The 60,948-nt window shown below is 36.3% G+C and overlaps 1 protein-coding gene across 2 annotated transcripts; it reads right to left on the reverse strand.

Annotated features, from left to right (window-relative positions):
• Nucleotides 1-3,103: 3,103 nt before the first annotated feature.
• On the reverse strand, nucleotides 3,104-60,607 carry LOC129268960 (tuberin-like). 2 transcript variants are annotated; one of them, XM_064105134.1, is made up of 37 exons: nucleotides 60,475-60,607; nucleotides 57,055-57,209; nucleotides 55,611-55,697; nucleotides 54,044-54,154; nucleotides 52,619-52,698; nucleotides 52,123-52,233; nucleotides 50,762-50,848; nucleotides 49,787-49,961; nucleotides 48,866-48,939; nucleotides 48,253-48,382; nucleotides 47,023-47,166; nucleotides 45,842-45,985; nucleotides 45,262-45,447; nucleotides 42,762-42,917; nucleotides 42,120-42,272; nucleotides 38,889-39,011; nucleotides 34,482-34,588; nucleotides 33,386-33,518; nucleotides 31,411-31,533; nucleotides 30,978-31,109; nucleotides 29,409-29,598; nucleotides 28,751-28,844; nucleotides 27,687-27,789; nucleotides 27,049-27,158; nucleotides 26,356-26,511; nucleotides 25,329-25,686; nucleotides 23,723-24,650; nucleotides 21,469-21,531; nucleotides 18,240-18,361; nucleotides 14,960-15,717; nucleotides 14,279-14,357; nucleotides 13,533-13,619; nucleotides 11,373-11,559; nucleotides 9,711-9,850; nucleotides 8,801-8,879; nucleotides 7,164-7,255; nucleotides 3,105-5,488 (listed from the first exon to the last, which is right to left on the reverse strand). In XM_064105134.1, exons 2-37 carry the CDS (start codon nucleotides 57,187-57,189, stop codon nucleotides 5,264-5,266), a joined length of 6,162 nt encoding a protein of 2,053 aa, XP_063961204.1. In that variant the 5' UTR covers nucleotides 57,190-57,209; nucleotides 60,475-60,607; the 3' UTR covers nucleotides 3,105-5,263. The 2 variants fall into 2 exon arrangements, with proteins under 2 accessions (XP_063961205.1, XP_063961204.1); XM_064105135.1 differs by lacking the exon at nucleotides 21,469-21,531 and having other exon boundaries at nucleotides 3,104-5,488.
• Between the last annotated feature and the right edge of the window lie 341 nt (nucleotides 60,608-60,948).

Raw genomic sequence — 60,948 nt, forward strand, 5'->3', positions numbered from 1 at the left:
TTGGAAGTCATTATTTCCAGTTACCCAACTGGTTCCAGTTAGGATTTCCAGTTGCCCAACTGGTTTCAATTGGTTTCAACTGGAAATTGTTATATTCCATTTAAAACCAATTGAAACCAGTTGAAACCAATTGGAAATCCAACTGGTTTCAATTGGATTGTGGTCCTGGGTATACAATGTTTTTGATGGTTTCTTGTCAATTCGAGGGTGCTGATTCCGAATCTGAATGATGCCACTCTTGTGTATCCTTGAGCATTTTCCGCAAATTGGCAAAATCCAATATGGCCGCCAAAATATGCAAATTACCCATGAAAATCATAAAATTGCCATTACATTAGCTATAAAATGCATGTAGTTGTTGTGCAGAAGTGAAATACCAATTGGAAAAGCGATATTTGACAAAATATTTATTTTATTGATATTCAAAACGGCCGCAATAACCCCTGTATACTTTATTATGTAGAATATGAATGAAGAAACTAATTTTCACAAGAGTAAAAACAATAAAATGAATGTAATTGTAATCTATACGAGTGAAATACTGTCTAAACACATGATTTCTGGCGAAACATATCATTTCATTTTTCATGCATGAGATAAATGCTGTATTGTAAAATTCAAAATGGCTGTCATAGACCCCCTTATACTGTGTACAATATATAAAAGGGGACAAATAATTTTCACAACCTTTGAATTTGTTTGACTTTAAAATGCCAATAACTGCGAAATATTGGTGTAACACTGTCTGACAACAAGGATTTCTAACGAAACATATCAAATTTCCCTTGCAATTTCGGTAATTATGCTGCATGTCGACATTCAAAATGGCTGCCATAGGCCCTATCTGTATTATGAACAAAGCAAATGAAGAAACTAATTTTCACAAGAGTAAAAACAATAAAATGAATGTAATTGTAATCTATACGAGTGAAATATTGTCTAAACACATGATTTCTGGCGAAACATATCATTTCATTTTTCATGCATGAGATAAATGCTGTATTGTAAAATTCAAAATGGCCCCTATGGGCCCTTACAGTATTATCTACAATGTAAATGGGGACAAATACTTTTGAAAGAATTAGGATTTGCCCGACTATGAAATCCATATATTGTTTGAAAACGTGATTTTTTAATGAAATATAACATTTCCTCTCCCATAGGTGATAAATACTGTATTTTAACATTTCCTCTCCCATAGGTGATAAATACTGTATTTTGACTTTCAAAACGGCCACACAAGCCCCTACAAATTCTGTAACATGTGTATAGGGAAACTAATCATCACCAGAATGAGAACCAAAAACGCACGTAACTATGTGATGTATAGGTAAAATTTGGTCTTGAACATGATTTCTGACTAAATACATCACATAATGGTTGAGAAGGTAATAAAGGCCTTACTTTGAAATTCAAAATTGCTGCCATAGCCCAAAGTAGTATGTACATTGTAACTGGGGACAGATAATTTTGACAAATTTTTACTAAGAAAATGGCTTAATTTTGATGTAAGTGTTAAGTATTGTCTAAACCCAATGATTTCTAACGAAATATATCATAGCTTGTTCATGTGTCATAAAGGTGATGAATGCAGCCTTTTAAAAATGAAAAATGGCCGCCATAGTCCCTTATCTTAATATGTAAAATTTGAATGGGGAAAGATAATTTCCAAAAAGAAACATATTGCAGCCATTTTTAAATTTAAATATAGCATTTATCACCTAAATAACATAAGAAATGATCTATTTGGTTACAAAATCATATTTTCAGACGATATTTCACTCATACATGCAACACCATTTAGTCAAGCAAAGCCAAATTCTGTTAAAATTATATGTTCCCATTCACAAAGTACATAATAGGCCTACCGTTAGGGCCTGTAGCGGCCATTTTGACTTTCAAAATACATTATTTATCACCTACCTGGCAGAATGAATGATACATCTTGTTAGGAATTATGTTTTCAGACAATATTTTACTCTTAAATCACAATTATATGCATGTTATGGTGCTGACTCATGTGAAAATTGGTTTCCCAGATCGATTGTACATAATACAGTCAATGTCTTTTGGCGGCCATTTTGAAAGTCAAATACATTATTTAACACAAATATGAAACCCGAATAATATATTTCGTTGCAAATTATATTTGAAGACAGTATTCCACTAATTTACCACAAAAAAATACGTTTTAGTTCACCTTGTGATTGTTTTTGTCCTCTCTCACATCGTAGATCATAATTTTAGGGCCTTTGGTGGTCATTAAATATCAAAATACAGGGTTTATCACATACATGGCATGTTAAATAATAAATTTCGTTAACAATAATGTTTTTAGTCAGTATTCCACTCGTTTATCTCAACAAAATGCATTTAAGTGCTCACTCTTGTGATTTTTTTGTGTCACCATTCACATTGTACATAATAGTGTTAGGGCTTTTGAAGGCCATTTTGAATATAAAAATACAGGATTTATCACATAACTGACATAACAAATGATATATATCGTTAGCAATCATGTTTACAGACATTGCTTCACTCATAGATCATAATTACTTGCATTTCAGTGCTCAATTTTGTAAAAAATTAATTTTCCCCATTCATATTGTACAGGGGTCTATCATGGCGGCCATTTTGATATCAAGAAAAAAAATATTTTGACAAAAATCATTTTTTCAGATATTATTTCACTCCGGCAGCACAATTGCATGTACTTTAAAGCCAATGTGTGGACAATTTTATGATTTTCATGGGTAATTTGAATATTTTGGCGGCCATATTGGATTTTGCCAATTTGCAGAAAATGCTCAAGGTTACACGAGTGGCATCATTCGGATTCGGAATCAGCACCCTCGAATTGACAAGAAACCATAAAAAACATTGTATATATAAAAAAACAAGGTTCGACCCCTTCTATCCTGGACTATAACCGTTTCACCTTTTAAGTATTGTGATGTGCAGTTGAGTATACACATAAAGGAATTGCACAATATAAATGTACAATTATCTTCATTATTATTTTATGGAATTGATACGTCAATTGAATGTGGGGGGGGGGTTAAAATACACACACACACAACAAAATACTAAAATGGAATTTTCTTCATGTTTAACATGTTTAATCTTACATCAGACTGTCACAACAGTTTAGTCTTGGAATCTAGATGAAAAGCAACCAAATCCCCAAAGATGATTCAAAATATAATTATTCAAAATTTATAATATTGCACAATAACAAAGGTTAACAAAAGTAACAATAAACATTTGGTTTGCTCCAGAACCTATGCACAGTTCATTCAAAAAGAAAATTTTGAAAAAAATAAAACAATTCTTACAAAATTGAGATTTTGTGTCTCTTTTTCATTCTCACATTGAACACAAAATATATCATTTAATGCCTTTGTTTAATAAAACAATACAAAAATAGACAAAAAGGAGTATTAAACAAAAAAAAAAATTTTTGGAAGCAATCTTCACTTGCTTAAAAACAAATAAAGAATATCTCATTCTCCCTCAACAAACGCTATCACACAAAATATTGATATGATATCCACCTATTACATGAATGATTTTACACACAGAGTGTACTTATTAATGAAATAGACATCTGTCCAAAGTCATGTAAACAAACACATGTAAGTGCTATTTTTATAAATTGGTTGGTCAGATTTTCAAAAAGTACATTCTGTATTTCAATAGAGTCAGTAGGGGTAGATCCTAGATTTGCACATAAATTGAGATGAAAATGAAAACCAAACAACTCCCAATTGTAGAAATGTTATAGTACTGTATTCCACACTCAACTGCCAGAGACTCAAATATGAAAGAATGTACAAATTACACTAAGCTATGGAATTTTGTGGATATCTACGGCCGGTTACCCTCATACTATGTGACACATTTTTCTATTATCTTTTTTTTCGTAATATCAAAATCCCCATTTCTATCAGTTTCCTTGTAATAATCATCATTATTAATAACATTATAATGATCATCAATATCATCACTATTGTTGTATTTAGCAGGAAAACATACAATACTAGCAAATTAAGAGATGAAAACTATCAAGTATTGCAATTTATGAACAAAATACTTAGAAACTAGATTCCCTGGGCTGTGTTGCAAGGCATTTTCTGAAAAGTTAAACTTTTTTTCCTTATCATTGTAAAAGTTATTTTTTGTAAAGAATATTTTCTGAAAACAAGTACACCCAGTGTCTACATGTTTGTGTATTTAATGTAGAATATTGTAACTGTACCAATTCGTAATATATGGAGCTATCAGTCCAACATTAAGTCACACATTATATTATTTTCATTAAAATAAATTATGTTCTCTTTTCTGAAGACCCAATATATTTCTCTCACATTATCTCGAATTGAACTGGATGGTGGCAGCCTCATTATGGGGGATTTCCCTGTAATTTAAGACAGGGCAAGCACTTAAATTGATATCATTATGTCCATAACAATGAACAGGATGTGTGGAGAATGAAGGTTTCTATCTGGAGTTATCAACTTCCTTTTGTCACCCACAATAGTGGGAGAGTCAAGCTGCTTTAAATAAATTTGATCTCTCATTCGTCAAAAGCAATCTTCTGTGGTAGGCAATAGTCTTAGCTTTGTAAAGTGTGTTATGAACACCCAATGGTTGAAATGATACATCATTATAGAGCTGAAAATGTTAACTTTATAGAGTCACATACAGGGGGCACCCAACTTTGACTCAAGTCACATTTCATTCACAAAACACACAGAGTATATTGTCTATTGTACTTACACACCTGAATGTGAGTTTTCAGCATTGTGATGTACAAGATTGTCAAAATTGAATGTTCAACAGACTAAAGAAATCTCTGAAGCACATAAAGATGACATTCGGATGTATCAGGACGCTATATAAATGCGGAATATTGTCATTATAATAGTTTAACACCTAAACTGTATGTTTATGATATATTTTGGTGTATGTTATTGTCATAAATGATTTTACTGTCTTTTGGTACATTCATATTTTGTTTATTCATAATTGTAAACTGCAAAAAGAACTTGGTGTATGTTATTGTCATAAATGATTTTACTGTCTTTTGGTATATTCATATTTTGTTTATTCATAATTGTAAACTGCAAAAAGAACTTGGTGTATGTTATTGTCATAAATGATTTTACTGTCTTTTGGTATATTCATATTTTGTTTATTCATAATTGTAAACTGCAAAAAGAACTATGCCTCAATTATCATTATCATTATTATTATCTCTGCACTATGCATAGTCTGTGAAGTCACTGATTTTAGCTGTTTTGGTCTGCCCGTTTGACTTCTTCTCCGGTGTCTGAAGATAGCGGGACGACATGACGTTCATCATGGGGTTAGAGGGCGCCCCCATGTGGCTGACTTTGTCCTGAATGCGTATGATGTGCCGCAGTCTCTCAAGCCAGTTGGAGCAGTAGGCTTCGGCTGGACGGCTACGGTGGATCTGAGAGGCCAACTACAAGATTGAGAAGAACGTAAAAATATAGATTGTGTTGGGCAGTTCATATCACTACATTCAATTCAATTCAATTTCAGTTCAATTTATTTCACGTTTGCATAAAAAGACAATACATACATTTACAGTGATGAAATAGGCATATTACACACAGGATCACACAAAATACAAATGTCTGGAATTTAACAAAGGCTTACAGCCTATCAAAGGCAAATCCCAAACGGTTGTAACAGACAAAAAGTGTTTAAAACAGATAACCTAGGTAAAAAAAAGCAAACAACAAAACGACTTAAGAAACAATTCATGAGTTTGTAAGAAATTTTTATATTTTTGTTTAAAGGAGTTGAGTGAAGGGCAAGATTTGAGACATTTAAGCAGAATATTTCATAAAGATACATCATGGGCCTGTAACATAACATGTAGTGATTGATCGTATAGTTGAACGCAATGATCAATTCTCGCTACCCCAAATAGCGATTTCGCCGAGATCCGGGAAAAATCCCTGTAACGTGCATTGCATTATGGGATAGCTTTTTCGGTATTACAACTTCCTGTTCGGAAGTCCAATGCACTGTTTTGCCATTCAGATCAACAGTGCCGTCATGCACAACAACACAACGTCGCTTTCGCTCGGAAAGTTCGTGATCACAACCCTCTCTTTCACGATACAGTTTAACAGTTTTACAGCCTTTTCTGCTAAAGTCACTAATTCTGCCCGACGCTTTCCATTGCGCGGTATTCATCTGTCAGTTAAGATTTTTTTAAGTTCCGAAACTGATTTTTATCCATTTTGTGGTCGACAAAAAATTGAACGAAATGAATGCTGTATATATTTAGCGTCTAGTTGAATACGATCGTGATGTCAGGCCGGTCGCTAAATGCAAAATTTTAAGATATTCATTATTTGTTTGATTTTTTTATAACCAAATAAAAACATGAATAAAAATTATTTTCACGTGAAATATATTTTTTATTTTTATTTATAATTCAAATGGAATAAAAACTGACCAAATGTAATAAAAAGTATTATACTCTGTACATATTATTACGCTGATTGGCATCGATTTCTGCGTGGTGGAAAACTCAGTATCGCGAACCTAGCACGAGCATGACTCTAAACCGGAAGTGGTGATGACGACCCGACGGAGTGAAAATTATCTCGTCTCGCGCATTATGAGATTTTTGTTTCTATTTGGGGTAGCGAGAATTGCAATCAAGCATAAAACTGATAGACAAAACCCATAACACTTTATTTTTGCTAGATGATAAATATCATGTAGCAGCATTTAATGAAATGATATTTTTCACCGTTCTGATTTTTTGTACTGGTATTCAAGCCTCTCCTCTTCAAGAGAATGCTCTCTGTGGTGTACCTAACTGGTTTTCAACTGTTACCACAAAGGGATTGGGTGCTAATGGGAATAAACAGGGGGGGGGGGTGAGGGCTGCAATTCAATTACTCATATGTTAGGGCATTGCCTACACTATCAAAAAAGACCTAAAATTAGTATTTTGATGGGGGGGGGGGGGGTCGTTTTTCCTCCCCCATTTAAATCCATTAAAAATCCTGCCCCTTTGTGGTACCAGACCATGAGTGCATAAGTAAAGTAAATGCATCCAAGCCATTTCGAAAACTAAAAACAATGGTATCAAACTTGAATTGATTGAAGCTTACATTGGCATGAAGAGCCATCTGTCTGATAAGGAGAGCCGCTCGTTGATCAGACACCATCCAGGGGCCTCGTCTACCTAACATATGCTCCAACTCTGTTGAAGTGACAGATAAATCACATCCGTAACAAACAAAACACATTTCCCCCTTCCACAGGGTTCTTTATTTTGAAAAGAGATTGCAAGACAATTATACAATATAATATAAAGTTGCGGAAAAAGTTAGTGATTCCCACCACAAATTGCAGTCCTTCATGTGCAGTGTTGAATGTAGACAACACTCCAATGTTCGGTGAGCCCAGAGAAACAAACTTCATTGAATGTGATATTCTTATCACCTGACTACACATTCATATATCTAAAACATGACAGAACTTGAACGTTTTATTTTATACTAAAAAGGTTCATTATTGCGGAATGAAATAATCGCTAGAGGGTACTCATTTGTCTCGCAATCTATGGTCAACAAGGAAATTCGTGATCACCCCCCACCCACGGGAAACTAGCGAGCCTGCCAATTTTGTCTTATTTGCATATTGCCGACTCGCGGCGTATTTGCATATACCTCCGGCTTATTTGCATATACCTCCGGCTTATTTGCATATACGCCCGACCAATCACATAACGGATCAGTGCCCACCTATTGTTCCCGCGTTCGTGCGTACGGTCCTGGGGATTGGTATAAATTGACTACCGTATCAGATAATTTTCGTCACTTGATAAAGAGTTGCAGCGGCACTCGAAAGCTCGTGAACTTGTAAGCTAGTGAACACTTTTTGCGAGAGTGATCACGAATTTCCTAGAAAGCTAGTGAACACTTTTTGCGAGAGTGATCACAAATTTCCTTGTTGACCATAGTAGATTGCGAGACAAATGAATACCCTCTAGTGATTATTTTATTTTATGTTCATTTTCTGGAGGGGTTCACTTACTTTTGAGCACCACTGTATAACTGCATACACATATTGTAGATCAACAATATGACAAATATACTTTTAAAAATCATAATGGTCTAAAAAAGCACCAATACATAACTTGAGACAAAATTTTGTGACAAAAGTTTGTACACATAACACGAAATGAATAATCGAGCATATACATCTGTATAGAATTCAATTACTCATATATGTGTTAGGGCATTGCATACACTATCAAAAAAGACCTGAAATGAGACCACTTCTTTATCATTTTATTTTCCGTAAGATTAGGAATGTATGGTTTCCAAATTTCTGCAACCCCCCCAAAAAAGGAAATCATGATGGCAAAAAAGAATTTCAAATAAAATAAGAGGAACTTGTCAACACAAAACTTAACACCTGACCTGCCAACTGCAGGGAATGAGAAACTGTATTCAGTTGCATATCCCCCAAACTTTAGTTTGAAATATTCACCGCCCCATCCCTGACCTCGGTTATTGGTCTAGTTACCTGTAATTAAATTCATCTAATCATCTATACCTGTGTAAGTCTTACAAAATAAGGACATGTAGAGACAAGTTTCCTCAATGAAATGCAAGGTTTTTTTAAAAAGAAAATCATATATTTTATGAAAAACAAAATCCATGATTTGGTTGCAAAAACAGAATAATTATGCAAAAATGAAATGGTTGGCAGCTCTGGGTTTTTTGTTCGTAATCCTCACCTGGTTTAGCTTGTATGGAGACTAGATTGCTATCATTGTCTAAAGGCTCTACAACAATCTCAGCAAAGTTGAACTGACCCTGTACAAAAAAGAAAGAGAAAGATCTCTATTTTTATTGGTTTTAATCTTCCATGCATAACCAATCCACTTAGGGTTCCACTCATTCTATGAGTTCTAAATTTGACTGAAGACTTGTAACTCGAAAAGGAAAGTTTAGACAAGATCTGACCTGGGGTCCGTTGCAGAAAGAGTTGCGTTTATAAAACGCAAGTCAAAAAATCAATCGCAAGTCCCAAATGCGCGCTGTTGATTGGTTGAAAATCAAGTTGTGCATGATTTTCAGAGTTGTGATTGATTGCAACTCTTTCTGCAACAGTCCCCTTCACTGGCTACCCATTCAATACAGGATAAAATATAAATTTCTTGTAAGAACATTCAAATGTATACACGGTATTGCCTTGAAGAACTTGTCTCAATTTATACACCCAAGCGTGATCTCTGATCTGGTTCAAGAAATCCTCTTTCTGAAATTGCTGTCAAGAACAAATCATACAGGGATCAGGCTTTCTAGAAATACTTCACTAGCACAATGGAATTCTCTCCCACCAATGCAAATAAATATAATCCAACTTGACTGATTCAAAGCAGAAGTAAACACACAGCTATCAAGTTCAATCTATATTTAACATTCCATGATGTTTATAATTATCTACTGTTTGATTTTCAATCATGATTTTTTTACCATATTTCCAGCTTTTCCTCATGCATGCAGACCCTTGGGTGTTATGCGTTTATTAAAACTACAGAATTATCGTATTATTATCATTTAACTGTTGATGTTTATACCGGAAATCGGGGTTTCCTAGAAGAATACACTGCATACAACATTATAAAATTGAAAATTTCGTACCTTGATGGTCCCCAGTTTATAAGGCTGTCCACTCTCATTGTAGACGATGGATACAAAGTCATTGCCAATGTGAAGCTTCTTCCCGTTACACATGGGATCAGATTCCTTGTTAGGCATCAGAGTGGCAATGTGGAATATAACTGCATAAAAAAGGATAGCACCATAACATTATTTTTGTGTACATAGACTAAAAGGAGTGCAACATTTTTGTGGCACTGCAACCCACATGATTTTGAAGCATGTATGTAATGGTTGTCATTAGAGTCAGCACTACAGTGGGATGCATTGAAGATGTACTTTGTACAGGAAACTGGCGCCCTATCTGAAATAGGGAAGCAAGATGATGCTAGAGCCTCCAGCCATTCAAAGGTACTGAAATCGGATACTACATGTACTTCTTCAGACTCGGGCAGAAAGTCAATTCCTCCAAACCAATGGGGAATCCAGAGCAAAGAGTGAAAAAAAAACAACATCATCTTCAGAGAGAAAGACAAGTTCAAGTACCATGAGAAAAAGGAGTCGGGATGATGCTCAATCCTCCAATCTGTCAAGAAACTGAAAGCTGGTACTACAGACCTGCCAACCAGTACGTTTTAGCCATATTTAGTACGTTTTTGCAACCAAAATACGGCAGTACGTTTTTTCTTTAAAAAATTCGTTTTTTGTATTAAAAAAAAAAATTTAAAAAAAAATCGTAATTTATTGAGAAAAATCATCTCTATATGTCTCTATTTCATAAAACGTACAGAAATATGGTTATTAGATCAATGTAATTTCAGGTAACTTGTTTTTTTTTTCAATCATTTTGTAAAAACCAGGGTGAGATATACACAAGTTTCAATGGTGTTTTTTTTCATCTGCAAGAGCAGTGCGCATTTTAGCTTGCATGCAGCTTGAGCGCCGTGATGGGCCAAGCATTTTATTATGAAATACACTTTTTTGGGGGAAAATACAGTTTTTTGTATCACAGAATACAGTTTTTCATTCCCAGAGGTTGGCAGGTCTGGTACTACTTCATCGGGCTCTATGGGAATGTCAAATCCTGCACAACAGACAGTGTCTTCAGAGAGAATGGCCAAGTTCAAGTGACAGAAGTTCAAAGATTATTGCTTTGGTTTAAAAAAAATCAAATCATTGGTCACTAGTCAATTACATCAGGGTGGTGTAACATAAAAAGATGGTTTAATAATATTGACATTTAGTGTTTCATAATACATACTCGCAACTTGGGAGATCAACACCGTGCATTGATTAACATGTATTTATTTCAAAGTGAATAAAAACCTCATTCAACACTGCAATTTTCATATGACCACACTTGTACACCATTGTTAACCATTAAATAGTAAAAATTTATGGAATTTGCATATGACATTCCAAATTCATATCTTTCGATATTCACAACTCTCTAATTCATTGACATATATATTTTTTAAAACCTCACAAATATTTTTTGGTGCTTTTATTAAACACCTAGCATTTGTACATCTTAATAAGTTGATAGGGCCATTGTACTTTATGTTGAAATGTTGAAATTTACATCGATCAGCATTATTAACAAGACATAAGATACAAAAAATTATATTTTGTACATATTTGTGACATTAAAATTTTCATCCACTTAGTAGAAATGTGAACCAAAAGAAGTGAATCGATTAATACCTTGCATGATGTCATCCTGCCACCAGTAGGTAAAGTTGCCATCAGAACCGGTTCTATCCAGGCCTCCGGTGTACACCTCATCAGGGTCAATGTCCTTGAGTGACACCAGTTGACCCAGCCCTCGTAGGAAGTTCATGTAGCGTGCTGATCCATACACGTTAGACAGGATAGCTGTCTCGTCGTTGGCCTGAGAGAAACAGGTTTAAATGGCATCGAGAAATTCTTTTTAAAAATAACTGAAATACACAAAAATAAAACAGGTTTACTTTTGTGACATTAACACTTTAATATTACCAGCAAATATGGTGAAGGCAACAAAAACATACCATAGTTAAAGGGAAATGAAACCTTGGAACAAGTTGGCTTGTGTCGAAACAGACAAATCAAAGAATAAGAACAAAGAAAGTTTGAGAAAAATCAGACAAATAATGAGAAAGTTATGAGCATTTGAATATTGCAATCACTAATGCTATGGAGATCCTCCAATTGGCAATGCAACAAGGATGTGTGATGTCACATGTGAACAACTTTCCCTTTGATGGACTATAAAATACCCCCCAAATGTCTCTTTTTGCTTTTTCTTATGGTGATACAAACTCTTTATCCATGATGTATTCTTTGAATATCTGTATTATATGCCCTCCTATAGAAAGAAGACATGATCTACTGATAGATGTGATAAAAGAGGCAGTTTAAGGACGTTCCACAGTTAAAGAGAAATCCATGTCATTTTCACCAAACTTTGCACATAGATACTTTAGAACCTTAATATTCGAAATATGCAAAAATTAACATAGGTCCATGTGCTTGATTTTTTGCTATAGAGCTTCAAAGTTCACCCAAATTGATGTTCTTAAGAATTGCGCATTCAAACGAATTTGGCATTTTTAGACCTCGCAAGATTACTACAATGAATTTAAACCTCTATTACTCAGTCAAAATACATGAAAAAGTCATCAAATTTCGCAAAAGAGTTAATTGTACTGTTAGAATGGAGAATCTATTCATAGTGCTACATTGTATTTGTTTGCAATTTTAAGTCTAACAGCACTGTCAGTTCTTAAAAATGGCGTAAAAGATAACAAAACCCAATCTCAAAAATGTGAAATATCAATAACAAACTACAAAAGTACAATAAATGCTGCACTTTATTCAAAATCCATGTCATTTTCACCAAAATTTGCAAAGTTGTAGAGGAAGGTATACCTAAGAGGTACAAACATTAAAAAATAGGGGTTCATGTGCTTGTTTTCAAACTATCAGCATTTTTATTAGAGCAAATGTGCTTTTTAAAACACCAAAAATGCGCCGAATGCTTTGTATCTATGTGAAGAAAAAATCAAAACCACTCTACCATTTATTCAAACTCGGGGACATATTCGTGATTCTTGGCAGCACTGCAGAGTAAAGTATTTTGAAATTGTAGAGATATTTAAAAAATGGTCCATGGAATAATTCTATTTTCTTAGCTTCATAAAATAACGCATCGGATCTGCAGTTAGAGTGCAGATGATGAGAAAATTCAGCTCATACTCACAGCTAATTAATCACTTGTTCATCCATTGTGACGTCAGCGCGCAGAGTTTAAAATATGCGCAGATCATAATGCGCACAAACATAACTGTGGAACGTCCTTAAGTGAATATATACTAAAGTAATGGGGAGAGTTGTTCACAAGTGACATCACACATATTTGTCGCATTGCCAATGTGAGGATCTCCATAGCATTAGTGATCGCAATATTCAAATGCTCATAACTTTCTCATTATTTGTCCGATTTTTCTCAAACTTTTGTTGATCTGTTTCTTTGATTTTTCTTTTTTCACACAAGCTATCTTGTTCCAAAGGTTTCATTCTCCTTTAAAGATAATGAATCGGAAGAAGTTGATAAACAAATGTAGCTTTTTTTCTAGACAAAAATAAAATGATGCCTTTTGTACTGCACGCAACTGGGATTTTAAGTGCAAATCTAAGTCACACTTAAATGCCAACGTGTACATGATATGCAACGCGCATATTTGATAAATACTCTGCAGTGCGCGTCCTCGTGGCATGATCTGACCAATGCAGTCATGTCTTTTATACCGTGTGCAACTAGGCATTTAAGTGCGACTCTAAGTCATACTTAAATCTTTGTGAAACACCCCCAGGACTACTAACCTGTGATTCTCCTACGTAGACCACACCTATTTTATGAGTGTCATAAGGTGGTATCCTGTCCAGTACCTTGACAGCTCTCTGACCAACCTGACATCAGAAAAAAAGAAATATATAGTTTACGGAATGTGAATGACTCCCTTCACTAAAAGATGTGTATCTTATCTTTCCTAACAGTATTAGTTATTGGCACTCTGACACTCATCAAAACTCTCTCATTCTTTCTTTTCTTGTGCGCCTCGGAAGAGAATATTTCTAAATTGATGGCGCTATTTAAATGCCTATTATTATTAATATTATTATTATTATTATTATCTGTATACATAGCAGAATGGTAATCTAATTTGCCAAACCTGATCAGAGTGAATTACAAAATGTACAGAATTCTCCATACATTTTTTATACAGATATTTCCCTTTAAATCATCAGGAGATCACAAAACTTCGTGTCATGATTTTTACGAATTTTTTACTCATATATGATAATAGTATAAATGAAGCCAGCTGAGGACTTAATATGCATAATTACATGATGATAAAACCAGATATTTAAAGCCCCTCCTGCTTCAAAACCCCATCCCAGTTAATTACACATGTACACACACAAAATATGATCCAATGTAACTGCTGAATAATAAGTGCTTATATAAATGCCTATTATTATTATTAAGTGCTTCAAAAAACTAGGAGGGTTAGTTTAACTTTTTTGTCTGAATTTAGGTCATTGTGCATTCAGCTGAAGAGCCTTACCTGTGAGAGGGGTATAGCAATGGGTCTCTCAGCACCCTCGGTAAACAATGGAGAGAAATATACCTGAAGGAATACAAAGCTGAAAGAAATATATACACATAATTATAACTCAGGAGGCAGATTATCAAGCATTTAGGTAAACTTACGTTGCAAATCAAGCTGTGTGTGAATGTGTGCTTGGATTTTATCACAGTTCAGTTCAATAAAAATCATTTCTTTCCACTTTCAAAACAATTTACAAACATATATCATACATGTACAGTGATGGGGCCATATAAAGCACAAAATAAAAGTTTACTCAAAATGACCCTTGACATGAAATTACAAGAAGAAAATTCAATCAGATTTGATTATTCAGATACATGTAACTTGCATCTGGAAATGACCTTAGATGTCTTTCAAGCACCATTTACACCATTAACAATCTTTAAATATGTGAAAGTGTAATGTATATTAAATGCCTTGCTCAGGGGCATACATGTACATGTAAGTGCCTTAGTCAGGATTCTAAACCCCTCACTTTCAGGTGTAATTGGCTTAGACCACTCGGCCACGGCACCTGCACGCTACAAAACATATTAATCATCTTTTCACGCGATTTTCAGACAGGTAATGCAAAATATGATATTTCTTTGAATGTAGTCACTAATAACTATAATATGAATCAGTCAAACAACCTACCTTGGATTTATACCAGAGCGGAAGGTGTCGCGTTGGGTAAACGATCCCCTATGCTTAGTGTCTGAGGTCCTACGACTCCTGCTATCACCTTGCTGTCCTTTATGCCTATCCCGACGAACCATAATAGACACCGTGTGACCTCTGGGACGTGAGGAATGTTGATTGTACTCCAAGTTTTTCCTAGACAGCTGCCTGCTCTCTTCTTTCACTGAATGAGGAACAACGGGCAAGGTTTGTGGCTTCTCTACTTTAGATTCCTGTTCACCACCTGCAGTAGTCTTTGAGACAGTACTGTCACGAGCATCTGGAACAGTTGTGGCAGGGTTTTCCGGAGCAGTTGATGATGCTGACGTTGGTGCGGCCTTTGTAGACGTCTCTTCAACCTCAATGTCCTTATAGCTGATGTCCACAAACTCTGATGACCCACTCGTCTGCAGGAGTCCATCCACCTGGTCCCCGCCTTGGTCAGTCTTCTCTTCTCCGGCGGATGGCCAGAGGTCTGGTGGCACTTCCTGAGAGTAGCGCTTGGAGAGGAACGAAGGGTCTTTGTAGGACCCTGGCTTCTGGGCTGTATCTTCCAGGAAGGATCGTGCCACTGAGCGAGGGGAGAGGGTTGGTAGGTTGGCGGGCTCCCCCATCTTGATCAGGGCAGGTGAAGAGTTGGATCTCATCAACCTAAGCTTGGGCGAGGTACCCACATTTTCAAGGTCGTCTGGCTTTTCATCAAACTCCTTTAGCAATTCCCTGTACGAAGAATCCTGAAAGTATACAAAGAGGATAAGTAGAATTTTAGCCACATGTGCAGCTTAATTTTTATTCCTTGTGAAATTGTGGAGAAAGACACAACCAACAATCCAAGCTGATGCATTGGCTGATCAAGGCAGGGGTTTAAGAGTTACGCACCCCCTCTAAATTTTGAGCATTTGTCCATTGAACATGTATAAATGTAGATAAATCTAATAAAATTGTCACCTGCACATCCTCTATTTTCAAATTCACTGAACCCGCTCTATTTCTAGATCTGCTTTGGTATCCTCCGCATCAGAATGATGCAGCCCCCTGTTGGATCCCATATGATTTAAGGACGTTCCACAGTTAAAATGAAATCCATGTCATTTTCACCAAACTTTGCACATAGATACTTTAGAACCTGAATATTCGAAATATGCAAAAATTGACATAGGTCCATGTGCTTGATTTTTTGCTATGGAGCTTCAAAGTTCACCCGAATGAATGTTCTTACGGATTGCGCATTTAAAAGAATTTGGCATTTTTAGACCTCGCAAGATCACTACAATGAGTTTAAACCTCTGTTACTCAGTCAAAATACATGAAAAAGGTCATCAAATTTCGCAAGAGAGTTAATAAGTGTATCGTTAGAATGGAGAATCTATTTATAGTGCTATTTGTTTGCAATTTTAAGTCTAACAGCACTGTCAGTTCTTAACAAGTGGAATGCCTCTGGCCGTCTCACCTGCATCACGCGATTCAATATAGCAGCAGTGCTGATTTTGAAAACTACTATAACTCGCACAAGATGTTCAGTGATACTTGGTTACTCTTATTTCCACGTTTTATGAACTAGACCAATACACTTATAGAGATATGATGGCAATTCAACAAATACCCCCAACGTGGCCAAAGTTCTTTGACCTTACATGACCTTTGACCTTGATCATGTGACCTGAAACTCGCACAGGATGTTCAGTGATACTGAACTAGACCAACACACTTTCAAATTTATGGCTGTAATTCAACAAATACCCCAATTTGGCCAAAGTTCATTGACCCTAAATGACCTTTGACCTTGATCATGTGACCTGAAACTTGCACAGGATGTTCAGTAATACTTGATTACTATTATGTCCAAGTTTCATGAATCAGATCCATAAACTTTCAAAGTTATGATGGTAATTCAACAGATACCCCCAATTCGGCCAAAGTTCATTGACCCTAAATGACCTTTGACCTTGGTCATGTGATGTGAAACTCATGCAGGATGTTCAGTGATACTTGATTAACCTTATGTATAAGTTTCATGAACTAGGTCCATATATTTTCTAAGTTATGATGACATTTCAAAAACTTAACCTTAGGTTAAGATTTTGATGTTGATTCCCCCAACATGGTCTAAGTTCATTGACCCTAAATGACCTTTGACCTTGGTCATGTGACATGAAACTCAGGCAGGATGTTCAGTAATACTTGATTAACCTTATGGCCAAGTTTCATGAACTAGGTCCATATACTTTCTAAGTTATGCTGTCATTTCAAAAACTTAACCTCAGGTTAAGATTTGGTGTTGACGCCGCCGCCGCCGCCGCCGTCGCCGTCGCCGCCGCCGTCGCCGCCGCCGTCGCCGTCGGAAAAGCGGCGCCTATAGTCTCACTCTGCTATGCAGGTGAGACAAAAATGGCGTAAAACATAAAAAAAACCCAATCTCAAAAAAGTGAAATTTCAATAACAAACTACAAAAGTACAATAAATGCTGCACTTTATTCAAAATCCATGTCATTTTCACCAAAATTTGCAAAGTTGTAGAGGAAGGTATACCTAAGAGGTGCAAACATTAAAAAATAGGGCTTCATGTGCTTGTTTTCAAACTATCAGCATTTTCATTAGAGCAAATGTGCTTTTTAAAACACCAAAAATGCGCCAAATGCTTTGTATCTATGAGAAGAAAAAATCAAAACCACTCTACCATTTATTCAAACTCGGGGTCATATTCGTGATTTTTTGCAGCACTGCAGAGTAAAGTATTTTAAAATTGTAGAGATGTATTTTTAAATGGTCCATGGAATAATTAAAGTTTTTTAGCTTCATAAATTAACGCATCGGATCTGCAGTTAGAGTGCAGATGATGAGAAAAATCAGTTCATACCCACAGCTAATTAATCACATGTTCATCCATTGTGACGTCAGCGCGCAGAGTGTAAAATATGCGCAGATCATAATGCGCACAAACATAACTGTGGAACGTCCTTAAAGTCAAAAGCTTGGTTTTTACTTGCACTCAGCATAGCATGTTTTACTGCACATATAAATTGCTATGTCTATCCATCACCATTTCTGCACTTCATGACACTCCTTCCAGTGGCTCACTTTATTCATCATCCCAGTATAGCTTCTGTATGAGCTGCCAAAGAGGTTACTACATCAAGTATCAAGTATTAGTCCTTGAAAATGGCTGCATGATTATGGGAATTTAAGTGTGATTTTTAGTCGCACTTAAAGCTTTGTGAAAGACTGCCCCCCCACAGGAAAAGACAGGTCTCCGTACCCTTTTCTCCCCCAGTTCTCTCTTCCTCATGGCACTGTAATCCTGGAGGAAACTTGGGGTCATGGGAGACAGCCCCATCTCGGTTCTAGGAAAGCTCAACGAATCCATGTCAGATTGCAGACCTTGACAAAAGAAAGAGGGAAGAAATCAAAATGATATAATGTAAATCTTTTTAAAGATAAGATCTCTGGCAGTAGAAGAAAGTAAGAGGCATTCAGTCAACATGATAAATGTTGATTCTCTTTAAGACTTACAAAATAAGTATAGGAGTGTACTCAGTGACTGTATATGTTACATGTATTTTATATAGCCTACCAAAATGTACTAAATTCTGAATAAGGATAACAAAATATTTAACATTTATCAATGAGATAAAGAGATAAACATTTTTCTTCAATATTGTTCTTTTACTATATACCGGTATATACAGTGCTTAGAAGCATTTGCATGAAGCCCTATATTAGTTCTACATCCTGATTCTCTCATAATTGATAAAAACCATGGCCCTTATTCTGAAGTCAGGTTTAACTTAGACTCCGGTCTAACTCTGTGCTAAAATTATGGGGAGCCAAAAACTCAAAAAGTGTGGTTATATTGTATATTTCTTATGATTACAATTTTGTTTCCATATGCGTGCATAATGAAGAAAAATACTTCTCAGTTATCATTCCCAGCAGTTATGATTTGAGTGTCATGTGAGTTAATAACTTGAAATTGTACTAATAGAGATTTGTACAACAATTGGCTATCCATACTTAAACCACAACTATAAATCAGGGTTTGATTTAAACCTGAGTTCAGAATACGGGCCCATGGATTTTCTTTAAAAAAAAAGCAAACAAAAGAAAAATATTACTGATGCAATCATTCTAAATATTCCCAAATGAGGCAATGTACACAACAAGATGTAGCAAATCACAGAAAATCATATCATGACTGAACAAATGATGACAGTGATCGAAATGAAACATTACAACTTGATGATGTAGATAGAAATTATGTAGACTATCTATGGACATGTGTATTGATATGTCATGAATACATTCATATCAAAACAAATAAAATATATGGCAAAACTGAATAACTCATGGCACTTGGCTCAACGGATTCATGAAAACTGTCATGAAAGAAAAAAAACTTAATAGCATGTAAATTAACAGATCTATAAAAGTTACAATGCAACTCTCCAATATGATCCTTGCACAATATGTTGCTGTAGATTCACAAAGATAGAGTGCATTCTTCTCACAGGTTATATATAATTGTTTAACACACATGTATCAGAAGTGCACAACAACAACATCAACAACAACAACAACAACAATGACAACAGCAACAACAACAACAATGACAACAACAAAAAAACAACAACAATAACTAATTGCAATGTTTTATCCTAACCTTCTGAATTACTGGACTCTGGGTACCATTTTATAATGAATTGTTATCATAACAAATGCACAATTTATTGGCAAATCATATCAAATGATTTCAGTAGCTTCAATTAAACTGTTAAATTTGTGAAATTGTTATTATAACAAGTTTTATAAAACAGGCATAATATCTATATGCATGGTAGTTATAATACATTAAATGTGACACAAAAACAAGGCACAGGCAATGACAAGACACATATGATCAAAACAAGTCAGCTTGATAGAATATGCCATATAAGTACAGACATAGATTTTGGATTACAATGCAAAAATTATCAATTTATTATGAAGCATAATTTCAGACCAATTGATCATGTTAGTTGTGGAAATTCACTCAAGACAATATTATTAACTAAACTTCATTATTTAAGTTTCTACTTTAACTAATATGTGAATTATACTTGAGTATACAGTGTAATAAAGCCTTTCAATCTTACAAAATTAATGCGGCAATTAAAACGTTAATGAATGGTTGAATATTCGTGAAAATGTAAAATTGGAATTCATTACAAATCCAGCACCCTTTCTCAGCAATATCTTAAAAAAAATAAAACTTAATATTTGAGTTATTGGATATCAGAAATCTACAGACAGGGATGGTATCTGAAATTCTCAGCTCATTCATGATTGTATAGATGTTTAATAAAAAAAAAAAAAATATCCAGATACATATTTTATTTATATATTTATTTATCGGGCATCTGATCAAAATAAACATTTATGCAAAATCACAAAATTCATATAATAAACACATATTTACTTCATAGCCTTCGCGTCATAACATGCTTTAGGACATACACATTCATATTATCTTTCAATGAATCAGAGAAATTTGAAAAATATAAGGGAAAACAAATTGAAACGATTCAATTTAAAATTGTTGTATAACTTAATTCCTACGAAGAGGATGTTGTTTTTATGGCAATTGGACAATGATGATAAATGTGAAGTTTGTAATATCAAAGAAGATTTAATACATGCTTTTTTGTATTGTAGTTTGAATAGGCATTTCTTTTATAATTTATTCATAATGATTAAAAATGTGTATGACGTAGACCTTTGTTTTCATGTTGATATTTTGTTGAAAAATTACAAAGAAAAGAAGATTGATGATATTATAACAATAGCACTTTGGAGTATTTATAAGATGTAAATTTTTAGAAACTTACATAGAAAAGAAGAAAGAGAAAATAAATTATGGTTTACTTTTGTCAAAGAATTGAAATTAAGATTAGATATCAATACGATTCTGAGGAAAAGAAGAAAGAAAGAGATGTATAATTTGCCTGTTGCTTTGGAAATGTATCTATGAGTTTTGTTTAAAAACGATGTGTATATGAAATGAATTTTTGTTGAAAATAAATGCCCCTGTTATGGGTGAAAGAGAAAAAAATATTTCAATGAATCGGTAAAGCAACAATCACTTTGGGGGATTCACCAAAGCTAAAAATAGGACTAGAATTTAAAGCATATATTACTGTTTCTACTGATAACCCTTCAAAGCACCCCTACAATGCTTTATTTGCATTATCATTATTTTTAATTCCAATATCTTATTCAGCAATACCTAAGAGTTTGCAAAAAGAAAGAAAAAAAAAAACTAAAGCAATGAAGCACTTCTACAATGTAGAATAAAACCTTATTTTCAGGAAAAGAGGAAAAATGCATGGGGCAAATGACATGGTTTATTTTAATAAAGCTATATTGATATAAAGGAATTATTAATATGCATGATTAGAATGGCCAGAAGAAAAAAAAAGTAAAGATGAAATAAGAGGGTTAATAAAACTCACAAAGAATATCAGAAAAAAGATCCTCCTCATCATTAAATGAGGGGCTGCTGAAATCCAACAAGGCTGCATGGAAATAGGCATAAATAGAGGGGATCACAACAATATTACTGAGTATAAGAATTACATGTATACATGGAGGAGAATGGGGTAAGAATAATAATATAGGGTATTTATATTGCGCACATATCCACCTTGTTAGGTGCTCAAGGCGCTCCTATATTACCCGGCTAAGCTCGGCGTTCATAGCGCACACAGCTTTTTAAGGAATTACTTCCTACCGGTACCCATTTACCTCACCTGGGTTGAGTGCAGCACACTGTGGATCAGTTTCTTGCTGAAGGAAATTACGCCATGGCTGGGATTCGAAACCCACGACCCTCTGTTTCAAAGTCCGAAGACTAATCCACTGGGCCACAACGCTCCACAGAGTGGTAATGGAAAATCAATGAGAATTTGGAACCTGATAGTAGTATAAATAAAGATGGATCAGAATAAACCAGAGATGCCAACGTTTGGAAATTAGAATTAGGGAGGATAACTTGGTAACTAACATCAATTAAGTGCACACAGTACTCATCTAGATCATAGAGCACTCTGGGTTGCTACTTGCAGACACTCTAGAAGCAATCTGTGCCTTAAGATGCAGTACCAGAACTTGATGTGTTTATATAAATAATTACACTTAATAGAGGATTTGTATAGCTCACGTATCCACCTTGATAGGTGCCAAATGCGCTCCTATACATGTATTACCCCGGCTAAGCTAGTCTACCGATTCTGGTGCGCACTGCCTTTCGAGGAATTACTTCCAGCCGAGAACCATTTTATACCGCACCTGGGTTGAGTGCAGCACAATGTGGGTAAATTTCTTGCTGAAGGAATACACGCCATGGCTGGGAATCAAACCCATGTCCCTCGATTGAAAGACGAGAGTCTTAACCACTAGACCACGACGCCCCCCCCCCCCTTTATCAAAGGGATAAAACAGTTCCACTACTTCAATATATTACAGATTTTTCTTTTTTTTTCTTTCAAAATCTTCAAGAGGATTATTGTGGTGATAATAAGGGTTGGAGATAAGGCCATCTTTCTGGAGCATTACACTAAAATCAGAGGGGTTGGCACCTCAGATAAACAAGTACATGTAGCACAGAGATTTCTACAGAAAGGCCTGTCAATACACAAAGAAAATCTAGCACCCAAGATAAAAAATAACAACTTGATTTCCTAGGGAAAAAATAAGGGTATGAAATCAAAATGTGGTGAAAGCAAGTTAAACCTATAGATTATTCTTGGCCTTGGCAAATACATGTAGTTCTCCCTTTTCAAAAATGAATAAAAGAAAATGTGATATTTCTTAAAAACTGATAAGATTATTTTATTGAAATCATGATTTATATTTGCCACTTGGTTTGTGTCTGAAGCTCTTGTTGAAAAAACCCCCAACATATCTTTCTTCTTTGTAGAAATACAGTACAATCAGTTCAAATCTGTCTGCATTTTAATAATATTTAAGTTACTGTCACATGGGCACAGTAAGAAAACAAATATCAACAAAAAAATTCAACAGGTTCAAAATTCTAGTATATATCACTCATGTTATGATGCGAATATTCAACAAGGGCGATAACGATGATGCCATGCATGAGACAATTGATCAGTATGATAATACAGTGTGTAATTATGATTACAGGGCACAACAGCTCTAAACTCTTCATGTAGAATTAGAGCCTGAATATAGTAAGTTATACATACTGTACATGTTTACATACACGTCTGATAGTTAGAAGCAAGATCATGAAGAAATATTAATATGTAAAATAAAATCAAAGAGCTTCAACATGGCAGAGACAAAGTGTTTTGTCTTGCTCATATTATTATATATCCCAATACAGAAACAGATTACGATTTATTTTTATATATTAATTAAATTGAAGATTAAATAATCATTCTTTCATCTTATAAGATGTGACAGATCATATTTTTCTTATTCTTGGCTAGGGTTAAAGTGAATGCATAGAAAATGCTTGCACAATATTGAGAAATAAAAATGGAGTGTGTCAATTTTTGATAGATAATCATAATTTGGATTTTGATTATGGCCACTGCCATTATGCTAAAAGCATAACCGTTTTGCCATTTTTAGCCATTTGTCTGCACGTGATTTTTCAAAAAGGAAAAAAAAGTACTGAAAATCATTTATTTCTATTTAAAATTTTAATATGAAAAAATTTATGCAATAATATAATCTTACCTCCATGACCGATGCTCTGCTTGCCATCATGGATATCCCCCTCCTCCTCTTCTTCCTCTTCATCCAGAGAACACATCTCATCCTCGGACCCACTATCATCAGGCATCACCATGTCTGCATCAATGTCCAGGTCTCTGTTCCGCAGGAGCAACGCTGAGATATCGGCAAGAGGGAACTCGTGTGAGGACGGGACAAGGGCGCCACCGTTCTGGATGCGCATGATCCAGGAGGTGTTTCCCGTCGGACGTCTGACATGGATCTCTGCCCACCCCTGACACCAGCAGTTGCATTGGTAGATGGAGGCGGAGGAGACGCGGGAGGAGTACCGCGGCTTGAAGGTCAACTGATCTCCACTGTCCGCCATCCCATTTCCTGTCTGATTGACCTTTGACCCCTGACTGGTATCAGAACCTCCCTGTGTAATAGACACTGGCTTGACTGACCCTGGGGGGCAAGTACCGGTTTCTTTCTGATGTGCTTTTGAACCCTGGCCTTTATCAGCCGCAAACATAACCTTGGAAGTCACCTTTGATGGATGACTGCTGTCTTCCTTCTTGGAATGTCCCGATTCAGACAGGCCATCACCCGTTTTCTTCCCTTCAGACGATGGTCCATGAGATGTCTCAAAGGCACCGGCTGTTGTCTTTGATCCCTGGCTGACATCAGGGACACCTGAAAACATCACCTTGGATGGTGGCTTATTTCCAGCAGCTGCTGCTGACGGATTCACCTTTGAACCTTGACCTTTATCACCTGTAAACGAGACCTTCAAACCAGTTCTTGTAGAGGAGAGACTACCATCACTTCCCTTGAGACTTTCAGCCGATGACCCGTGAGATGTGTCCAACCCGCTGCTCGTGACCTCTTGGGTCACAGAGCTGAAGAGTGTCAGATGCTTCACTTCTTCTTGGTCCTCTGTTCGGGTGGCCTAAAATAGAGAAACCAGATTACAGGTGAAAGGGCAAAATTAAATAAATATGAAAACATAATAATCCCATGACACATCAGACTTCTCTCTTTATCTCTCTCTCTCATCTAATTGTGGGAGAGTTGCTGTCTGGTAGTCTGACTCCTGGCTTTCAATCAGAGGGTCGTGGGTTTGATTTCTAGCCATGATATGCTTTCCTTTATGTTACAGGGTCTACAATCTTCACAGGAAGAGAAATGTGAATCTTTTGGTTCTTTTTTTTTCTGTATCATGAAAATAATTCGGAAAAGTTTTAACCTTAATTCGCAGGGTGTTTGTGTCTTGTCAGTCCAGGGGACCTCAGATCTCGGCTGTGTATCAGCAAAAATGACTTTGGTCATAAAAAGTATTAATCGAATTAAATGAACTAAAAGCAAACTTAATCACTCATTTATGGCTTTCAGCTGAAAACACATTTTGCATTAACTTTGTGGTTGAAATCCCATTTTCTGGGTATTTTTCAGCGTACCTACATGTAGGCATCACAAATTTGGTCTCCAAAGTTGAAAGAGACTTGAAAAAAAATAGTCAGGAAATTACAACTTTATTGCAAAAATAAGGGTGCTGACGAAGGTTGTAAAATCACTGTATCTTAAAACAATGTTATCGTTCCATCTCAAAGTGAACGTCCATGAATACCTTTTTTTGCAGTGCGTTGCCACTGCTGTCTACCCGCTGTGTGTTACCAGACTTTGATCTCTGTCTCTTGAGCCTTCCGAACCCTGTACCCGACGGTGAACTCGGTTGCTTCTGCTCCTTGTCGACCTTCTCATCGGCCACCTTCTGCGTCCACGTCTCCGCCCCTTCCTCCGCCTTGTCCTGGGATGCCGTGGAGGTCGTCTCTATGTACTGCTGGATCAGGGAGTTGCACTTCTCGCACACCCCGTTGCGCTGCAGACGGGTGCTGCCTCCGCTAGTCGTGACAGTGATGACCTTGTTTCCGACAAGCCAGCTCTGACTTTGACCTCCAGCCAAGAGGAACTCTGAAACGGGTGATCTGAAAAGGATGGTGATTTTAAGAATAATTTAAAAGAACTTTTTAAAAAATCAATTAAAAATCACTTAATCAGCAAGACATCAACAACTACCTTCAGGGGGAACAAGAAGACATACCTTTGTAAGAGCTTTTATTAATTGTTTAAGTTTTGAACCTGTAATATATTTTTATTTCGGCACTTAATCGATCTGAGGCACCAAAGTAAGCTGGAAGGCGTGCTACATTAATCTTATGTTTTATCAATTTTATTACTATTTCACTTAAGTTGTATAAATAAAACTTTTAAAGAAGAAGTCCATATAATTTGAGGCTTGCACAACTGGTTCATTTAATCCCAATTCAATTTTACAAGTGCAGAAACTTCAAACCTTTATTATGCATATCAAATGTGGGCAGTTTCATAAACAATTTGTGCTAAACCTCTAAATGTGGTACCTTCCCAAAATAATTTGTCTCTGTTCTCTAATGCATATGAAAAGTTGTAATCCTCTCAACTGCTTGAGAAGTTCATGGAGTCAAGAAAAATTGAGAAGAATGGCAGAATGACAGATGATAAAATTGCCTATGTAATCACCAGACAATAAGAAGTATAATGCCAAGAGCATGGAATACTTGATTCCTCATAGCAGAAAAACAGATATTTAGATTCATAAAATATATCTTTCTTACCTCTTTGGATAGGTGGCTAATGTAGAGTAGGTATACCTAGCCATCATATCTAAGCATGTCTGGGTTAGGAGTTTGTTCAGCATATCCAAAGCTTCTTCTGTTGAGACTGACTTTGAATTGCTTCCTTCATCACCCCTTCCTTTGCCTTGATCATTCCTAACAAGACAGATAAACACAAAGCATTTATTTGTGTGTTTTAACATACATGTACATGCACCACCTATAAGTCATCAAAAGCCTACGTTTTCTAAAGGATCGACAACTTGAGAATTGAAAAAACAAAAAAACATAAGAAATGCCAAGCGCATTCATTTGATGAGATCCGTATCACCATTTCATATTGTAAAATTATGCAATGCTTAAAAGTCATGATCAATCTCAAAGGGTTTCCAATAAATATCATAAATGTCTTTGTATATAAGTATATGTATTTGAGGGACGTGATTTTGATTTCAAGCCATGGCGTGTTTTCCTTCAGCAAGAAATTTACCCACCTTGTGCCGCACTCAACCCAGGTGAGGTGAATGGGTACCCAGTAGGAAGAAATTCCTAGAATGCTTGAGCGTCTATATGGGCCGCGCAGCTAAAGCTGGGGTAACAACAGGAGCGCTTTGTATCCTCAGAGAAAAAGCACTTTTTTAAATCCAGCTATTATCATTATTTCTCCATATATCTAAGAGTGCTGTTACTAACTTGTTGGTTTTATCTGTAAGACTGCTGCTTCTCCTAAGCTTGACGATGATCGGTGGAGAGCTGCTACCCTCAAAGTCTGGGACAGGTCTCAGGGCATTCGCTTGAAGACCCTAGTAAGGAGCAAAAAAAGAGGAAACCAATATTCAAATATGAAAACCTACATACATGTACATGTAGTCAGCCATAATAAACCAAACATTCCAAGCAAAATAGCTTTTTGATACTAAAGTTTGTTCAGATTATTTCTTAAGATTACAGAGGGAGGGGGTGAACAGAGAATACAAGAGATGTGCATAAAAATAATATAATACTCATGGTTTACACTTTTTTATAGTTTTAAATTTAAAATACAGAACATATTGAACAACACAGTGGCATAAGTCTTTTAAAAATTATGATGAAATGTATATCAATAATAATAATAAAATTATAATTAGAGGACACAAAAATAATAATGACAATATTAATTGGAGCTGGATTTATATAGCACTTTTGCCAGAGGATCTAATATCAAAATTATTTTAATGCACAATAAGACCATCAGATTTAATGCTCTTAGTTCTTTGCATATACGCATTTGAAAGGAAGGGGGGGGGGTCAAGGGGAGGGCAAGGAGTTAGGAGGGGGTGGAATCTTACCCTTGTGATACAATTTACAAACTCTCTCCTGAATGGAAGACGGCATTTGATGAACCACATAGCAATCACATGGTGGGCAAGCGATACAACATATAAGGAAAACCTGCAATGAGATCAATACCACCACAGCTTCAATTACTGTCAAAACCATTTCAATCAATATTAAAGGTAAAAGAAAGTACTTGCAGCAAACAATTATTTCATGAGAAAGTCTTTAAAATCAAGGTTAACTGCCACAATATTATCATATATCTAGATCTGGTACATTGACATAAACTTATCATTGAGAACTCATGAAATTTTAGCTGAAAACCGAGAATTATGATGATCAATGACACAAAAAGGCATATGTGGGACAGTGTATTAATATCACTTAGAAAAATACCCAACATTTTATGGAATTCTGTGCTTCTTTTGCTCATTTCTCAGCATTTACACAATCTTTCCAAGAGCCATTTGTCACATATTTTTTTATTCATACATACAAACACTTGGGTGGTCATTTTATTGGATTCTTTTTTAATTTATTTTGAGATTGTTATCACAATTGGCATTTATATGCAAGGAGAAAAGATATCATAGGTCAAACTGTATCAACCTTACAAACATATAGTTACTTACTTCTCCACTATTATGAAGCTTGAAGTTATACTGCATGTTACATTTGATTGAATATGATGAGAAAAAGGTTAATTGCCACTTGATCTACACCAGCTTTGTCTAAATTCCATTTGGTCCACTCCCACTTGGTCTAATCCTAGCTTGACTACAACCTGCTTGTTCACTAACCATTTGGTTACGCCAGTTACACCAAAAGGGTGACCATGAAAATCTGAACAACTCCTCTACACATGAAAATCAACAAGTGGATATACTTTCATGTAACGATGTCAAAAGGAAACTAAAAATTAGAAAAGTGATCCTCTGACAACACTCACATAATACTACTCCAACCAGCTACATGTATGCACATTCAGCCCAGTTGCAACTATGTGTATGATTTGCTCTCTCTAACATCATATGCGTGAGTTTAAAGCACTATACAAGAAATGATCTCCACTTACTTGAATGGGTTGGTGTAATGAAGCGCCACCGCAAAGATACTCATGTATTCGCTCTCAACAAAGTTCGCATACAGCTGAGGAAACCAGATTAAACCTGTGGATAAGAACAAAAGGATTAAATGATAAGATATTCCTATCTAAACTAAATCAAAATTCATATGACGTCACTAATGCTATAGGATCTGAATCAAATCCAGATTGCAATGGACACTACTGAATCACACAATGTCTGATACGGACCGTCATCATCAATGTATAGCACAATTTACTTACAATGTACAATTCAATAATATTTGGTTAGAAATTTGCCTCATCATTACCACCTTAGGTCAAGAGGTACAGGTACATCAATGCACATTCATGAACAAGCAGAAAATGACAGTAAGCTTTGTATTGAATGCTGAATTCTCAACCTAACACACACACATGTACGGATGCAAGTCATTTGCAACTTGGAAAGCTTTACCACTGAAAGGAAATACTGCAGCATTACAACAAATAAATATAATACGAAAGACATATAAAACATGCTAACAATGAAAATGAGAAATGTACTGTCCTATAAACAGAGACACTAAACTTACTTAACATATCTAGAGGTTTAAAATTCATATATACATGATAAAATGAGTGGTTCTAACACAGACACTAAACTCACTTGAAAGGAACTCCAAGACAGGGATAGCCATGGTTGCAGTAGCAGACATCTGAGACATGACTAGGATGATAGAAGGCAATACCTTCAACATGGTGTCCTGCATCTCAATGACACACAAGGTCAAACCATCCACGCACTGCTGGGCACACTTCAGCTTCAGGCCGGCTTCAAAGCACTTGATCAGGAACACCTTAAAGTACAATGATAACAATAATAAGCATACATATACGCACCATCAATCTAGATATATTATATTCCAAAGCCCATAAGAACATGAAAAGAATAAGAGATTTTGGATGAGTGTCATAGTACCAAGAACTGATGATAGAAAATATTAATCTTCTGTTTAGATTTTAAAAGTCTCTGTTAATAAAATGATGTCACATTTCTTATATTTAACCCTTTGAACCAAAAAGGCAGGAAACCGGCATCACTATAAAAGCGCATACATGCATATACCCTAAAAGCCGGAATACCGGCTTCACGTCATGTGACTCGAAAAGCAAGGGTTTTATGTGTCAGGTGACCCTTTTAAAATGACATCATGTGGGAGATATTCAGTCGATAACTAAAATATATAATATTGTCGATATATGGCTTTCATTTGAAGCGCCTTGAGCATTTAATCAAAATGGAAAGAAGCTATATAAATCATATGTATTATCATTATTATTATTTGTGTATTTTAAAGAGGTGTGAAATAAATGAATCTGAATCTGTATATGGACTATTGTAAGCTATTGATGAATTTTACATCCGTCAAAGCAGTGATTTTGAGACAAAATTTGAGATTATCGTCGGTACATGAAGCTACACAACATCAGCAGGGCCAGGTCAGGTACCAGTGGAGTAAGGTGCCGCTGGCGTGGCTGGGGTTCGAATCATGCGAATAGGAGATCATTGATTTCAAATGTCATGTATTTCTTCATTTCACCGATAATCTTGATATCTGCAATTAACTCAGGGTGAGGGTCACGACCGTCCGACATAATTCAGGGTTCAAAGGGTTAATAGTAGATTATTCCTAAGAGAAGTTACTGCGCTAGAAAAAGCAAATTCACCAAATATGCTACTTGTGTTTTGGGGATCTTTAGAAGATGCTGATGTGATGGTCTCAGGCTGAAAGCTGGTGCATAAGGCATAAACATTTTGGCACCAAACAATGTTAAAACTTTCCATGTAAGAAGGATATTTTTAATCTTTGGGTTTGTAAGGGTTCATATCTACTATCAAACTGATGTAATTACGATTTGGTCCAACTGTCATTAAGGGATAAGAACTGAGAATCATGGGACCCATTATTCAGTCCATTGACAGAACCACTTCCCGGGGGGACAAGACATGTAATTCTGCAAGAATCTCAAAAGTGGGGGAGCAAAGCAACCAAGCTTGTCATTGTGGTGCTTTTGCTTTTTATAAAGTGAAATTGAGGAATTTTGTGCATACACTGTACTTTTGGTGAATTTGTGATTTATTTATTTTTTATTTTTTTTTGGGGGGGGCAACTTCCCCCTACTCCTCCACTGCGTACCGCCATGGACCACTAGGCCATGACACCTGCATTAATACCTTCTTCTGTTGATCAAGCAGCGTATGGTATGGCACCAGAGCAGTCAGGGCACTGTATATACCGGTATAGAAATCAATTCGGTTGAATCCTTCAGAACGCTGTAAACGATTTATGTGACTTCTGTCTTCCACCTGTTGGCAAACAAGACACAAAAATAGTATACAGCTATTGCCTTCTTTGAGGTTGAATATAACATTTATATCCCTGAAAGAGTTATATTTTTCCCAAGGGATCATATTTTGCCTAGGATGCACAGCGTTCAGGGAAAACGTTTTAATATAGCTTCGAAAGGGAGTTTGGGAGTTACAGATCTAGAACGGGTAGTGCGATCATAGACACCCTTACAGATATTTGTATAATGTCAAGATTATCACTTGACATTTTCTGAAATGGTTTTCGTGATTAAACTGAATTCAAATAAAAAGAGCTTACCATGGAACAAAGGACTACACAGAGGTTCTCCATGTTGGCATTGGCAGCTAGGACCAGGTTCTTGTTTTGTAGAGCTTTGGTCAGACAGGGCAAGACCAGTGATAGAACCTTCCAATGGGTCTCCTGATTAGATTAAAACAAATTGAAAAAGAATATATAAAAGAATTATTCACAGAATATATAAACTCCATGATTTTATTTCTATTGCATTTTAATAAACCAATTGTGATTATTTTTTCCTTATATGCCAAAGCAGACTATTTCTATTTTACTCAGGTACTTTTACTGCTAAACCTTGACTATTGGCGTTGAGGCCCTTTACAAACAATTTTCCTGCTTTGGAGCCAGAGATTTGTCTTTGTCATCTTGCAAGTCATGGCGTCTTCAAATTAGTGCCCAAAGTTTTCCGCTTTGCGGATTTTCCGCGGAAACCGGGGTAGAAAGCGGAAAACACAGTTTTGAATAAAACAGTGAATTCGGTGAGAAATCTTAGTTTTAAACTTTAAAGTATAAAAAATTGGTTCCAAAAGCATCCTAATTGATAATACAGTCTATAAAATCCAGTCTAGGAATTGCACAAATTAAGCTCTTTGAAACCAGCCTACTGATCGCAAACCTTACCAGATTTGACCCACAATAAATTTATAAGTACAACACTACGTACTACTTACGCAATGCAGCTATCCCAGCAGCCTTTGTGCGCGATTCGTTCTGGAAATTTCCATGCATAGCGAAAGCAATATTCACGTGCACATCACGTTACTACGGTGATGGAACGCTTGGTCGCCCGTACTAGTAGCATGTATGCATCAACGAACGTAGAGGGCAGCAACAACAAGTGTGTTGCTGCCCTCTACGTTCGTTGGCATGCATGTTCATTCATGCAATATGCACATGTATGTAATGTGACGTGCACTGTTGTTGTTTTGATCGTTCTGCTTGCATGCGCATATGACTTTAGTTATTCGAATTCGCCCATGCTTTGGAGTACGTAGGAAGGGAAGTCAGGTAAGAATTTTTACAGTTTTTACTCATTCAAAATTTAAGTGTCTTTTCTGAGCTTTCTAAGAATTTCAAAGTGAAGAAATTTAGAAAGCAGAATTTGAGGTTTGTAAAGCAGAAGAAAGCAGAATTTCAGGTCTAGAAAGCAGAAAACTTTGGGCTTAACTTTAAATGCGTTTTTTACGGTGCGCTTCCTCCATCTTCAGCGCATTGATTTCTTTGAAAGGTGAGTTTCACAATCCATATGCCCATGAACTATTTTCACGACTGTTTCAGAAAGGATTTCAAATTTTTGAGAGCTACGCTTCTTTTTAAATCTACGATTTTATTTATACGGCATTTTACCAAACCAATGTAATATAGTTTTCTAAAGTTTGTTATAAGAAATGCATACTAAGTTTGTAATTACAATGAAAATAGTCAAAACAACAGCATACAAAATTCATGCCTTAAATATTTGAAGACATGCATGTTACGATGCTGTGGTCTCATGAATATGTTTCTAAAAACCAAAATGAAATTCCATGAATAATACAAAGTCAGAGCTGCCAACCTGAACAAGAATACTTCAGTATTTCTAAAGCTGAAAATCAGTACTTTGGTGAGTAAATCAGTATTTTCAAAAAAATACCATAGGACAACACATAAAACTGAAAATTTAGAAATCAGTATTATTCTAATTTTTCAGTACGAAATACGGAAAGTCTGTACTACTTGGCAGCTTTGCAAAGTTTTGTATGTCCGACACATATTCAAAATCATTTTTAAAGATCTGATGATTTGAAAGCATTGCATACATGTACATGTACTTCAATGTAAATAAGAACCCAATCTTTTATGAATTGGTGATTTAAAAATTGTTGTGTGCTGTCGCCGAGGTATACTGTATCATAGTTGTTAACCAGGTTTTATTGAGACATATTCCGAAGACAAGCTAGCCTTACTGAAATCTACCGATGTACATTTCTCTTACCTCTCTCAAGCATGTTGTGACGATTTTAAATGCTCGGATGAAAGGGATGATTGTCGGTTTAAGGTGCCTTTCACCTGGAGGTGGTGAACTGCATACCGGTGGAGACGTCTTTCCTGCTAATTCAGTTTCCAATCTGTGACACAGAAAGAAGAAGCACCAAATTCATCCATCTAAAGGCAAGGCACTACTGACATTCCCAGCATCCTTTGGAGTTTACTTTGAGGGGAACATGTCATTTATAATAATAACTGACTATTTTTTTTTCACTACAAAACATACAAATGCAACAACCATGACATACACATATCAAGATGTGTTAATAAAAAATCCTGAACATTTTTTTTGGTTATTGTATTTACAAAGTTGAGATGGATAAAAACCTCCCCCAAAAACAATCAAATTCATGCAGATATCTGTAACTGAAATATCATTCTTTTGATATTTCTGCTGGGGACAAAAGTGGTACGGTACTTGGAATAAAATTGAGATGGTGTTTCTGGTCAATTTTACATCTTTACTCTTTGAAGCACTAAATAGTGACTTTCATTTTTTCAGGGCCTCATTTTTACAACTTATTAGACACTGGTAACAATTGAGATGTTACAGCTCAGTTTTTTGAAAAGTCAATCCAATGCTAACCAACACCTTCATATTACCAAAGAAATAAAAAATAAAGGTAAAAGACAGTAGTTGCAGCAAACAATTATTTCATGAGAAAGTCTTTTAAATCAAGGTTAACTGTCAAAATATCATTATCTAGATCTGGTACATTAATATAAGCTTTTCTTTGTAAAATCATGAAATCTTAGCTCAAAATCAATAATTCTGATGATCACTAACACAGAAAAGCATATGTGGGAGAGTGTATTAATATTGCTTCAAAAAATACCTGACATTTTATGGAATTTCGTGCTTATTTTGCTCATTTCTCAGCAATTACGGATTTTCTTCCAGAGCAATTTTTTTTATTTATACATACAAACACTTTGGTGGTAATTTCATTGGATTCTGTTTGAACTCATTTTAAAATTGTTACCACAACAACTGGTACTTATCTTTAAAGCAAGAAAATAGTGATTTTTAAAATCAATCTCACCTTGAATCACATAGAATATGAGGGCTATATTTGTAGATTCCATTCTCTCCTGGAAAGCCCAGTCTACACATGCTATCTGCTCTTAGCTGAAGCAGGAACTCAAACACCTGTAAACAGGGATTTGAAAAGAAATGAATGAACAAGTGGATAAAAAAGAATATATGCAAATTAATGTGTGATTGAATGAATGAATAAATATATAGATATGAACACAAATAAAATACATTAGAAAAAGCACAAAAAGTTATTAGTACCCCGATACCTTCATAATGGCTATAGCTGATGAACATAATACAATGGCAATGCCATTTATACACATGCCATTTACTAAGACAACGCAGTTCCTGAAACATTTGAAATATGTGTCTTGCACATCTTCATTCACAGACTAATGTGCATGCTATCCACGTGAGCATTCATCAGAAACTAAAGAAGAAGTTTGCTCCAAAGAATTTTTGCTGATTGAGTCATTGTCATTATATGCCATTATTATGACAATGAAATAACTGGCAAATTAGACATTTGTATCTTGCACAATGTCCCTCCTAGACCAAAGTGTGGGCCAAGACTTTGGTCAATTGAGCAAAAACTGTTTGGCGATTGACTAACCTCCAAGTCTATACACTGATAATTTTGTTATATACATGTACTGTAATAAAAGAATGACTGAAATAATGAAAAGATAAGTGAATGAATTTCATATGGTTAATGAATAACTACAAAAATGCATAGAAGTATAAATTGTAACTTCTGATGGTTTCCATGGCGAAAAAGAATAGTGTAGTAGGTTTCACAGTACACCATGTATCTTTCTTGGGCAAGTGCTGGTCCTGAAAAGGACCACCCAAACTCGACGTTTCAATAAGTGTGTTCTTGTCATCTTCAGGAGTATAAATTGATGTTAAAAAGAAAAAAAAAACAATATCAGTAATAACAATTATAAAAATAACTAAAAATACATGTACCAAACAATTATTAAAATGGATACTTACAGAACACTGCAGTTGCTCTGAGTAATTGAATGTTAGTAGTAAATCGAGAGCTGGCGCCCGTAACACAAAGCTTAGCAACGATCGTAGAACATTTTTCTACGATTGATTCCATTGACTACAATGTACAATCAATCATAAAGTCAATTGTATGATCAATTGCAAATCTTTGTGTTACAAGACCCTGGGCCCTTAACATAAAGCTTAGTAATTGATCATAGAGCTGATTCTTAAGATCGATCATACACAATAATCAATGCAATCAATCCTAGACACTAGCCCCATGATCAATCGCTAAGCTTCATGTTACGTGCCCCTGATATAGGTTTCTCCATTAAGACAGGGTCGTGTATCTTCAACCCTGGGCCTCGTAACATAAAGCTTAGTAATTGATCATAGAGCTGATTCTTAAGATTGATCATACACAATAATCAATGCAATCAATCCTAGACACCAGCCCCATGATCCATCGCTAAGCTTCATGTTACGTGCCCCTGATATAGGTTTCTCCATTAAGACAGGGTCGTGTATCTTCAACCCTGGGCCTCGTAACATAAAGCTTAGTAATTGATCATAGAGCTGATTCTTCAGATTGATCATACACAATAATCGATGCAATCAATCGTAGACACTAGCCCCACGATCAATCGCTAAGCTTCATGTTACGTGCCCCTGATATAGGTTTCTCCATTAAGACAGGGTCGTGTATCTTCAACCCTGGCCTCGTAACATAAAGCTTAGTAATTGATCATAGAGCTGATTCTTAAGATTGATCATACAGTAATCAATGCAATCAATCGTAGACACCAGCCCCATGAACAATCGCTAAGCTTCATGTTACGTGCCCCTGATATAGGTTTCTCCATTAAGACAGGGTCGTGTATCTTCAACCCTGGCCTCGTAACATAAAGCTTTGTAATTGATCATAGAGCTGATTCTTAAGATTGATCATACGCAGTAATCAATGCAATCAATTCTTGACACCAGCCCCATGATCAATCGCTAAGCTTCATGTTACGTGCCCCTGATATAGGTTTCTCCATTAAGACAGGGTCGTGTATCTTCAACCCTGGGGCCTCGTAACATAAAGCTTAGTAATTGATCATAGAGCTGATTCTTAAGATTGATCATACACAGTAATCAATGCAATCAATTCTTGACACCAGCCCCACGATCAATCGCTAAGCTTCATGTTACGTGCCCCTGATATAGGTTTCTCCATTAAGACAGGGTCGTGTATCTTCAACCCTGGCCTCGTAACATAAAGCTTAGTAATTGATCATAGAGCTGATTCTTAAGATTGATCATACAGTAATCAATGCAATCAATCCTAGACACTAGCCCCATGAACAATCGCTAAGCTTCATGTTACGTGCCCCTGATATAGGTTTCTCCATTAAGACAGGGTCGTGTATCTTCAACCCTGGGCCTCGTAACATAAGGCTTAGTAATTGATCATAGAGCTGATTCTTAAGATTGATCATACACAATAATCAATGCAATCAATCGTAGACACCAGCCCCATGATCAATCGCTAAGCTTCATGTTACGTGCCCCTGATATAGGTTTCTCCATTAAGACAGGGTCGTGTATCTTCAACCCTGGGCCTCGTAACATAAAGCTTAGTAATTGATCATAGAGCTGATTCTTAAGATTGATCATACACAATAATCAATGCAATCAATCCTAGACACCAGCCCCATGATCAATCGCTAAGCTTCATGTTACGTGCCCCTGATATAGGTTTCTCCATTAAGACAGGGTCGTGTATCTTCAACCCTGGGCCTCGTAACATAAAGCTTAGTAATTGATCATAGAGCTGATTCTTAAGATTGATCATACACTGTAATCAATGCAATCAATCCTTGACACCAGCCCCATGATCAATCGCTAAGCTTCATGTTACGTGCCCCTGATATAGGTTTCTCCATTAAGACAGGGTCGTGTATCTTCAACCCTGGGCCTCGTAACATAAAGCTTAGTAATTGATCATAGAGCTGATTCTTAAGATCGATCATACACAGTAATCAATGCAATCAATCGTAGACACTAGCTCCATGATCAATCGCTAAGCTTCATGTTACGTGCCCCTGATATAGGTTTCTCCATTAAGACAGGGTCGTGTATCTTCAACCCTGGGGCCTCGTAACATAAAGCTTTGTAATTGATCATAGAGCTGATTCTTAAGATTGATCATACACAGTAATCAATGCAATCAATTCTTGACACCAGCCCCATGAACAATCGCTAAGCTTCATGTTACGTGCCCCTGATATAGGTTTCTCCATTAAGACAGGGTCGTGTATCTTCAACCCTGGCCTCGTAACATAAAGCTTAGTAATTGATCATAGAGCTGATTCTTAAGATTGATCATACAGTAATCAATGCAATCAATCCTAGACACTAGCCCCATGAACAATCGCTAAGCTTCATGTTACGTGCCCCTGATATAGGTTTCTCCATTAAGACAGGGTCCTGTATCTTCAACCCTGGCCTCATAACATAAAGCTTAGTAATTGATCATAGAGCTGATTCTTAAGATTGATCATACGCAGTAATCAATGCAATCAATTCTTGACACCAGCCCCATGATCAATCGCTAAGCTTCATGTTACGTGCCCCTGATATAGGTTTCTCCATTAAGACAGGGTCGTGTATCTTCAACCCTGGCCTCGTAACATAAAGCTTAGTAATTGATCATAGAGCTGATTCTTAAGATTGATCATACAAAATAATCAATGCAATCAATTCTTGACACCAGCCCCACGATCAATCGCTAAGCTTCATGTTACGTGCCCCTGATATAGGTTTCTCCATTAAGACAGGGTCGTGTATCTTCAACCCTGGGCCTCGTAACATAAAGCTTTGTAATTGATCATAGAGCTGATTCTTAAGATTGATCATACACAGTAATCAATGCAACCGATCCTAGACACAAGCCCCATGATCCATCCTAAGCTCAGGGTTCCCAGCTTTTCAAGAAAATAAAATTCCCTGATTTTTGCCTGATGAAGTTTAAACATTTCCTGATAATCATTTGAACCCATTCCCAGTTTCACATGTTTTCTAAGTTGTTGCAGCGAATTACATGCATTTTCAGTATAAAAACAATAATGTAATCCGAATCAGTACCACCATAACCAGTTATTCAATGGATGTTGTTTTGATAAGCAACAAAATACATGTATAACAGAGTCTGACTGACTACCGTGCTTTCGACTTTTTGGCTGATCAAAACTCCCTGATTTTTCCCTCATTTGAGGCATTTTCCCCTGATTTGAGGTATTTTTTTATCAAATTCCCTGACATTTCCCTGACTGGAGAAAAAAAGTAAAATAATTTTCCCTGATTTCCCTGATGGGCTGGGAACCCTGAAGCTTTATATTACTGGGCGCTAAAGAGAGAAACAAAATAATACCTTGGCTCTGATGTTGCTTGCCATGTCAGAGTTGTATTTGTTTTCATATTGCTGCTTCATGTGGTTGCCTAGCAACTCGAATGCAAATACAGCATGGGAGGAGGGAACACGATACATCTTGATCTGAGAGATAAGGAACATATAAATGATTGATTAAAAGCAGTGATTTAAATATTCGCAAAGCAACAGTTTTTATTATGATCAGTTTTATTCCCTTTCCTTATAGGTTTTTAAGTTCATTTCTGTTATTCATCAGTATCTACATTGTAATACCACTAAGGTACACATTTAAGTCATTCAATATCAGTGCCATTCACTGTCTACGATCATTATATCACTTTCCATATTATTTCATTTTCCATAGCCTTCTCCTTATCATATTGATTATAATCACTCTATCATCATCATCATCATCATCATCATCATCATCATCATCATCATCATCATCAACATCATCATCATCAACATCATTATCATCTCATATATATTTCCTATCATATCATATCATATATCATACCATACCATATCATATCATATCATATTTCATACCATATTTCATTCCAGACCAAATCATCATCATCATCATCATCACCATCATCATTATCATCATCATCATCACCATCACCACCACCACCACCACCATCACCATGACTATCACCACCATCAATCATCAACACCATCATCATCATCATCATCATTATCAACCTCGTCATTATCATCATCATCATCATATCATATCATGTCTCATCATATATCATATCATACCATACCATACCATACCATTGTCAGGGAAGAAATTAATTGAATTTAATTCCTTTGATTAGACTCATGTTCTGAGTTTATAAAGATAGTTCATGTGTTGTGAATATTTAAACCTAGGTAAAATGTACATATGTTTTGAATATTTCAAAAGCAAGCGTTGGAAACGTTTGATACCCCCCCTTAGAGTACAAGATCAGGTGGATGCCATATTTTGTTCAAGTGTTAGAAATATTTCGTATTAGGTAGGCATTTTCATACAGGTGTCATAAATAGCTATTACTGTGCTTTAGCATTGATGAAAATGTAGGTGTACAGATGCACAGGAAGTCTTTTGTTATTAAGAATGTGTTGCTTTATGCATTCATCTGTTATTGAAATTCTTTGAATTACTTTATAGAAATTTTACAGTTAGTCCTAGTAACAGTAGGGTATATTAGGAGGTTAATTTCAGTAATTCAGGGAGAACCACCTAGGCTAGAATAGACCACAGATGTTAGTATAGGCAGTCAAGTTAAAACTGAGGGACTACGTCGGTGACGAGATAACGACCCCAGCTGCCGCCGCACATTGGGCCAGAATGAGTTGAAAGTGCGCCAAAATTATATTCCGTGTTAGATTTTTACTTTAACATGTTGATTATGGGTAATTTTGGGCGTAGAATCGACTGAACATAATTTAAAGCCGATATGACGTCACCTTGATACCAAATTTTGATTGGCTACTTAAAACCTATCTGTGAAAAGACAAATTACGCTTAACAATGTGTAGTATATAAACTTTGTGTTATGTACTAGTTTAAGATTGACCAGAGTGAATGTTGGTTTATGCTTCACGCATGCCTAAAAAGTGTGTATGAGATGCCGAAAATAATTTTATGGCATCGAAATGATCATTAATTAGATTTATATAAAAAGAAACTTTAAAATCTGAAAAATATTAACCGTGCTTTTATCAATCTGTGTTGACTTGTGTAAAACGCAGAGTATATAACACCACGAATGTATTACTATGAGGAGGGTTTTTGGCTGAAATTATTCTACAAGTAAGTTTTATATCTGGAAGAGTTGTGGGTATAGCCCTCATTTGCGTTAGCAACCTTTATTTTATTTATATTATGCCCGGAATTTTCATTTTCATGGAATGGAAGGGGAGTCGTCCTTGCCGTGCAAAAGCGAACGGCAATGTACACCCATACGGTGCGCTACGATGACTGCGCGGTATAAAAATGACCGTTTTTTAGCAGGTTTTGGGGGTGTTGTGTCAAGTAAAATCGGCTCTAACATGAAAACGGGCAAAAACGGGCAGCTAAATTTGGTATCGACTTAAAGCTTAGACATCGGAAAAAATGATGCTTATAGAATTTAGACGGAAATCCACGGAAATCCAAACGTTTCTTATGTAAATGCAAAAAACATGGATTTTCAGCCTATTTCGAGGAATAATCATCCTATAAACCTCCTGAAAGGTGTTTTTTATCTACTTTGAACCCTTTCACACGAAAAAAGAATAAATCAGGATTATGTGGGAGCCATTTCAGATTCCTACAAGAAAAACCTTCTGTGAAATGGCCTGTTTTTCAACTAGGTTGTCATACATGTATAAGCGACATTTCGCAAAATGTCACATTTTTCGATTTGAGGTAGGAAATTAACAACCTTTATGCAAATTCCAGAATGAAATATTTTGCTGAAGTATTCTTCAAAGTGTTATCTTTCAGCTGGGCATGACAAAAATTAAAAATCTGAAATTGCCCAAAATGACTTTTGGCGCACTTTTGTTTCGCCCCGGCCCACTGTGCGCCGGTTCTCCACCGACATGATTCGTCAAAACTCATGTCATCATTGGGGGCTTGATCTCGTCCACTAATTTGTTGCAGCCACATCTCGCTGATCTGGGGGCTACTCATCAAGGGGCAACACTGTCTGGGGAGGCCAAGTGGAAGAGACATCACAAGCTGCGGAGGCCAGGAACTGGACCGTCCACCAGGGCCGAGTGGGGCATGTCAGGCCAGAAGAGATGATGGGGGCTCGAGTCAACAATTATTGTTAAGTTAAGTTATATTTTGTTATCAGTATTCACGTATATTTTCATGTACAATTATTGTTAAAGCAAATCAAAAGGAAACAACATAATGATTTCAGAGATTTGATTAATACTTTAAATAACCGTATTTATCAGTTTTACGTATTCCTTATTTGGTGTCAAGCAGCAGTAGGTAAATAATTTTTAAAAAAAGTCACTCCCACGTGACAACCATACCATATAATATTTCATACCATACCATATCATATCATCGTCATCATCATCATCACCATCACCACCACCATGACTACCACCACCATCAATCATCAACACCATCACATCCACCATTGCCACCACCACCAGCTCCACGTTTACCAGCATCACATTACCATGATCCTCATCCCACAGGTACTTGCTCACTCATCCAGGAAGACTAATAGAACCTACCTTGAAAAGCTCAAGCAGACCTGTGACGGCCGTCATCACGTCCACCAAGTCTCTTTCCTCTTCTGAATGGGGTGTAAGATGTGACGTGTGATGAGACTCTGCTGATGCTGCTCCCCCTGCATGTGATCTCACATGCATGGTCTTCATTACAACCTGGAAGCAGCGAATAAAGAATGGGTTAATTCAAAATGCATAATGATTAGCTCAAGCTCAAAGATTTTAACAACAATAAAATACTTAATCTGAATCTTTACCTTTATCTTGTAGTCTAAGATTGTTTCATTTCTCAATTTATTAAACAAATAAACACAGAGCTACAAACAAAAGCAAAAACAACCAACAAACCAACTTAACAAAATTTCAAACATGTGGTACAGATATTATACTGAAACCTCAACGGACAAAAATGAACACATAAATGAAAATACTAGAATGTCGTGATATTTTGAAGTATTAACAAAAAGTCTTGTAATGCTCATTTTGATGCTTTATGTTTGTAACTTTGTATATCAATACTGATTTTGTATAATTTCAATTTAAAAAAAAAAGGGAATTCAATCAATGAATAAAACAAAAGTTCACATGATAGCATGTACATAGTGAAAAGAAAGCAAACCAGTGGTCAAAAACAGACATACTGACCTTCTCTATGATGTCCAGTATGTCCAGACAAAAAGGACTTTGACAGACCTTGGCTGAGTCCATCAGCAGCTTGACCGCACAGTTTCTGACCACCGGGTCCCGGTCATCACAGATGGACTTCAGCTGTGGGAGAGCTACCATTTTAATCAGGTCATCCTGGAAAAAATGAGAAAAGAGATGAACAGTTTTAAAAGTAATGACAATAATGGAGGTTTCTCAAGCACTTAAGTCTGTGTAGTATGACACTCATGGTACAACTAGACGTGCTTTTCAGGAAAGTGTTTAATTAAATAACCAAGGAATGGAGCCCAGGAAACCGCTTCGTGGTTGAAAACAAAGGAGTGGGTGAAAGCGTGCTTCACAGTCCAACACTGTACCTTCGCTGTGTTCATGTTCACTCACATGTAATTAGTAGGGGAAGGCGGGGTAAGTTGTGACACTTTTTGCATTTTGCATGATAGAATTGATAGGGCTAATAATATTGTAGAAATAAGTACCTTGCCTTTAAATATGATTCTTGGGAAATCTTTTTCACCTATATACAACTTTCTACCCTCACACTGAAAGTCGTTGTGACCTTTGAAAAAAACGATGTCAAGTGGCACAACTTGCCCCATCTTTGGGGTAAGTTGTGCCACCTTCGAGGGTAAGTTGAGCCACAAAAAAACTATCTACAAAATGTATGCGGGAAGAACAAGCATGTCAATTTTTTATTTAAAGTCTTTTCACTTGCTAATTCTCTAAAAATACTAACATTCTCTAAAAGTAAAAGAACTGTCATGTGAATTTGCTCTTTTCTGCCTGCATATCGATGGCTTTTTAAGGTTTGATTTTGTTTTTATTTACATTACCATAAGAATTACCATGGCTCAACTTGCCCCATGTTTGCTGGCTCAACTTACCCCAGTCCGAACTTAATGCGATAATTTCGCATCCACACATTTCTTATGTATCCATCATGTAAAAGACTGTGACAAGAATGAAGATCCATACCTGGACTGACAATGTTGTTCTTATGCTTTATTATATGTAAAGACGTGTGTGTGTAAAAAACACTTATCTATTTCACACCCTTTTTTACTTTTTTGGCTGAAATTTGTATTTTTCCCTCTAAAAAGTACTTTTTGTTTCAAAGTTGAAAACAATGTGGTGGGGTTAAGGGTTATGTAATGGGTCATCAATACATGACACCACCATAATGTCTGACTCATTCATTATTGGCCTGGGGGCGGTGGCTCAACTTACCCCGCCTTCCCCTACACATTGTGGCATTCATTCTCTTTCTCAACTGAATATTACTGCATCATTGATGGTGGAACGTGCGTTGCAGTTGTACTCGGATAGATTTTTTTTGGTACTGGAATACCTTGCTTTGTCACACAATGGCAGTTTACTTCGTCTTGACCACAACCCAACAAAGAAACAAGTGGAATGCCTCTGGCCGTCTCACCTGCATCACGCGATTCAATATAGCAGCAGTGCTGATTTTGAAAACTACTATAACTCGCAAAAGATGTTCAGTGATACTTGGTTACTCTTATTTCCACGTTTTATGAACTAGACCAATACACTTATAGAGATATGATGGCAATTCAACAAATACCCCCAACGTGGCCAAAGTTCTTTGACCTTACATGACCTTTGACCTTGATCATGTGACCTGAAACTCGCACAGGATGTTCAGTGATACTTGATTACTATTATGTCCAAGTTTTATGAACTAGACCAACACACTTTCAAATTTATGGCTGTAATTCAACAAATACCCCAATTTGGCCAAAGTTCATTGACCCTAAATGACCTTTGACCTTGATCATGTGACCTGAAACTTGCACAGGATGTTCAGTAATACTTGATTACTATTATGTCCAAGTTTCATGAATCAGATCCATAAACTTTCAAAGTTATGATGGTAATTCAACAGATACCCCCAATTCGGCCAAAGTTCATTGACCCTAAATGACCTTTGACCTTGGTCATGTGATGTGAAACTCATGCAGGATGTTCAGTGATACTTGATTAACCTTATGTATAAGTTTCATGAACTAGGTCCATATATTTTCTAAGTTATGATGACATTTCAAAAACTTAACCTTAGGTTAAGATTTTGATGTTGATTCCCCCAACATGGTCTAAGTTCATTGACCCTAAATGACCTTTGACCTTGGTCATGTGACATGAAACTCAGGCAGGATGTTCAGTAATACTTGATTAACCTTATGGCCAAGTTTCATGAACTAGGTCCATATACTTTCTAAGTTATGCTGTCATTTCAAAAACTTAACCTCAGGTTAAGATTTGGTGTTGACGCCGCCGCCGCCGCCGCTGTCGGAAAAGCGGCGCCTATAGTCTCACTCTGCTATGCAGGTGAGACAAAAATGATTCGTTGCTCGTGTACCTAAGGAAATGTTTTCTCCCAGCTGCGAGGGGTTGCGTTCCAAGCAAAAGTACCATGATGACCGAAAGCAAGAAAAGCACAGGATAAAAAACAATATCATACCTCATAAAGACTTCCGCTGGAGTGAAGTGTAGAGGATAAGACATTGAGAGCAGCCTCCCTGATGACCGTACGACTCTCAGACCTGAAGTAACGATCAAGGAGCTTCAGAAGGTTTGGGATCCAATTCTCTTTGGTTGGATGAATGGCCAGAGCTCTGTAGCTTATGAGACACAGAACAGAACTATCCTGTAGAGGAGGAAGAGGAAACAATGCATTGAAAAGTAAATATATTTAAATTTATTTAAATTATCATGATTGTTCAAATATCAAGTATTTGTTTATTCAATTTATTCCTAGTAATATATGCTAGTGGTTGCAATAAATTCTCTCTTAAGCCCAGCGCACACTATGCGATCCGATGCAACATAATTTTTTAATAAATCGCATCGTTTAATCGTTTTAATGAAGCTGTCTGAAATGACTTTTTGTACAACTGGTGACTCTATTCAACGTGAATAAAATAAAAGTCAACAATTGAATAGCACTTCAAGGCCCCAAACTCGCAACCCCCTCAAAAAAAAAGAAACCTCCTACAATTATGTTTGAATTACACGAAGTAGGGCAACTGAATAGCACTTACAGGCCTCAACCGTGCAAACTCTTCCACTATGGCAAAAAGTTGTTGCTGCGATCCATTGAATTTGTTCCTCTCGTAAAGTTTCTCCACCATCGTCAGAAGATCGTGGAGCTGGGTAGGGAGGTACTCATGATTCACTGCGTATTCCTAAAATAAACAAGTCAATTTGCACCAGTCATTAGCACATTTTCCTGTTTGCTAAAATGAATGACAGGTCAGGTGATAACTTTAGGCCAATCATTGATAAGGATCTAAATAAACATAAAAAAAAAGAATGATACAAATCAGAACTACCGGTAAGTGGAATCCCGCCCCCCCACTCCGGGGTCGGAAGGACCGCATGCGTGTTCCCAAAATGTCCGGTAAAGGGGTACTTTTTCACGGGACAAGTCCGGCCCGCGAATTGTAAAAAAAGGGGGGGGGGTGTATTTGTATTTTCACCCGGAGATTTCTTTAAAAAGGGGGTGTTTCTTCATCTCTCTCTTTGGATTCCTGAGAAATTTTTAAAGGGGGTTATAGATTATCTTGAATAACATAGAAAATTTATCAAATTCCTGCTAGTTTTGAAAGCTCATTCAGGATGATTTCATTAAAGTAAAGTACGGACCTTTTGTTGGAATGAGAGCTCACCTGAGATAGGGGGTACATTGAGCAGTGTTCCGGATTTAGGGGGGTCTCCAAGGCAGAAAAAGCCTGCGAAAAGCCCTCGAAAGGGGGGTTCAGACATTTTGGCAGACCTTCGATAGGGGGGTGCTTTCAAAGGGAGGGAACGAGCATAGGCGTACCCTAAAAAAACACTGAGTGGGGGGAGTGGAATATGGCATCATGAGCAAATACATGCCAAATACAAACAATTGAATTTCTAGCAACATTTATGAACGAAAAACTCTTTTGTGACTTCTCTGAATCTCATTAACAGATGTTTATCAAGATATTAAATATTCATTATAATTTTTTATTCAAACAACAGTTCTGTATCTTTTTTATTACAAAGTACAAAATGTCAAAAACTATATCATGGAGTTTTAATTCCAGCTGAGCTAAATTAATATTTGGTTAGACAAGCATTCTGTATGCTACTGCTTCAAATTAAATTCCATTGCTGTTTTTATGAAATTAATTTTGTAAGCCTATTGCAAGCAACATATGGCAATGACTAAGATAAAATCAGAGACCCAAATTACCTCAATATTCCTGAAGAGCTTTTCTATGATTCCTAAGATGATGTCCCAAGTGATTGCTTGGATGTCCATGCCATTCTTTTTGACCAATCTCTGAAGGGAAATGGTCACTTCATATGCTACCAAGACATGCTTACATGTCAGGGCCTGGAAAGGAGGGGGGGGGGGTAAGCAATGAAGAAAGACAAGGGGAAAGGTTGAAGAGGATGGAAGGGGAGGAAGAGAAAAGGAGAGACTGAGGGAGTGATGACAACCTCCTCATAATGACAACTTGTCGGTCCTAACAACTTTCATGAAATGGTCCCCTAGTTCCACTTCATGAAAGGTATCATAACTGACCGGGAGGGTGTTTCATAAAGCTGTTCGTAAGTTAAGTGCGACTTTAAGAACGACTGGTGAACCTTTCTTACGCGCTAACCTATCACCAATGAACATTGAATGGTGCATATTTACCACAAGAAAGGATCACCAGTCGTTCTTAAAGTCGCTCTTAACTTACGAACAGCTTTATGAAACACCCACCGGTTGTGATTACCTGATAATTAGCATGGCAACAGTCAGTAACCAGTGCTTTTCTGCAAACTGAAATAGAGTGTTTAACTGGACCAGTCAGTGAACTGTGTCCTGATCACAGAGTAAAGCAGGAATAAGAAATACAGTTAAGAATAGAAATAAATTTCAAAGACAGATCAATATCTGAGGCCCATAGCACAAATTTTAGTGATTGATTGTGCAGTTGATCTACATGCCTGATTGCACATAATAATAATAGCTGGATTTATAAAGCGCTTTTTGCCTGAGGATACAAAGCGCTGCTATTATAACCCCGGCTTTAGCTTGAGCTACATGTACCATCACCGGCGCTCCGTGCATTCAAGGAATATCCTGCCGGGTACCCATTCACCTCACCTGGGTTGAGTGCAGCACAGTGTGAATAAATTTCTTGCTGAAGGATTCGAACCCACGACCCTCTGTTTGAAAGTCAAGAGTCAGAACCACTAGGCCACGACGTACCCACGATAATGATAAATGTAATCAAGGGCTAAATACGGCCCTGCGATCAAGAATCAAGTCATTCAAGGCCCCGTAATTCGGGAAGAAGCTTGTTTATAACCACAAAGTGCACTATTGCTGCCAACTTTGACAAGAACTCTTGACCTGCTCTTATCGCTTCATTCATAACTTCATTCATAATTCATCAATTATCCCAACTTAATGCCACTGTTTTCTTACCCTCTCAAATGACGGTAGGACTGAAGTGAAGTTGATGTGACGTAGAGACTGTACCTTCATGGAGCCCCAGCGTGCCATACCAACAAAGAACACTGCTCCCCGAAGCAGAACCACATCACTGATGTTATGACTGCAACAGATTCAGAGTTATACCAAAAATGATTCATTGCTAATCTTTAAAATTCATGTTATCTATGTTAAAGTGTGTTTGAAATCCTATTCATGATTTCATCTTATTCTTGTTCTTATTCTGACAAGGTGAAAATATCCAAGTCCTTTGGAAGCTCTTAAGGACATTATAGCATATTGTGATATATGCTATACAAAAACTGTTTATTATTATTTGTTAAATATTGATCTGGAAGAGGTTCATCGTGGTGGAAGGATTGAGAAGAAGAAATAACCAGTTGTCTCATGATGTATCAAACGTAGTTGGAAAGCGATGTTTCGTCTGCAATCTGCTAGACTTCGTCAGGCAATTGTTCAATATTATTGGATAATTGCATGTATACATGCACCCAAATTATGAATCTGCAAAACTTCAATATCATCATGCAAATTTTTAATGAAATTTAACCTAATTTTCTAGAAAACTTAAGTGGGTTTCTCTCACCTGTCCTCCATTATACAACACATAGTATAGATGGCACTGTGCCCTAGATGGGTGCCTAGAAGATTACGCATTAACTGAAAAGAAAAAAAAGAACATACGTCACATTTGTCTATTACAAGCATGGAAAGAACCTACCTACCATGTAAGAAATAACATACATCAATAAGTGGCTCTTCATTCTTAACATGGTAAATTGCCACTAGAAATTTGAATAAAAGAACTAAAATTGTTAAATGATGCACCAAAAATCTTACAACTGCTTTCTTGAACATATAGAACATTATAGAATTTCATAGCATATTCAGATCCAATCGCATGAGAAGTGTTATGTATACATGCATAAACGTTTGTAGCAGATGACCAGTATTCTGGTACGCGAGGCCTTGTCCTTGGTCTAAAGAGGTTTAAAGTTCTCGGTCTTGGACTCAGTGTAGGTCCTTGGATGAGGACAGAATGAGGCACACACAAGGCCCAATAAATATTTCAGAAATAAAGAGGGAGCAACAAGTCAGTAGATACATGTATAGGCCTGACTATTTTTACAGGAAATCATTTGTAATATTGTGATCCTCAATCATACGGCCTTGTCCATGGAGGTCTTTGTTCTTGGCCCATGGCCTTCGACTCAGGGTAATGAGGCCAGAATGAGGCCAGCAAAAGACCAAGGAATATTTCATAAATAAGAAGGTAACAATAAGTTAGAAGAACTATTTTTTTTGAGAAACCATCAGTACTACTGTGATCAAGCCTATCGATTGTTTTTAGGAAAATTATGTGGCCTTGGCACTGCCCTTGCCATCTAGTCGGTTATTCTTGACTTTGGTCTCAAAGTTCCAAGGACCTCGGTGGCATCAAAGACATTCTGCCTTCAGCATTGGCCTTGGCATTCTGGTGTAGCTCACAAGAATGCAAGTAACCCACCTTCCAACTAGACTGGCAGAATCGCTTGACACTGACGGTCCTACAGAGGGCAGTGATGAAGTGATATAAAGACTCGCTGGGCAGGCAGCTATAGCAGATAACAGCATCCAAGACGTGAAGGGCTTGTTCTATATCTTTCTCTTTCTCTGTCCTACTACAGATGGAACACGTATGTCTGAAAGAAAGTAGAGGAAGGATCATCATCATTGTCACAATCGTCATCATCGTCATCATCGTCATACTATAGTCATCATCACCACCATCATCATCATCATCATGATCATCATCATGATCATCATCATCATCATGATCATCATCATCATTCATTTAAATATCCAATGAGAATTTTATGATTTTTTATGCAACGATGGCACTTCCTACCATCTTCCATTCTCAACTACATGTACTAGTAAGAGTTACTTTGATTCAATCCACAACTTTGTTGCGTATAAGATCCCCCAAAATCATTCAATATTATGTTGTAAGAGAAGGTTGTCTGTAAACAGCTAAAATAGTAATTTGGTCTTCAAGAAGTAGATATTTGAAAATTAGCTTATTTAAGAGAGTAATTCTTTTTCTTCATTTTGTCAAAATTTGAAGTAGTAAAATTAGACAAAATAATTAGAAGACTTTGGTGAAAAGATTTTCCACAGACTGCTAGGAAGTTTCACAGAGATTGCACAGGGTGCATATTTTATGCTTAATACATAAACTCTGAACTCCAAACCTTGTTTTCTCCTTATTTTCAAAGCTCTCTCTGAAGTTCTGCCACATTGAAATAAGTACTTGTGTGAGGGTATTGTTGATCAATTTTTACCAAGTTATATATATATATAATTTCAAAGCTTAGAGTGTGCATTTCTAAGCTAAATAAAAATCTCAGAATTTTTCTGCGACTTATTGTTGGTTTGGGGTGTCAGGTCACACATACTAAGACCTACATGTACATGACGAAAAAAAACAATGAAAACTTACTGAACTAGGCCTGCAATGACATGATCATCAAGGTAACATGAATTATATTTGATGACATTCACCAAGACTTGAAGGAACTCAGCAGTTCTGCAGAAAAACAAATAAATTAGATTATCAAAATTAATAAAATATAACTTTAAGACATGCAAAATAAAACAAGTGACAAGCATAAAGCACTTGTGCAGAGTGTTTTGGTATTACATTGTGAATACCAGAGGTGCCTGCACCTAACATCAAGAATTAAGAAATATGCAGTTTCAAAAAATGAGTTAGCATTGCAGTGGAAAGTTTGTTCAATTGCTTTCAAATTTTCTAGGATTGCATAAACAAAACGTCACCTCTGCATTTTGGTATGACACAACATTGGTATCTAGTTATGTGCGCTTAAGTAATGCACAGCAAAATCCTTGCCATGGCCTTTTCTTTGAAAGAATACGTATTTTACATGGTATCTCATTTTTTAGGTGCTATGGGAATAGTGATGCACATTTGTGTGTAATCGTATCGTTGCATAGACCGTATTGGGTAGACTATGAAATTTGAATATTTTAATAAAATGTCATATGGTGATTGCATGGCAGATTTTACAATGGATTATGAGACTCCTTTTGATAAGTTACATGCCAATAGAACTACCACTATTTGTCATGACCCGTAACCTTACAAAATCTCTATAAACTGTGGAGCATTCAAATAAGGAAAATTTGACATTCTATTTCCGAAAAAGGATAGGCAATTCAAATAATCAAATTATTCAAATATGATTCAGAGGTATACTTCAGATATTGAAAAAATATATTTGATGCACAGGGTCTACAGTTAAGTAGTATACTTTGTGCAATTTGGAGTTTGCATAATTAAATCAAAGGTTATTGGTTGATTCCAGGAATAAATGAAAGGGAGAAAACATTCATATTATGAAAAGAAAGAATGGTAATTTGCAACATCATACATGACCACAACAAAGCAAAATGCATAAGATATTAAAGAGAGAAATAATTTTCAAGGGCCATGGAATTGTTTTGAATTTGGGGTGCTGACCATGCAAATAATTACAATCAGATGGTAATTTTTACACTCTTGTACGGTGTTTAAAAAAAAAGTGCCCCCTAATTCCGTGGCCCCTGGTTTTGTGTAATACTCCTGGTGCCCGTAACAGAAAACTTAGCAATGACCGTAGAACAATTTTTCTATGATTGATTCCATTGTCTACAATGTACAATCAATCGTAAAAATCAAGCACACGATTAATCGCTAACCTTTGTGAAACGGGACCCTGGATAGTACTAAAACCCTAAACCTTGAAGTGAGAACTAAACTGTCTCAACTCCACAATAACTAGAAGAGGAATTCATACTCACTTTCCATAGCTGATGACATCTGGCATCCACAACACAAGAAACGGTCCCATATCCTCCTCAAAATCTAACAGATTCTTGCCATTATCACTTAGAGCTCGCAACATATCCAATCTAAAGATGAAAAACGATTGAGGAAAATGCAGGTTTGCCAGATTAAAGTAAAAGTTGGATTGTCGTAAATTATTTCTAATTTTGCTAAAAAGATTGAAGGAAATGGAAGTGCTGCTGAATAAACATCAATACGAGATTGTTGTCAATAGTTTTTAATATTCTTATTATTTTCAAGTTATGATAAAAAAAGACTGAATGAAAATGCTGACAGATTAACATGAACATTAGATCATTGTCAATGAACTCGAGCTTCATCTTCTCAGTGGAGTAGTGTTCAAGAAAAAGAGAGTAGTCATTCTAGTAATTCTGTGCGACAGTGTTTATTCTCTTCAAAGAGATTTTGCTTTTTCATTTTCAATTGTGACAGAGTACCTTTCTCACTCACCTCTGAGGTAGATCTTCAAAGATGTTGTGACCTTTGACCACTTGAAAGAAATGATATCTCATTGGACCAAGGAATTCAGACTGGATGAGAGAAAAAACAACACATGTATGAAAATAAGATCATTTTGTATCACTCCTCTTATCCGTTACTTCCCTTTTTAAAAGAAAAAGTTCTCTTCAGTTGGCGCAACAAACACGATACCAAACGTCAGAGTTGTATCTTTCACAAAAGCAATGTCAAGAATGTCTTATCGCTAATCTTCACATTCATCATAGAAAATACAATTTGGAAATGCTGGAAAGCTGTTGAGGATAAATGATATTTCTAGCAAAATTCAAAGGCACTATGCATTTTTAACATGATATGAGTACAGTGTAAATGTTTCATTGATAAAAAGAAGTTTTTCATCACAGGCTTGACTCAAGACTTTTGGTTAAGGGTCCAAAAAATGGTCAATGCCAGAAAACTTTTATTCAAAAATTCACAATATTGGAATGATTTGTTAAGGGTAGACAGTCTTAATCATTAAATTTTCCTTAAAAGAGGATAAACCATCTTTAAAAATTATGGGAAGCCAAAAAGCCAAAATTTTGTTTTATATCCTATATTTCTTTTGTTTACTATTCCGTTTCCCCTTGCTTTCATGATAAAGAAAAATACTGACTTTTTTGTTTTTTAGACAACTATGAATGATTTGAGTGTCATATTGAGTCGACCAATGGAACATGTATTTAAAGGGGAATCCAACCCAAATAAAGTTGTTTTTATAGGAAAAAGAAATATCAGACAAGTTGATAAGTGAAAGTTTGAACAATATCGGACAAACAATAAGAAAGTTTTAAAAGTTGTAAATATTGGTAATCACTTTACCCATCGAAACTTCAAATTGGCCGCATATGTGATGTCATAGTGATGCAAGGCAAGGACTACTCTTCCACATACTCCATTACATAACATTGGTTAAAATGTCATTTTTCCCCAACAGTTTTATTTCAAATTATATTTTTCTTTCATGAGGACATACAAAAATATACTACCTGGGTAGATTACTGCCCCAGGGGAATGGTACTTTGGAGAAAACCACAAATACCTGAAAATTAAGTACATGGCTAATGTGAAAGTTGTCCTTGCCCCTTGTCATAATTGACTTACCCAGTTGCCAATTTGAAATCTACATAGTCTTTAATAGTGATCTCAATTTTAAAGCATCTATAACTTTCTTAATGCTTGTCTGATTTCTATCAAACTTTCACCGCTCTAATATATTTTTTCTCTTTTCCAACTCAGTATTTATGGCCAATGCTGGATTCCCCTTTAAATCTTTTGCTACAGTGCGCTATCCATATTTAAACAACAACTTTAAACCAGGATTTAATTCAAACCCAAGTTCTATCATTATAAAACAGGAAAATAGAGACGACTGACCTGACCGATGACCACACATTTAAGAAAGTGAAGAACAAGATGACGATGATCGGCATTGACTTGAGCATCTAGCAGGTCTGATATAAGTACCCATATAGCTTCTATTCCATTCTAACGAAGAAAGAATAGTGGATGTGAAATTGTTAAGAAAGAAAATGTGGCACATATATGTTTAAGGCTTCTCCATATTTCCCTAAATCAAACAAACGCAAGCAATAAGGGAGAATGTCTTGATTTCTCTGGCGATATCTGATCCATCACACAAAAGAATAAGTTTCTAATGAGGCAAAATGGAAACTTCTAACAATTGATTTAAAAAGTACAAGCAGACAGACAACATGAAAAAAGAGAAAATAAAATCTGTTTCAATGAGACAAAAAAAGATGGGAAAAGAACTGTTTTCTTCTTGTAAAGGACAGGTCCACCCCAGCAAAAAGTTAATTTGAATAAAAGGAGAAAACTCCAAGCATAACACTGAAAATTTCATCAAAATTGGATGTAAAATAAAAAAGTTATGACATTTTCGCTTGATTTTACAAAACAGTTATGCACATCCTGGTCAGTATGCCAATGAGGGGACTGATGACAATATCCACTCCCTATTTCTCTTGCAGACCTGCCAACCTCTGGGAATGAAATACTGTATTCTGTGATACAAAAAACTGTATTTTCCCCAAAAAAGTGTATTTCATAATAAAATGCTTGGCGCACTCGCCCATCACGGCGCTCAAGCTGCATGCAAGCTAAAATGCGCACTGCTCTTGCAGATGAAAAAAAAACCCATTGAAACTTGTGTATATCTCACCCTGGTTTTTACAAAATGATTGAAAAAAAAAACAAGTTACCTGAAATTACATTGATCTAATAACCATATTTGTGTACGTTTTATGAAATAGAGACATATAGAGATGATTTTTCTCAATAAATTACGATTTTGTAAAAAAAAAATAGTAATAATCAATTAAAAAAAAAAAAAAAAAAAAAACATATTTTTTAAAGAAAAAACGTACTGCCGTATTTTGGTTGCAAAAACGTACTAAATACGGCTAAAACGTACTGGTTGGCAGGTCTGCTCTTGTATTTCATTATGAAAAATGAAATAGTTCAATTTTCTCCCCATTGACAAGAGAAACTAAGTTTTATTCCTCCCTTAACATATAAATTACCATTGTTTGAACATTTTGTAGTTCAGTCAATTTGGTCTTTATTGTCAAATCTGTTACATTGAAATATTGTATAATAAAAAACAAAAAAAGATTTAGTCAGGGACATCAATGACTTTCTCATTTGCATATCACTGAATTGTGCAAATAACTGTTTTGTAAAAAACTAAGCAAAATTTTGAAATGTCATGACTTTCTTATTTTATATCTGATTTTAATGAAATTTTCAGCATAATGCATGTTTGATTTTTCTCTATTGATTTAAATCATCATTTTTCTGGGGTGGAATTAACCTTAAATCATTTCTACTCATGAATGGTATAGATTAGAAAACTAAAGAAAACACAAAAAATCCTTTAAAAAGGAGGCATAAGATTGGACATTTAATAAGATTGAATACTCACATCTTCTAACTTCTTTTCTCCAACAAGGGTGCTTAGGTGATTGATGGCTTTCATCCGGACATTCATAGGGCTCTCTCGACTCAATTCCTGGGAAGGAGATAAGAAAGACCTTTATTACCTGATCTACTGGAGAAAAAAAATAGTTGTTTCTGCAACCAAATTTTCAGGTCCATCTTCTATAGGCGGTGCTGCACCATCCCGAGTTTGCTCAATCTCGAGATTTTAGCCCGATCGGCCCTCTTCGCGGTTAATCTCCAGATTCAAGAAACCCCGTCTCCACCATCGCAAGAAGAGCGATTCCTGCTCGAGCGAGGCATCGATGCATTATGGTCTGACGCTGTGAATAAATAATCCCGAGTGCGTCTGCACCTACGAATTAGCACGATAATTCGTAAAATAGCGTGCTATTTTGCAAATAACCCAAGTTGACTTGGGATTGCAATCTCGAGATTAATCTTACGAACTACATGTAGCGCGATAATTGCGTCTCCATTGCAAATAATCTCGAGATTGTTCAGATCGGGATAATTTGCCGGATCAGAAATAGCGCACTAATTTGAAAACTCGGGATGGTGCAGACGGCCATATAGTTGTCTTCCTATCTAAGGTATTAAAGCTAACTTCGAGTACAGGTATAAAAATCTAATCTCAACAGGTGATAGCTGGAAGTGATCCTAAAGTGTTTTATATCATACACCAAGAATGTCCAGACTGCTGATTTACATAAAAAAAAGTATAATTAAAATATTTCAGGCATGCTTGAAATTATATTAATTTCATTACAAAGTGCATTTCCTGGTGTGGTTAACACATGAAACAACATGTGAGATCACACTATAAATCGATGGGCATTTTCCAGTAATTTTTCTGATCTTCATTTACTCTGTAATTATATTATTTTCTGAAAAATTGTTTGGCAGATATCATTTGTTTAAAGACTACCATAGTTGTTATAATCCTGTTTTAGGTTTGTTCAATTCTGTGAACAATTTAATTTTCTGTTGTACTACCAGAATTTATCTTTAAAGTTATTATTCTGTGTCTGTTTTTATATGTATGTACTGTATCAATGCAATGCAAAAGTCAATTTTTCCATGGGTTATCAGTGTGTATTGTGATTTATTGAGAATCATTAGCCAGCCTGATTAATGGTGTAGTACTTAGGCATCTCTCAGTCTCGAAATGCATTGAAAAGACATTCATTTGTTTTGCAAAACACATTGTCATTCACTCAAATTCAGATCTGCTTTCCTTAACTTGGGCAAAATTGGCTTTAAACTCTTGTCGCAAGAAGAACACCTGCAAATCAAGTACGAATTTGCAATTAATTGCCAGAGTTATGATTGATTTGGGGACGTAAAACTGAATCGCAATTAATTGCAAGTTTCTTGCAAGGCCCCATGAGGCTTTTTACATTACAGACATCAAGCCAGTAGCCTCCTACCTTCTTGAGCGAAGGGGTAATGAAGAACTCTCCTTTCTTGACTTGTCCATCTCCAGGGCTGGCTCCCTTCTGTCCCCGAATGCCAAAGAAACCTTGCATTCGCTGCCGCAAGGTCTCTTTAGGAGCTCGAGACATGATGGTGGTACTCCCAACTTCTGTGGAAAGTAGAGAAGAAATTATTAGATTGATATACTTCGAATGGGTAATTGGGGAAAAGCTATTGGTCACAGCCAGTTGGGTGCAGTCTATTACAGTACAGACTCCAGGGTACCATAAAAGCATACAGGTTAAATGCTGAAAGATCTAGAGAAAAATAGGTTTTTATCGGGTGATGTGTGTATCTGCATGCAGCACAATGTCGCACTCGCACTTACTGTCTGTGTCCGGGGATGGTAGTCGAATGTAACTCCTAGTACCAATGAGGTCAAAACGTAACATGATTGACCTCACAGGCGACAATAGCGTATATATACGGATTGTGCATTTGTAGAAAGTCAGCACCTGCGGTTACGCACAATTACAACAAGGGTTGTTGGTGGGGTGAATTGTATGGCATGTCTGGTAATTTTATTTGTTTTTTCTTTTAATTCTAAACTTTTTTTGAGTGAAATTAGTCATTGTTCATTGCAGTTTAGATATCACAAATTATATCTATGGGAAAAATTTTGATTAAATATATGTCACCTGGGGGAGCCACTTCCATTGACGGGTGGATACCATGCGTGACGATGGGGTCTCGAAGAGCACCCTAAACAAGTATTTTACATATTCTAAAAATGCACCCTTTACAAGTATTGGCGTGTGAAATCCTACCCTTAACAAGTATTGGAAACAAAATGATACCCTTGGCAAGTATTCCCTGAATTGAACCCCTAAACAAGTACAGCGATATTTTAGTTATGTCACGGACGTCGGTGTTACCTTCACCTACGTTATTGGGTATACAGCCCAACCTTGCGCAAATCGGACTCTAAACACGTAGTGTTGACAGGGCAAAAAGTACATCCTTTTTAGTCTTTTTTATACCCTCGCAAATTTAACCCTAAACACGTAGCTTTCCTAGCAAAATAGATACCTATTTTTAATTAATTTTGTGTTTTTGACACCCTTATTACTTAACGTACGTAACATGCCCTATCTTGAAAAAGACCTTTTTGCGTGTTTTTTTGGTCACGCATGGTAATGGTATCCTCTCGTCAATAAACTGTAACTAGTGCCCCCCCCCCCCCCCCCCCCCCCGGCGCCACTTGTTCACTGCAACCATCCTGCCTGTGGGGAATCTACAGGTAGGACTATGGCATGCCAATGCTGTACAGAGCACACACTTTAAAAAATCATTAAAATATCACTTTTGTGACCAAAATTACTAATTTCCATACAGTTGCAATTTATTTTTCATTAGTAACTTGGGAATAATTTTTGTATTCACTAGAGCACTCAAAAACTTTGGGCATATTTTTGTGTATGCCCTCTATTGGTGGAAAGTAATATGGCAAGAAAATTTTCATTTTTTATCTCTATTTTTAATTAAGAAAAAAATAATTTAAAGAATCAAATTTACTTAAGGGCCAAGTTGTATGACGAATAGGTGTAATGGAAACTGTCAGTGTAAAAAAATCAAGCATTTGTCCCAAAGAAAAAAGAGAAAATAAGCCAAACATTGCCACCCTTATTTTGCCACACATGGAGATATAACTGAGCACAAGGTTATATCATAACCTTGTTCATTGAATGAGTGATAGGTGTAATTACCTTACTATTACCTCTTATTACCGGATCTACTGGAAAAATGCAATTACTTATGCAGTCGTGTTTCCAGGTCTATCACTGTTACCATCTAACTATTAAAATAATGTGTGCCTGTGTGCTGTGCCAGAGTTACTATTCCCAAGGGTGAGTATATTGCACTGCAGACCAAAACTTGTCTACCTGTGACTTGAATCTGTTCAACGTTGATGCAGTAACTACATGTATCTCTGCCGGCAAGGAGTTCCAGTCATTTACAACTCTGGCACTGAAAGTATTTTTTCTAACATCCAGTCTGCTTCTCTTCACATACAATTTGCATGGATGTCCCAAGTCGTCTGAGTTGATGCAGATGTAAAGAACATGTCCTTGTTTAAATCATCAATGCCATTGATGATCTTGTACGTCTGTATCATATCCCCTCTTCGCATTCTGTACTGAATGGAAGGTAACTTCAAGGAATGAAGCCTTCTACTGTAGTCTTGATCCTCAATGATGGCACCAACTTGGTAGCACGTCGCTGAACTTTTTCAATGGCTTTAAGGTCACAGACATACATGTACCTTGGGTGCCAAATAGTATTTCCATACTCAAGAATAGGTCTCACCAATGCGTTGTACAATTTAACAATGGTATTGGTATCTTTATTTCTATAAACAGTAGAGGCGCACGGCCAATATGGGAGACTCTCTCCAATAGGGGAGACAATTTCCCACATTGGAGACTTGCTTTGCAAAAGGACAAAAGAAACACCAACAATAGCATGATTTTTTCCACCCAAAATTTTGTCTGAGACCAAAAGCCCATTCGTTTTGTGTGTGATTGACAACAAAAATCCTTATCAAAACAAAAGTAGACGGTGAATTTTTAAAGTAGACGGTGAAAAGGGGTAATTTTTTCATAAGAAATCTGCTCATCACATTTTTATTTGCCGCCAAGGTAATCCTTTTGCAGCAAATGTAAACAAAGGAAATTGGTTCCAAAACTGGAGACTGTCTCCGAAATTAGATACCCAAATTCTTTACAAAAGTCTCTGATATTGGAGATAATCTCCCACATTGGAGACAGTCTCCAATATTGGCCGTGCGCCTCTACTGATAAATGAAAGTCCGCCTGATCAGAGCAAGTACTGGAAACTGTCAGTGTAAAAAAATCAAGCATTTGTCCCAAAGAAAAAGAGAAAATAAGCCAAACATTGCCACCCTTATTTGCCACACATGGAGATATAACTGAGAACAAGGTTATATCATAAACCTTGTTCATTGAATAAGTGCCGGGCGCTGTCATCAATTCAACATCGTCATCGACAAGGCAGCTCATTCAACTTCAAGGCCATTGACAGAACCTTCTAATCCTCACTCCGCCCTCTCTCACCCAATGCCTTTATTCACAGGAGAGCCCTGTATCGTATACATCCAGCTGTCCAGATCCTGAACTGATAATAACTTTTAAAATGTGCGCAAATTATGGTCACCTCATCATACATAGGCCTACACAGAAACAGACGTCTGGGACCGAAGAAGAATATTGTTTGCTATAAATAATCAACACCTTTAAATTTAATTTTAGTTCCTCGCATCAAATATTCTTTATATTACGTGAAGTTAGAAGAGAGGTAAGTAATGTAAAAAAAGTTTGGAATCACGTATGTACTTACCAAAGACCGGTACTTACCCTTTATTTGCTAAAAATGTCATCAATTTCCACCACAGTCCACACTGATGATGCGCGCTGGAGCCGGAGGTTCAGTCAGCTGACATCTCGTGTTTCTTTTTTTTTTATTGCAGTACGGTACACAGCTAGTACTGTACTTGCAATGCACATGCGCGCGCTGTCATGTCATGAAATATATATATATATATATATTTTTTTTTTTTTGGGGGGGGGGGGGGGTGGTGAGTCACCACAATATATACAGTAGTATTAAAAAAAAAACTAAACAGGCTTGCACAGGATGGGGTCCTCGCCATGTATAGAATTACGATAATAAAAAGTAATTGTACTATTTACACGATGAAAAAAAAAAATCAGAATTTACTATTAGCACTAGTAAGACATAGAGATGACATATACAAAGAGAATATAAAGAAGAAACGAAGAAGAAGAAGAAAAGGAAGAAGAAGAAGAAGAAGAAGAGAAGGATCGAGG

The sequence above is a fragment of the Lytechinus pictus genome, chromosome 10, assembly GCF_037042905.1.
Source record: "Lytechinus pictus isolate F3 Inbred chromosome 10, Lp3.0, whole genome shotgun sequence".
NCBI classification, from domain to species: Eukaryota; Metazoa; Echinodermata; class Echinoidea; order Temnopleuroida; family Toxopneustidae; genus Lytechinus; species Lytechinus pictus.

Coding starts and splice junctions, on each gene's coding strand:
- LOC129268960 (XM_064105134.1), bottom strand. CDS start 57,189: ATGTCTCGAGCTCCTAAAGAGACCTTGCGGCAGCGAATGCAAGGTTTC. Junction 50,849..52,122: donor GATGTCATCAGCTATGGAAA/GTGAGTATGAAT, acceptor GTTTTTCTGCAG/AACTGCTGAGTTCCTTCAAG. Junction 29,599..30,977: donor TGCTTGATCAACAGAAGAAG/GTATTAATGCAG, acceptor TTGTACTTTAAG/GTGTTCCTGATCAAGTGCTT.